We start from the raw sequence: 72,089 nt of genomic DNA on the forward strand, positions 1-72,089 counted from the left end.
ACGAAGACTTTTTGCTGAAAGTTTCTTGAATATTCTCTTAAAGGGGAAGGGTATAGAGGTGTTGATCTCTTGTGCACTAATTAATCCCAACATTATAGCATGTTCCTTTAACATCGGTCAAATCTTGTGTAGTCGCTTTCAAGTTTGTTGGGCTAACACAATTCAAAATATTCTTAACATGATACTATGTTATTATTAGCTTTGAGCTAAGCTTCGTAGTTTTTTTAAAAGGTCTTACATCATTAAAAGTATTACTATACTTTAAATGCAGTTTGCTCTACTTTTCATTTATCAATGTGAAATTTTATTCGCACATCTAACAATATTTGTTTCTGATTACACCTCTAATATTTGATTTACCATTACTAGCATTGAAGCTTCCATCAGTTTAATTTTGATCATCCCCGTAGGGGGCCTTATCCAAAAAACTAGCCTCCATTTAACAATTGGTTTGAGATTTTCCATGGTTCCACACATTTCAGCTTAAATTTCTGTGAGTTTAGCATTAGGGTAGGCAGTATTCACAGTAGCAGTGATAAGCCAGATTATAGTGCATGATGCACCATTTTGAATTTGTCGAACTTGGTGTTGTCCCCATATTAATTACAAGCAGCCCAACTCTTTCATATTTTCCAGAAGATAATGATTGGAGTGGCCTGAAGAATCAGTTTGTGGATATCATTTTTTGCCTTTGTGTCACTCCATAATCTAAATGTCCTCCTGACATTCTATTCTTGATGTATGATACCCAGAGGAGCAACAAAATATTTCCATATCTGCTTTTAATTTCTCCTTCATTGGAGGAGTGTTTAATGCTATCAGTTTGAGGAGTCCTGCAACAAAAATAATTAGAGATTGTTAAGTTACCAAACCTAGAAACCTCATTAAGAGGAAGTTTGCTTAAAGGAAGTTATCATAGAGATCAAATTTCTTTATGTGGCTTTGTGACAGCAAAGCAATACTAGGATCATTTTTTATTATAAAAATACATAACTAGAGAAGGAAGTGAGATAGTAAAATTAATTAAAATTTAAGTACGGCTATTATAGATGGGTATTATTTTACAAAGAGTATAATATTATATTTGTTGAGAATATAACTAAGTAAATAAAGTGTGCTTTCTCTAATAGCTTAAGCTTTTAGATGAGATGGTCACACTTCAACATGATATCATAGCAAGTAGAGGTCCTGAATTCGAATCTCACCGCCACCCATTATTAAAATCAATTTTCAAGTGTTTGGTTCATGAAATAATATAAATGCATTGACTAAAATTCTGGTTAGGTTTCTATGATTGTTCCTTGCACATTTATATAGTTGGTGAGAGTCGATACATCATCCTATCTTTTACATTGCCCTTTTATATCCCCCCCCCCCCCCCTCCCCCCTCTCTCTCTCTATCTCCCCTTTTTGGGTTTTTCCCTTTCTATTTTGGGGAAAGCTTGCAATATCATTTGCAATGATTTGATGATATCTAGTTATAGTAATTATTCATCGAGTTTTAGGCTGAGACTAGAAAGTCAAATAATAAAATTGTGAAATGTCAAAAGGTCAACTGTCGGCGGCATTATAATACTACGTATTTTAGGAGAAGATTTATTTTTCCAACTGGATACAGTTTATTCAGAAAGAGATACTAGTTCTTTTTAATTTGGCTTTATTATAATATGGATTTAAATTATACCTACATTGTGATGGAAGGTTAGTTACTATTTTTGTCAGATTATTAATACTTAAATATCAAAAGATCTTTTTATAATTATCTACAGTAATAATTAAATGGTCTGATTGTGTAATTAATCATCATTTTTAGAAGCTATTCTGAAAGTGAGACTCATTTTATTTCTTTTTCTTTTTGAAATAAATGAAATACTGTAGAATTGGATATGCTTTCATTATTTCAGAAGTTAGTAGAAAGGATTTTTTTTCTACAGATATGACCCCAAGCTAACTCAATTGGCTATATATCCCATTATTTGTCTACCTTTCGCAAAATAATATAAACTTACTCTTATTATGGGCAAATATGTATATTCATGAATTTGAGTTATGAGAATACTATGCTTTCTTTCATTTTTTTTTTTTTTTTTTTTGCAGTACAATGCAAGCGCATTCTGAGTATGCATAGAAGTCGACGTTAAACTTAAAGACATGCATTATAGTTATTTCACTATTTTCAATTTCTTCAAAATCAAGCAGACGACATTATCGATCATTTTTTATTAGTTTTGGTCTAAGAAGGTATTCATATAAATATATTATCTACTATGTAACTAGTACTATTTTTGCTTCCTATTTGCCCTGTGTAGTTATATAGAAACATTGAATAGAAGAAAATTACCAAACTACTGAAACTAGAAAGGAGGTATTTAACGCTCGGATGCCATGCAACTTAATTATTCCTCAATCATTAATTAATTAACCGTGTAACATTATGACAAATAATGTAGACTGTGTTTTCAATATTGAGGCTATTCAAATTTAATCATAGAGTTAAATTACACTATGAACCATTGATTATAACTTAAAACTTTTAACTTCCTTAGAGCATAATAAAGATTTTATTTCATTATTAATTCTTGAAACATTACATAGATAAAGAATCAAATGATACAAATTAAATTAAATAAACTTGGCAATATTTGAAAGATTAATTTAGGGAGCCACAGACAGTTCTTATGATCCCATTTTGACCAGTTAATGGGCTGATATCTCCCATTCTAATCATGGCAGCAGCAAAATCAGAGGCAAATGCTCGAGGGCTATTGCTATATTCAGAAACAATATCATCGGTGGATCCACCACTCAAAAGTACTTGATCTGATTGAAGAAGACCTTTTCTTTGTCTCAAGTTCTTGAAGTAGTTGTTATCCAATTGATTAGGTGTAACCAAATCAAGTGGAGCTAGGTTTCCATTTTGGTCTTCTTGAGGGCACTGACGTCTTCTAGTGCTAGCAAATCCAGCATCAATATCTGTTCCATTGCTATAAATCCTATCACGGAAAAGGAAGCATTGTGCTTGCCCAATTGAATGTGCTCCTAAAATCAAGGAATTTAAATCTTTAGAACTTCTGATCCATACAAGTATATGATCGATCTATGTTGAATAATTTGATAAATTTTTACCTGATAAAGCAACCATGTCCCTTGTGCTAAGGCCCTTGTTGGCGAAGCCAGAAATAAGCCTATCAAGAGGATCAAAAGGCCCGGGGAGATCAGTTTCTGCAAGAGTATGACTTGCAGTGGTTGAATCTCTTCTTCCGAGTTTCACTGTCCATGACGGACCTCCAACCTGATATTATTATGAACATAACGTTTGTTATAGGATGATACCTCTTTATAGCATAAAAAGTTTTTCCTTTATAGTGTGAAAGAAAATCCTAACAATGAGGACTTACGAGAGTAGATGCATCTCTAGCAGCAACTGCAAGTATGTCTGCACATGATACAATTCCTGGACATGCTTTCTCAAGCTCTCTTTTTGCATCTTCTACAATACCATAGCCTCTAGCTGACCCAAGATTTGGCAAGGCTGTCTTCTCACTAACAATCGTAGGGGTCTCATCAAGTAAGATAGAAGCATCACAACCCTAAAGTTAAAGTCACAAATTCATTAATTCATAGTCGAATTTAACGAATGATTTCTAACTTGAAGTACATAGAGCTAGAAACATAAAATGTGTATATCAAGCCAACCTGAACAAAGCAATCATGAAAATGAAGACGAATGAGGGATGCAGCCATGCGACGTTCACGTGACACTGCTTGTCTAACACTTGTACGAATCGTGGTGAGAGCATTAGGGCAAGTGCGGTCATAGAATGTGGAAGAAAGTTGTGCATCACACTGCATGCTGGAGAGTAGAAGAAGAGAAAACATAGCAGCAATGGCTGCAAATGAGTTGCTTGAAGTACTCATTTTGGAACCGTGTAATGTATGGTTATATGACGCAAAGAGACAAAGAATATAGAGAAGCTTATTAGCTTTGGTGAATGAAAGAAGTGAAGGTGATGGAAGAGGAATGTGCCACGGAAATATTTATAGGCACAGAAACACGTTATATTTTAAAGCTTGTTTTGGTCAATATTGGCTGTCAATTGCTATTAGCGTATTGCTGTAGCTTTTGTCTTGCTACTTGTTCTAATAGTTGCCTATTTATTAGGTGAAACAAATCCGTACAGTGTGTAGGGGCGGAGTCATAGTCATAACTATACTAATAATTACGGGTTCAATAGAATTCTATAGTTTTTGGTCTAATTTTATATTTTTGTTAAAAGTTTATTTATTATATACAAAATAATCCATATCCAAAACCTAATTAACTAAAAGAATTATGGTCTAGAACTCATAAACTAAAAATTTTTGATTCTGCATCGGATAGTGTGTGACTCGCCACGCTAGGAAGCTTCATGAATCAGTTTTTCTTTATTTTGTAGATTTATAAAAATGGCATGAATGTCATTTTCCAATAACATAGATTTGGGCATTACGTTGAAAGTCAAAGGTCAACATGCTGTATCATTACAATAATATAATTAGAATCCAACTTTTTATAAAAAGAACAAATGGAGGTCAAGAAGATAACGCTAATGTGGATGAAGGTGGTGGCCCAATTACAAAGCGTGTTTTGAATTACTAATCGTCAAACAACGAATATAACTTTTTACAAAAAATTCTAAACAATCTTGGAATAATTTCGACTAAAATAGACTATATGCACTTCAAATTGATATATATATATATATATATATATATATATATATATATATATATATATATATATATATTATTATAATCAAATTATTTGATTCGATGTAATATCGGATATGTTTTTATTTTGTTACTTTAGTCATTATTGATAAAAAAAGAAAAAAGTCACTATTGGCTGCTACACCGCGTTATTGCCAAAGTTTACGGGTAAGGGCTACGATTTACTTTTTTTTTTTTTTTCACCCAATGTAAATCTTAGCTGGCTGTCCTTTGAAAGATTTCGCAAAATGATAATGGGTTCGATTTATTATTATTATTGTTATTGTTATTTGTTACTACTGTTCCAAGAACAAGTACATTATTTAAGAATAAAGAATCAGTCAACATCTTATTGCAATGATTTTAACATTTTTGAAGACTCTTAACTATAAAGTTTATTATTTATAATATTATTTTTAAATTTTTAAATGTATAAATTTTATCTTGAAAGAATTGAGTAATATATTTAATCGCTCTGAAAACCAATAAAAACTTAACTCTCTAGTACTATAAAGTATGAACCTCGTTTTTTTTCTTTGGGGTGGGAACAAGGCTTTTTTTTCCGATTTCCACCTGGTATTCGGTATCCGCATTGGAGCCAGTAACATCTGGATTCGCGCTGCATAGAGCCCCATTCGGGAGGGGAAGGGGAGGGGGGGGGGGGAACGCTCCCTACCGAGGATTTTTTTATACCCAAGGTTCGAACAGAAACTTCTGATTAATGGAGGAACATTTCCATCCGCTGCACCACATCCTTTGGTGATGGGAGAACAAGTTATTACTTGGTTTTTTTGCTTGAACTTTCAACTCCATTGATTAAATTTCATAATAGGCTGGTTGGTAGTTTTTTTTTTTTTTTGGGGGGGGTGGAGGGGGGGTGGGAGGGCACCTTGTAACTTGTATGGAACGCCACGCTGTTGGTTAGACTTTGGAATGATTAAACAGAAAGCAGTATCTAACATTTTATTTCAAAAGAATTCACATTGTGTTCAAACAGTCAATAGCTTTCCTTGCCACTGTATACTCTAGTTTACTATGATTATCTGATAAATTAAGGTGAGAATGTTTATTAGTTAACTATAATATTGCGATAATCATGTTTGTGAAGTTATTTGTTATGTATTTATTAGTTTGGTGCATATATCTGTGGGATAAATACTTATCGCATTCGCTACTAATATATACTCCATAAGAGAATTAAATGAGGTACTTTTTGGATTTTTCTAATAAGCTGTCTTTACAAAGATTTCTTTCCCTATTTTATTATTAGCATTGACAAAGATTCTGGTTAGGTTTTTCATCTATATAGGTGTAATAGGCATACAACATCTTGTCTTTGACATTATTTCACTTTTACTTTCTCCGTTTCAAAATAAGTGATTTTTTTATTTTTTTTATTTTGATTCAAAATAAGTGGTGTTTCACAAAATCAAGAAGGCATTATCAATCTTTTTCTTCATATTTTACCCTTATTTAAATAAATACATTTCACATGATCAAGAAACCGTTTATAAAGATCTATTTCTTTTTAAGACATTTGATTAAGGATAAATTAGTAAACCACTTCTTATTTCTAGAACTGAATAGTTTTCTTTAGAGATATGCCATAGCTAAAAATACAGATTATGAAAGAGAGAGAGTATATAATATCCCTCTCTTTGCTATTTTGGGAAAGCAGCAGAGGTCGAACTTTCTTTCCAATGATTAATTTGATATCTGGTTAATAGTTATAATTATTAATCGACCTTTAAGCTGAAATGAGAAAGTCAAAGGATAATACAACCAAATGTCAAAGGTCAACTATCAAAGGCAGTAGCATTATCCATTACAGTCTATTCCGAAAGCGATAGTCATTATGATATGTTTTTCTTATAATATATATTCACGTTATATATGCCCATAGTGTGAAAGTTCATATAACCTGTCACACCGTAAATTACTAATTCACCTTTTTGTCAAATAACTAGTGAGTAATTAATAGTACATATTTAAGAGATTTATCAGTAACTATTTAGTACTCCCTCTGTCTCATAATAAGTGTCACTTTAGCCAAAAAACGCATATTAAGAAATTAATGATGAAGTGTAAAGTTTACCAAATTATCCTTATGTAAAAAAAAAATTACTTTTTCCTTTTGATGATTAGAGCATGCACAAGTAGTCTATCTTTTGACATTGAGAATTCAACCATCATCCTTTAGAATACTACTACTTCTTTTGTCTAAGGGTAAAGTTGAAAAAAACTAGTCAATATATGTATTGATTTTCTAAAGTGATATTTATTATGGGACAAATTTTTTGACTAAAATGACACTTATTATGATTCAGAAAGAGTAATAAATAAATGACTTAATACATATGTGACCCCTTAAACTTATCTATATTTTTCATTTAGACATTTAAATTAAGTCAATAACATATTGAACACTTAAACTATACCAAAGTGTACCCATTAAACACATCTTGATGACATGGCAACCTGCGTGTCTCCCACACGAATTTAGGCGCGTAAACGAACAAAAAAAATAAAGTTTCACCGGAATTATTCATTTCTGGCCTCTTTGTTTTTCAACTCCATTCTTCTCCAGATGTCCAGCCAATTTCTTCTTCTTCAAATCCTCAACCTCCTGCCAAAAAACCCATAACAAAGAAACATAGACATATCTTTTTGTTTTTTCGTACCCACTTGTTATTTTTCTTTTGTGTGCAACAAATGGGTAAGGAAGCTAAAGGTGAGGCGACAAAAACGGCTAAACTTACGAGGCTCATTAAATTTTAATGTTGGTAGAAGAATTAGGTGAGGCGACAAAAACGGCTAAATGGAGTTCGTCGGAAAAAAATTGATACTATGTGATTTTCTTTGCCCGTCAAATTCTCCTCCACCTTGCCGGAATTCTTTTCCGGCATACTCTGTCCACTTTCTTTTGTTTTTTCCTTCAAATTTTGGCATTTCTCTTTGATGACGTGTCTTTTTCTTACTGGTTGTATTTGCCAGATCAAGAGGAAGTGAGACTCACGGACCTTAGCCTATTTAAAATGGGGAGATTTATGTTCAATAGGCACATCCAGGACAAGTTTGAGAGGGCAGGACATGTATTTGGATTGATTGTTTAATATTTTCATCTCGTGCATGTGCGTGCTACCGTGCATGTTGCTCCTTAAAGCTCTCTTTTTTGCCACATAGACCCAAATTCATTTTTTAGAAGTTATTACAAAACATTTTTCTACAGAAATGATGATAGATCAATTGAAATTCAAATGACTATCCCGTTATTTATTTCTAACTTTCGTAAAATAATATGCTTAATTTTTTTTTTCATCTTGTTATCGCAAATATGTAAATTGATTAATTTGATTTAATTAGGAGAGTATGCTTTGTATTCTTTAGTAGTACAAGGCAAGCGTGCTGTGAGAGTATAGTTATATTTTGCATTTTCTGTTTCTTTTAAATCTTAAATCATATATGGAGATTCGTTCTTTTGCTTCCCGTCTGGGTAGCTTTACAACAACATTGACTAAAATAAACTTGCTGTTGTAAATATCCCAACTTGGTGGATATCCATTAAATTGGAAATATCCCAAATATCTCAAATATCCCAAAATATCCCAAAATATCTCTTTTGTATGTTGCTCCTATAAATAGGATGCACAGATGCAATGTTGAAAGAGCAGAAGTAAGATAATCTGATATCTCTCTACATATTCTCTTTTGATTTCTTTTCTCTCTCCCCCTAATTGTGGAAAATTTGTTTCATCAAATCGACAATCTGCAAATCGGGCAGTGAATAAATCTCCCGTCAATGGCTCAAGATAGCGAATAATGGAGGGTGATTCAAACCCAATATATATTCCTAACCTTCTTTGGGGGCCCATCTTAGTGCGCTGTGGTGGTGCTACAAGCACATATACAGCACAGCCAAAGATTCGGAGATGAGCAATATTTGGTTCATGACCAAATACTAATTGTGACGGGGAGTATTTATTATAATGAGTCGGTCTAAGACGAACAAGAGATGCTGCATGTAAAATAGCATGACCCCAGACGGTTGTAGGCAACCGTGTTTTCATAAGTAATGGTCTTGCTATCAATTGCACACGCTTAATAAATGATTCAGCAAGGCCATTTTGGGTATGAACATGTGCTACAGGATGTTCAACCTTTATCCCAACTGATAAACAATAATCATCAAAAGCTTGGGATGTAAATTCTCCAGCATTATCAAGACGTATAGCCTTTATAGGATAATCTGGGAAGTGTGCCCTTAAGCGTATTATTTGTGCCAATAATTTCGCAAACGCCAGGTTGCGAGACGATATGAGGCACACATGAGACCATCTTGAAGACGCATCTATTAGAACCATAAAATATCTAAATGACCCACAAGATGGGTGAATAGGTCCACATATATCCCCATGTATACGATCTAGAAAAGCAGGGGATTCAATGTCAACTTTCATTGGTGATGGCCTGGTTATCAATTTGCCCTGATGACAAGCGACACATGAAAATTCACTACTTTCAAGAATCTTCAGGTTCTTAAGTGGATGCCCTTTTGAATTTTCAATAATTCGTCTCATCATTATTGATCCAGGATGACCCATTCGGTCATGCCAAAGCACAAAAGTTCCTGAATCGTTAAACTTCTGGTTTACGATTGAGTGTGCTTCCATTGTACTAATTTCTGCATAGTACAAGCCAGAAGACAAAGTTGGTAATTTCTCCAAAACATATTTCTGGCCGGAGACATTCTTTGTAATGATAAGATATTCATCATTTGTTTCAGTTAATGTCTCAACGTGATACCCATTACGGCGGATATCTTTGAAACTCAACAAGTTTCTTGGGGATCTAGAAGAGAATAGTGCATCTTCTATAACAAGTTTCGTCCCCTTAGGTAAAAATATAGTAGCTCTTCCGGAGCCTTCAATTAATTTCGAATTGCCAGAAATTGTATTAATATTTCCCCTTTTTCTACGCAATTGAGAAAAGTATTTCTCATCTTTGAATATAGCATGCGTTGTTCCACTATCAATCACACAAATATCTTCATGATTCGTCATTGATCCAAATAATATTTGAGTATTTTCCATATATTCTTCAAAACGAAAGAATAGGCAAAGTAAACATCGAAGTAGATATTTTGATTAGGCAAAGTATTTCACACTTTATTATATATATATATGGAAACATAACCACATTAGATAATACAAATGACATGTATGAAATATCTAAGTTAATACAGATCCATCACCGATCAGATGATCTATTTTCCCTTCAGGGAGTTCAAAGAAATCTGCCACATCTAGATGCATGGGCTCAACATTATCTTCAGACATAAAATTTGCTTCGGCATCCTTTTCTGCCCTTTTGAGGGAGGCTTGATATAGCTCAACAAGGTGCTTTGGCGTACGACAGGTACGTGACCAGTGCCCTTTTCCTCCACATCGGAAGCAATTATTTTCTGAATTTTTCTTTTGCACAACTTCATGCTTTTCATCCTTCCTTTTACACTGCTGGTGGTGAAGGGTATTATATGGTGCAAAACGAGAATCATGATTAAAATTCCTTCCTCGACCACGACCATGACCACGACTGGGGCCACGACCTCTTCCACGCCTAGAATGGAGAAAATTTGCCTCATTCACTTCAGGGAATGGGGCAGTACCAGTGGGTCGGCTTTCATGATTTTTCATCAGTAATTCGTTATGTTGTTCAGCCACTAGAAGATGTGAGATTAGTTCGGAATATTTTTTGAACTTCATCTCTCGGTATTGCTGCTGCAGGAGCATACTCGAGGCAGGAAAAGTGGAGAATGTTTTCTCCAGCATATCAAGATCAGTAATATTTTCACCACATAATTTCAATTGAGAAATAATTTTAAACATAGTAGAATTGTATGCCTTAACAGATTTAAAATCTTGGAACCTTAAATGGAGCCAATCAAAACGTGCTTGTGGAAGTATGACCATCTTCAGGTGATCATATCTATCTTTCAGATCATTCCACAGCGTAAGAGGATCTTTAACCGTGAGATATTCCATTTTTAAATTCTCATCAAGATGATGGCGGAGGAATATCATTGCCTTAGCACGGTTTTGGTTTGATGCCTCATTTTTATCTTTGATGGTGTCTTCCAGACCCATCGCATTAAGGTGAATCTCGGCATCAAGAATCCAAGACATATAACTATTGCCGGATATATCTAAGGCTACAAATTCACGTCTAGAAAGATTTGCCATTAGTAATGGAAAACAAAGAAATCAATACCTTCGAGGCTTGTAAAGTATTTGCTCGAGATGACAGAGTCTCGTGCTGATAACGTGTTATAAAATAAAACTATGAAGTAAATACACAGAAGAAATATGTAGAGAGAATATGTAGAGAGATATCAGATTATCTTATAAACTGCTTGTACATATTGTCCGCTTTGGCGCACCTCACGGCTTTAAAACGCGTATACGAAGGAGGAGGGCCACCAGGCACCATAGCTCACTTGTATAAACTGTCCGCTTTGGAGACTTCAGGCTCCTCACGGTTTTATAACGCGTATACAAGTAAAGGCTTCAGGCCCAGCTTATAAGCACGCACACAATCCCGTGTGCGAGCGATGTGGGAACTTCAAGTTCACAACACACCCCCTCATCGCGAGCATCGTGCTGATAACGTGTTATAAACTGCTTGTACATATTGTCCGCTTTGGCGCACCTCACGGCTTTAAAACGCGTATACGAAGGAGGAGGGCCACCAGGCACCATAGCTCACTTGTATAAACTGTCCGCTTTGGAGACTTCAGGCTCCTCACGGTTTTATAACGCGTATACAAGTAAAGGCTTCAGGCCCAGCTTATAAGCACGCACACAATCCCGTGTGCGAGCGAGAGATCCAGAAGATCATCCACTTACAGAAAATAGCAAATCAAATGCCAGACGGATTTACTGATTTGAAAAGAATAACTAAGTCGCATATCCCTGCAGAGAATGTGCCTATTCGAATTGATGTTCCAAAGGGACAATCTACTAGTGTCATAGCCTCTGAATCTCATCCACGCCTGAAGCGTGGTAGGCCATTGGGCTCCAAGGATAAAAATCCAAGAAAAAGAAATACAAACAAAGATCAGAATGACACTATGCAAGGATCTCATGAAGAGATTCAAGATCTGATTAATTCTGATATTCCTGAAGAAATCAGCAAACCCGAGACTTCAGTGAGTGAAGAACTATATCGTTCGAAAATTGTGGTGAATAGTGTTTTTGCATATAATGTTGCACTAAATATTATAAAAGGCAGTGAGGATCAGGAACCTCAATCTGTCGGAGAATGTCGATGAAGATATGATTGGCCAAAATGGCAAGAAGCAATTCAATCAGAATTGAATTCACTTGCTAAACGTGAGGTTTTTGGACCTGTAGTCCAAACGCCTAATGGTGTAAAACCAGTTGGTCACAAATGGGTCTTTGTACGGAAGAGAAATGAGAGAAATGAAATTGTGCGATACAAAGCACGCCTTGTTGCACAAGGATTCTCTCAAAGACCCGGCGTCGACTATGAAGAAACATATTCACCAGTTATGGATGCTATAACATTTCGATACCTCATGGGTTTAGCTGTCTATGAAACCCTTGAAATACATCTTATGGATGTGGTTACAGCTTATCTTTATGGTTCACTTGATAATGAAATTTATATGAAAATTCCTGAAGGATATAAAATGCCTGAAGCATTTGGTTTAAAGTCTCGGGAAATGTATTCAATCAGATTACAAAGATCATTATATGGTTTAAAACAATCAGGGCGTATGTGGTATAATCGCCTAAGTGAGTACTTGATAAATGAAGGATATATAAATGATGCCATTTGTCCATGTGTTTTTATTAAGAAAACAAAATTAGGGTTCATAATACTTGCTGTTTATGTTGATGACATAAACCTCATTGGAACTCCAGAAGAGCTCCAAAAGGCGATTGAATATTTGAAGAAAGAATTTGAGATGAAAGATCTCGGAAAGACAAAACTCTGTCTTGGTCTGCAAATTGAACATTTCGCAAAAAGGATCTTTATCCATCAATCTGCCTATACTGAGAAATTTTTAAATCGGTTTTACATGGACAATTCGCATCCTTGAAGTGAGCAAAGATCCGTTCCGACCTCAGGAAGAAAACGAAGAGCTACTTGGTCCTGAAGTACCATATCTTAGTGCAATAGGTGCACTTATGTATCTTGCTAATGCTACAAGACCTGACATAGCATTTTCTGGTAATTTGCTAGCAAGATATAGCTCTTCTCCTACACGGAGGCATTGGAACGGGATTAAGCATATATTCCGATATCTGAAGGGAACTAGCGATATGGGTCTGTTTTATACTAACAAAGGTAGTACAGATCTTGTTGGTTATGCAGATGCAGGTTATTTATCTGATCCACATAAAGCTCGATCTCAAACGGGCTATCTGTTTACATGCGGAGGTACTGCTATATCATGGCGATCGACCAAGCAGTCCATTGTTGCTACTTCTTCAAATCATGCTGAGATAATCGCTATTCATGAAGCAAGTAGAGAATGTGTGTGATTGAGATCAGTGATATATTTCATCAGAGAAAGATGTGGCTTGAAGTGTGATACAAAAATACCCACAGTATTATATGAAGATAATGCTGCATGCATAGCTCAATTAAAAGGAGGTTTCATAAAAGGAGATAGAACAAAGCACATTTCACCAAAGTTATTTTCACACATGATCTCCAGAAGAATGGTGATATTGATGTGCAACAAATCCGTTCAAGTGACAATCCTGCAGATTTGTTCACTAAATCTTTGCCAACTTCAACTCTTGAGAAGATGATATTCAAGATTGGAATGCGAAGACTCCGACATCTGAATCTTGGTCTTCGTCAGGGGGAGTGAAATACGCGTTGTACTCTTTTTTCCTTAACCAAGTTTTGTCCCATTGGGTTTTCTTGGTAAGGTTTTTAATGAGACAGCTCTCAAAGCGTATTTCTAGATATGAACACTCTTTTTCCTTCATTAGGACTTTTTCCCACAGGGTTTTTTTTTTAATAAGGTTTTAACGAGGTACATCATCTATTAATGGACATCCAAGGGGGAGTGTTGTAAATATCCCAACTTGGTGGATATCCATTAAATTGGAAATATCCCAAATATCCCAAATATCCCAAAATATCCCAAAATATCCCAAAATATCTCCTTTGTATGTTGCTCCTATAAATAGGATGCACAGATGCAATGTTGAAAGAGCAGAAGTAAGATAATCTGATATCTCTCTACATATTCTCTCTACATATTTCTTCTGTGTATTTACTTCATAGTTTTATTTTATAACACTTGCGAAATAAATAAGAAGATTTTTTAACGCTCAGTAGCATGAAGATCTCTTTCATTATTCCACGATCTCTTGTTTTTTCATATTGAGGCTACTCTAACTTAATCAATGGAGCTGAATAATTACATTACGAAACATTGATTATAACTTTTAACATCCTTAGAGCATAACAAAGATTTTATTTCATTCTTGAAACACAATACATAAAGAAAGAATCAAATGAATGCAAATATACTATGCAACCATACAAGTGATAGTGACTTTTGAAAGATACAATTTATAAGCCACATACAGTTTTTATGATCCCATTTTGACCAGTTAGAGGACTAATATCTCTCATTTTAATCATGGCAGTAGCGAAATCAGAGGCAAATGTGCGAGGGCTGTTGCTATATTCAGAGACAATATTATCGGTGGATCCGCCACTCAAAAGGACTTGATCCGAATGAAGAAGACCTTTTCTTTGTCTCAAGTTCTTGACGTGGTTGTTATCCAATTGATTGGGTGTAACCAATCCCGATTTGTTGATTGACAATCTATTTTCCAATAACATAGATTTAGGCATTACGTTGAAAGTCAAAGGTCAAACATGCGTATATCATTACAATAATAGAGTTAGAATGGAACTTTTTATAAAAAGAACTAGTGAAGCTTCGGTTAGCAATCATCGTAGAATGTTATGCATGAAACCTTCATTGCTAGTAGTATATATTTTCACTTTAACTTTTATTCGATTATTTTATACACTTTTAGAACAATTTCAAATAAAATCATATACTTCAAATTAATGTATATTTTACTTATTATGATTAAATAGTCAGATTCGATGTAAAAATGAGGTAAAAGCTTACCCACGCGAGTGTACAATATGCACTCGAACTCGCATAAATAGTTGATACTCTCTCTATCCCAATTTATTTGTTACTTTTTGCTTTTCGAGAGTCAAACTTCTTAATTTGGACCGTGTGTTTGAACTTAGAATCTTTAAATTTTTCGAAATAAAATTTACAAATTTGAAAACTATAAAAGTACTACACCATAATTAATAATTTAAAATATATAAAAAATTATGGTCAAAAGCACAATTCATTTGACTCTAGAAAAGCGAAAAATATAAAACAAATTAGGATGGAGGGAGTATGATTTAATTTTTACTTGCTACTTTAGTCACTATTGGCTGCTACACCGCGTTACTCCCAAAATTAATTAACGTGTAAGAGCCTGACTTATAAGTAGTAAAAAAGAATTTCCAATATGGGCTTTTAGCTGGTTGTCACTCAAAAGATTCGCAAAATGTTTGTGAGTATATTTTATTATGGGAAAAGAGGATTAAAAATATTCTTCGAACTTATTTTGGTCAAAAATACCCCTCTCATTATTAAGCTTTTCAAACATACCCCTCTTTTAATAGAAATATCAAAACCCCTCCAAATACCCATTTTTTTTACCCGATCCAATAAATATTAACCACTAATCAACCAAAAAATACCCAAACGTTAAACACCCCTTCATCAACATTAGAGACGGTTTGTGCTATCTGCTGAATTGCTGGAACTATTGGTAGTGGTGCCACCTGAAGGAACTGGTGGTGAAGGAGGTGAATTATTAGGAGGTCCCGATAATGGGGGTAGGAGGTGAATCTCGTGGTGGCGGAAATGACGGCAATGGAGGTGAATTCATAGGTGGAAGTAGTGAAAGGGGTGAATTATTAGGAGGGTCAGAGGGTGGGGTAGGAGGTGAACCTTGTGGTGGTATAGACGCCGACTGTGGAGGTGAATTCACAGGAGAAGGTGGTGGAGAGGATGAACCTGCTTGTGGTGGTGGATAAGGATCCGGATTCTGTGCTGGGGGTGAAGGTGATACAGGTGGAAGATGAACTATTGGAGGTGGTGAAGGTGAACTTGGTGGATTGTTTGGTTGTGGTGGAGGTGCGTCAGGTAGAGGATCAACTTTTGGAGGCGGTGGCGATGAACTTGTTGGTCTGGGGGAGGTGAGACAGGTGGAAGATCAACTTTTGAAGGTGGGGTGTTTAACGTTTGGGTATTGTTTAGTTGATTAGGGGTAACTATTTTATTGGGGCGGGTTAAATTGGGTCAGGTAAAAACAAATAGGTATTTGGGGTGTTTGGATATTTCTATTAAACGAGGGGTATGCTTGAAAAGTTTAATAACCAGCCGGGGGGGGGGGGGGGGGGGGTGTGTTTTTATGTTTGACCCTTTTCCCTTTTATTATTGTTGTTTGTTCACTACTGTTCCAAGAACATTTTACATTATTTAAAAAGAATCACATAACTTTTTATTACAATGGTTTGACATTGTAAGAAATTTTCATCTATAGCATTTAATATTTCTATCATTTAAATTGATTTTGGAAAAAATAATATATATGATCACTCTAAAAATTAAATACATGTTGATTAAGTCGTTTGTACATGATTTGATTGAAATTTGAAAAAGAAAAAGTATTTAAAGCTGAAGTAGAAATAAGATAAATTGTATTTGGTCAATTTCACTAGGAAAAAAAAGGTCGAAGCTTTGAGATCAATAACTTGAAATACTCTTCAAATATACTTTTCAAAATTTGAAGTTAAAATAATGGATCAGTAAAGCAAATGTTTATTGAAAATATCTTTAACTATTATTTCAAATATTTAAAACCAAACCTATGACTAGTCACAAGTGCTTGGTACTTTCAACTCCTTTCAGAAGCGAAACTAGAGTCAGTGGCGGAGCCAGAATTTCATCCAGGGGGTTCAAAAATTCTAAAAGGTAAATGCACGAAGAAGTCAGGGGGTTCAACATCTATATATACATAACAAAATAATTTTAACTTTGAAAATACACTGTAATGTTTTGCCGAGAGGGTTCGGATGAACCCTATGGAGCCAATGTGGCTCCGCCCCTGACTAGAGTATAATGTAGGGATTCGCGAAAATTTAATAACTTTTGCGTAGTGAATATGCAAATATAGTTTAAATAACTTATTAACTTGATTATGAATTTAATAAATATTTATAAATAATTGAATGTGAACCTAGCTATTAACTTGAGATGTTGTAAAAAAATTATAAATTGGTAAGTATAAATTCGCCTCTGATTCTTTTGAGTGAATATCAAATAGGCTGGTCAGTAGAAGTTGTATGCAGGTAACTTGTATAAAAAGCGGCGCTATAAAGGTTGTACATTGGAATGGTTAAACAGAAAGCAGCATCCAATTAATATTTATAATTCAAAAGAATTCAGACTATATTAAAATAGTCTATAGCGACTCTTGCCATACAGGAGTGTTAAATTAAAAGTACTTTCTTGTATTTTCTAATAAGATTTCTTCTCCTCTTTTAATGATTATTTATATAGTCATATATCATCTTGTCTTTGACATTGCCTTCCATATTCTTATCCGTCTCTCTAGTGGCGAATCCAAAATTTTGAGTTCGTGGGTACTTGATAATAATAGAGAAGTAAAATTATCACTTCATTGGTGCTCTATTAACTATTTATATTTGTTTCCTTTATATTTTCTATACAGTTATACACTCCGTGACTGAGTTCAATGGGTGCTGGAGCACTCAAAATTTACTAGTGGATCCGCCCCCGTGTCTCTCTCCTTTTTGTTTTTCTCCTATTCTATTTTGGGAAAGAGGCTAGTAGTTCCTTTCATTCCATGTTCCAATGATTTGATGATCATCTAGTTATAATAAAGATTTCATGTCCAGCAGATGTATCCTGAAAGAGATAGTTATCTTAATTTGTCTCTATTGTAAAATGGATTTAAGTTATATTTTTTTACATGTCAATGACTTCTATTTTGGAATACATAATAATAGCTAGGTTACTTACTACTTTTACTAATTCATTAATTAATGCATATCAATTAGTGAATTGATATGCACTAATTGATAAGGACATGTTTGGAAAGCCACCCAAGTAATTGGAATTGGATGTAATTACACAGTTTGGCCTGTTCGTTTGACCAGGTAATTACACAGTTAGGTGGGAATTGAGTGTAACTGACAGAGTGTAATTACACTCTCCAATTCTCCAGGGGGGGGGGGGGGGGGGCGCTCTGAGAATTGGGTGTAATTACACCCAGTAATTACAGAGTTACTTTTTAGTTTATTTCTTTTTTATTTTATTTATTTTTTAATTTATATTATTTAATTTCTTTTTTATTTTATTTTAATTTCCTTGCTTTTCTAATTTATTTTTCTTTGCTTTTCTAATTTATTTTTTTATTTCTATTAATTAATTTATTTTTTATTTTTACTTTTTAATTATTTTGATTTTTTAAAATATATTTTGATTTTTATATTATTTATATTTCATTTCCTTTCTTCTCATTCTCAACCTTTGCTTATTGTAGTTCTATCTAATTGCTCGTATTTTTTATTTTATTGATTTAGCATAACCGTATTATTATTCTAATTTTTTAAACTACATATCTTAATATTAGAAAGAATGAGTCATTAACAAACTTGACATATAATGAGTGACGTTATTAAAGTAGAATTTCATTGTGAATGTGATTATAGACTTATATTTTCCTTTTCTTTTGAATTATAGGAGTATTTACTTATGTTACATTGGAACTTACTTATGTAATGTTGGAATTTGACATAAGAGTATTATGTTAAAAAAAAATCTTTTGGATTTTGAATTTAGGTTATATTTTCGACTTTAATTTGTTTGCTGTAGGATTATTGACTTGTTATTTCACATTGCTTGTTGTTTATTTTTCACTTATAATTGATAGAATTTTTGTTAAACATTTGAATAATATTGTGGCATTATATTTATAAATATTTTTTTTTTCAAACATCAATCCCATGATGTTCTCACAAAAAAAAAGTATGCTTTTAAGTTTTATAATCAATTAAAATAAAAATATTATTAATTTGAAATTATATATCAACTATTTTTTACAATATTAGTTACAAATATATGATTATTAATTAACATATTTTCAAGAAACAATATGTTATTAAATAGCTAATTTAATATCATTTATAAAGGCACATATTTTTTAAATATCAATTTTAAAAATTTTATAGTTAAGTTTTATTTTTAAATTAAACTAACTGTTTAATTACACTTGTATAACCAAACAGCACGCTTGTAATTACATTAATGACAAACAAACAGATCATTCTAATTATAACACTGTATAATTACTAGGCTGTGTAATTACTGGGTAGTAATTACACCAATTCCAATTAACAAGTGGCTCTCCAAACAGACCCTAAATTGTGAAACATTAGCTAGAACTTTAACTTCCTTAAAAGCAACGAAGAATTTATTTCATTCTTGAAACAATACATAGGGAAAGAACCAAATGAATATAAATACACTAAACAATCATACAAGAAATAGGCTTTTGACATATCAATTTATAGAGCCACATACGGTTCTTATGATTCCATTTTGACCAGTTAGGGGACTAATATCTCCCATTCTAATCATGGCAGCAGCAAAATCAGAAGCAAATGCTCGACGGTTGTTGCTATATTCAGTAACAATGTTATCGGTGGATCCTCCACTCAAAAGAACTTGATCTGATTGAAGAAGACCTTTTCTTTGTCTCAAGTTCTTGAAATAATTGTTATCCAATTGATTGGGCGTAACCAAATCAAGGGGAGCTAGATTTCCATTTTGGTCTTCTTGAGGACAGCGGCGTCTTCTAGTGCTAGCAAACCCAGCATCAATGTCTGTTCCATTGCTGTAAATCCTATCACGGAAAAGGAAGCACTGTGCTTGACCAATTGAATGTGCTCCTAGAATATAAAATACTTGGATTGTCAGAACATCTTATCTATACAAGTATATATATTATCATAAATATCTATATGTTCACTAATTTGATTCGTTTTTACCTGATAAAGCAACCATGTCCCTTGTGCTAAGGCCTTTGTTCGCAAAGCCAGAAATAATCCTATCAAGAGGATCAAAAGGACCAGGGAGATCAGTTTCTGCAAGAGTATGATTTGCAGTGGTTGAATCTCTTCTTCCGAGTTTCACTGCCCATGATGGACCGCCAACCTGATTGTTTTTAACTAATGTTGGTTAGTATTCGGCAACAACTTCGTTATAGCATAAAGAGTTTATTTCTTTTATAGCGTGAAGAAAAAGAAATTCAAACTACGAACACTTACAAAAGTCGATGCATCCCTAGCGGCAACTGCAAGTATGTCTGCACATGATACAGTTCCTGGACATGTTTTCTCAAGCTCCCTTTTTGCATCTTCTATAATACCGAAGCCTCTAACTGATCCAAGATTTGGCAAGGCAGTCTTCTCACTAACAATCGTAGGGGTCTCATCAAGTAAGATAGAAGCGTCACAACCCTAGAATTAAATTAAGTCACAAATTAATTAGTATAGTCAAACCAATAAACTTAACTGGATTCATGTTAGAAATTTAAAAATTTATATTGTCTAGCTAACCTGGACAAAACAATCATGGAAATGAAGGCGGATGAGGGATGCAGCCATGCGACGTTCACGTGACATAGCTTGTCTAACACTTTTACGGATCGTGTTAAGAGCATTAGGGCAAGTGCGGTCATAGAATGTGGAGGAAAGTTGTGCATGACATTGCATGCTGGAGAGGAGGAGAAGAGAAAAAATGGCAGCAATGGCTGCAAAAGAGTTGGTTGAAATACTCATTTTGACAATGCAAAGTATGGTGATATGACGGCAAGAAACCAAGAATGTATAGAAACTTATTAGCTTTGTGAATGGAAGATGTGAAGGTGAGAGATAAGGAAATGTGGCACTGAAATATTTATAGGCACTTTAAAACACGTTATTTTTTTAAAGTATTTTTTGGTCACTATTGGTTGCCTATTGCTATCCGCGTTATGCTAGCTTTTGTTTTGCTTTAGTTTGACTTGTTCTAATGGCTACCTATAGTTGAAGGGCTCTCTATCTTCATGAATTACAGTGTTACCCACACATTAAGAGAATAAATTAACTTTCTATATTTCGAAAGCATTCACAAATCATAATTAGAATATTATTCACGACTTACCCACCCCAAGGATTGGGTTAGGTGAAATGAATCCAATCCGTACAGCTTGCATAGATTTGGGCATTACGTTGAAAGTCAAAGGTAACGGCCTATATCATTATAGCAATAGGAATGGCAATCAAACTTTTATACAAAGAATTAGTGAAGCCACCGTAGAATATTATGCATGAAACCGGTTACTATATATTTTCATTTTAATTTTTAATCATATTAAACACCCTCGAAAAGGTTTCAAATAAAAGTTAATGCACTTCAAATTAATATATCTTCTCACTTTAATGTTTAATTATTATAGCTATATTTTTTTATATCGATATTTTTTTTTTACCGGCGCAACTCTACGACATGGACTCACTAATTGTTACTAAAATACTTTAACCATCTACAAGCTGAAGAGAAGAATTGATATGATTCTGGAAAAGATGAACCAGATGAATTTCTAAGGATGCTAAAGGGCCCTATTAGCTGGATAAATCTCAAGTACCTAGTACCAGGATTCGTTATGATAAGGCTAATAGTATTTTGCCATAGTTTATTGGTGTCCGTTATTTCTTTTTCGTACTGTTTTGAATTGTTTGTCCTTGTGTTGAGGGTATATCATAAACAACCTCTCTACCTCACAACGTAGGGGGAAGATCTGCGTATATTCTACTATCCTTAGACCCACTTTGTGAGATTTCGCTAAGTATATCATTGTTGTTGTTGAATAAGTGCCTTTAGAGTAGGATCCTCTGTATATTAGTTCTACTTAACTTTTGAAGTTGGCTGGATTAGTTATCCAGTCAATAAACTTTTTATAGGAATATAGCATATCACTATTCTCTGGTAGTTTACCAACCAAAAAAAAAGTCACTAAGGCTGCTATATGTCGTTAGTGCCAAAGTTAAGGCTCGTGAGTATATTTTATTATTGTTGTTTGTTTACTACTGTTCCAAGAACAATTACATTATTTATTAGAAGAAAAACAATCAGATAACCTTTTATTACAATGATTTAACATTTTAATCAGTTCTTTTAATTTCTAAGATATTTGATCACTCTAAAAATTAAATACAAGTTGATTAAGTCGTTTGGACATGACTTAGATGAAATTTGGAAGGAATAAAGAAAAAGAAGAATTAAGTACTTGAAGTTGATGTTGAAAAGAGATTAGTTGTATTTTTTCTTTTTAATTTAACTCATGCACCTCCAAGAGTGGATGCCTTTCCATTAATCAAAAGAGATTTACACAACAGTGGAGTAGTAACTCTCTGCACCTACTCCATTGGAACAAGCTTCAATTATAGAATGAGTAGGATTTCTAATAGACTTTCAAAAACTTGAGGATGATTTCTATGTAAATTCACCCTCAAGGTACATCAAAAGAGTAAGTTCTATACATGTTTCAATTCAAAGAAAATGCATTTCTAACAGTTTTAGTCCTAAAGGAAAGGAAGTTCAATGTATCCATGTTGGGTGCACCCCTTATCTCCTTAGGAAGTAGGTGAAACTAAGAAATCCAAGTGGTGTCATTGCATCTCAAGCCCCAATTAGCTAATCCATCAACAACTTTATTCCGTTCTCTGAAGCAGTGTTTAATACTCCATTCCTCCATTTGTTCCAGAATTTCCTTAGAGTGTTTAATGGAATTCCAAACTCTCCAAGGTTCTTTTGCAGTATCTTGTATTCATTCCACAAGCAGTTGTGAGTCCACTTCAATCTCTAATTTCTTGTATCCATTGTCCTTGCACCAAGCAATTCCAATTTCCATAGCTAAGACTTCTGCCATATTATTAGTAGTATGACCAAGTAATTTCCCATAAACAACTACTAATTTTCCTTGCCCATCTCTTATAATGGCCCCACCTCCATTAGGTCCTGGATTCCCTTTCGCACAACAGTCAGAATTAAGTTTAACAAAACCATTCTTAGGTCTCTCCCATTTCACTAGAATGTGACACATCTTTTGCGTAGCTTGGTCCATCATCTGATACTTGAATTGTTGAATTGTTTGTGGACTATCATAGCAACTTGAGTATTGGTGTTATACTTGATGTTGATTAGATTCATCTTCTTCATTTCATATCTTTGCTTGCATCTTCCTTTTGTATTGGGTTCCCAGCTTTTGCCATCCACCATGAGATTATTTGTTGTCTCAGACATCCATTACCTTGCAAGATACCAAAGATTTTGTTATAAAATTTTCATAGGTTTTGAGCTATCATACCTTTGTAGAGCAGATGCTCCTCTTCTTCTTGATCTGGATTGATACAACAGGAACATCTTGAAGGTAAATGGATTTTGAATCTGATAAGATTAGTATCAACTGCAATACTGTGTCTTAGCAATTTTCATAGAAAAAAAGAAGTCTTAAAAGGAAGCTTTTTGTGCCATGTCATTCTATTGACCATGGTAACCATCTGTTTCTGTCTGACTATATCCCATGTAGATCTATAGCTAAAATTCCCATCATTGCTTGGTGTCCATATTGGTTGATCATTATCAGCAGTAGAGTGGATATAAACTTCTTGAATAGTATTTACATTGTTTAGTGGTAGATTTTGCCTAAGCTTTCTCATGTTCCATTGATCCTCTTCAATATATTCTGAGACCCTGGTTTTGATAGAAGTAGAACATTCTGCATATTGGCTCAACTTACCAAGTCCTAACCAATTATCCCACCAGAAATTGCTGCTACCATTATTAATTCTCCATAAGATATAATGATCAATCTTATCTTTAATCTTCCATACTCTTCTCCAAGTATGAGAATGTTTATAGCTCCATTTCCTTGCCATAGAGTGTATTCTCTTGGAATACTTAGCCTTCATGAGCTGAGTCCATATATTATCCTTGGTTCTAAATTGCCACCATAATTTTGCTCCAAAACTTTCAGAAATATCCTGCAAGGATCTAACACCTATTTCTCCTTCCTCTTTTGGATAACATATTTTGTGCCATGTTACCCAATGAAATTTGGGTTTCCCATTATAATTTCCCCACAGAAAGTTAGCAAACATACCTTTCATCAGCTTTTAAATAGTTTTAGGGGGTGGACAAGTTGATAGAAAATGTATAGGTATAACACTTAAAATATGTTTCACCAGAATGATCCTCCCTCCTGTAGTTAATTGTTTACTTTGCCAAGAGTTCAATCTCTTCAAGATCTTAGTGGCCATATCTGCAAAGTATTGAATCTTTTTCCATCCTGCAAACAAAGGACATCCCAAATAAGTTATAGGAAAAGTTTCTCTTCTCACATGCAGAATATCAGATACTATATTAATTCTTTTTTGAGAAATTTCATCATTCATAACAAAACAACTCTTATTACTATTAATGAGTTGACCAGAGTTATCTTCATATCTTTTTAGGCAGTCTACAACTAGATTCAAAGTTTGAGACTTTCCTGAACAAAAAATTACCAAATCATTTGCATGTGCAAGATGATTAATCGTAGGACCATTAGACTCCATACTAAAACCATTGAAATTATTATTGTCATACAAGTTATTTAAAAGAGAAGATAAACATTTAGAAGCAATAATAAATAAGGAAGGGCATATAGGGTCTCCCTGCTTGATTCCTATCTCTAATTTGAAAAATCCATGTCTTTTACCATTTATGACCACATAATACCACATATTGGATAGCAGATTCCAGATGATATGGATCCCCTTTTCATCAAAGTCATCTTCCTCATAGCAAAGCATATGAAGTGCCAAGAATTCTGTCATAAGCTTTATTCATATCAATTTTGAAAACCACATCCCCCCCCCCCCCCCCCCCCCCCCTCTCTCTTCCTCCCTTGTTATAGTGTTTCATATCATGGATCAATTCTTGAGCTAATAAAACATTTTCTCCAATAGCCCTTCCTTTTATAAAGCTACTCTGGTTGATGGACACAATTTTAGGTAAAAGACTTGTAAGTCTACAGTTAAGCACTTTAGAGATAATCTTCTGAGTAACATTGCTTAAACTGATGGGCCTGAATTCTGAGAAATTCTGAGGGTCCTCAACCTTGGGAATAAGAATAAGACAAGTGTTTGTGTAGTATCTATAAGTTGATCCCTATAGGACTATTTATTGCTATTCAAGATCTTTTACCTGCTGTTGAACACAGAAAGTGTGTTAGGCACACCTTGGCTAACTTCAACAAAGAATGGAGAGGCCTACAAAGAAAACAACAGTTTATGGAGAATTGCCAAAAGCACCTTTGAGTCTCAACTAAGGAGAAGTATTGAGCTGATGAAGTTGCTTGGTCCAATGAAAATGATGGACAAACTGATGTATTACAACATAGATTATTGGTGTAAGGTCTACTTCAACACTAATGTAAAAGTAGATTCTGTAGATAATAATATGGCTGGGTGTTTTAATGCTTGGATCTTGGCTGCCAAGTATGAGTAATGCATATTTACCTTGCTATGTGTTTGTTTTTACAAACTGTCTGTAGATAACAATATGACTGTTTGTTTATTGGCTAACTGGTAGGCACAAAACTATAATAACAATGCTTGAGGAGATTAGGGTAAAAATGATGGCAAGGATTGGAACATTGAGGGAGTTTGTAAACACTTGGAGATGTAACTACTCTCCAATGTGTACGAAGGTGTTAGAGGAAAATGCTAAACTTTCAATGCAATGTAACATCACAGGGGAAGGGCCAACACATCACAACCACCATCTTCAAGCAAGGTCATGGGGAGACCAAAGAAACCTGTTGAAAAGAGGCCAAGAGGAAGACCTAGGAAAACTGCCCAAGCAGTAGGAAATAGTCCTGCACCAGCTGAAGTTCATGTTTCATGTTCTGCCCCTGCAGCAACTAGTACACAGCCCACTACTAAAAGAGGAAGAGAAAGTGGCACTAGTGCACCATATAAAAGGCCTAGAGTAATGGGAATGGGTGTTTTCCAGGCAGAAAATGGGTTCAAAGCTGTTAATGTGAGTGCCTTAATAAGCACAAGTGTTCTTTTATGTGTTGTTTCCATTACTAAGTGTTATTTTATGTGTTGTTTCCATTACTAACTCCTTGTTATTATTTGTGTGAACAGCCTGGCATGTCAAGCAGCAGGATTGTGTCAACTAGTAAAGCAAAGGTCACCAGAGGTAACTGGTGACATTGGCTACAAGCCAAGTGCAAATAGTAAGCTGAAATGGAGAGGCAATGAAGCAATCACAACCAGGAAACTACAAGAGATACAGGAGAAAATGACAAAAGGTAGAGGTAAATCAGCAAACCCAAGCCAAGAAAGCACTTGTTCACAGTCCAAGCAGCCATGGAAAATCTAATTATGATGAAAACTGTCCCTCCAGTTCTTAAATGTACACATTTATGGATTGAAATTTTAGTACACATTTTTTATATTTGTTATTATTATTTGATTTACGTGAAAACCGATGATGTATTGAAGATTTGTAACCTATCTTTTTGTTTATTGAAGATACTTCCACATTAACATCATGACATTTTTCCAACGAGAACAACGCATGCCGTGTTAAAGTATCAAGATGACACCGTTCACAAGATGACGTTCAAAATTGGAAAAAAAGCTCGTTTATGCCAAGGGTGGAAGGCATTTATAGATTCAAAAGGTTTGAAAGAGGGAGACACACTAGAGATTTGGGTGTGTAAATGTGAGTGTGGAGATGGCATAGGGTTTCATGTATTTAAAAAAGAGATAGAGATCATAAATATTGATTAGTAGATCTCTATTATTCAATTGTCTATGTTTAACATCTCCATGTATGCTACTATTTTGATTAAGACAATGATTAATGTTATGTGGATGTGATTTTGATTTTAATTTCGGATAAACACTTCAAAACACCTTAACATCAAACTTCTTCTTTCATACATGATAAAATAGATGTATATGTTACAAAATTTGCCATAACAAAAGGCAAACAAAACATAACATAGCCGAGACACTACCACCACTACCACTATCTATGGCAATTTGATTTTTCCATTGTTTGAATTGCCACTACGGAATACAAAACTTATGAACACAACAATAATACAAACAACAAAACAAAAAACGAAATTCCTATGGAACCTACCCCCTTTAGTCTTCCTTGTGTCTTCTTTTTTTGGTCCATCAACCTCGACCAAACCCATGTGAACACTAACCGAATTATTATCGTTAGTATTGATCTCATCCAATTCCATCTTCAAACTCCGATATTGCACCAATTCCTTCTCTAAATCTCTAATTTTGTTAACCAATTTTGGGAGGATAAATTTTGATCTTAGATCAACTTCATCTCTGTCCCTCCAATGAAAAAACTTGCATTTTTGAGCCTAAAACATAGCAAAACAGAGCGTAATTTTACAAATTTAATTTTTCAATAAATCAAAAAATAGGGAGAAAATACTCAAAATACCCCCTAAAGTTTGACCAAAATCCCAACTACACACCTAACCTTTGCGGGGGTCCTATTACCCCCCTGGACAAATTTTTTCAATAGAAAAATGGCCCTTTTTTGCTGATGTGGCAGAGAGCGTGAATACATCGCCCAGTGGCGCGTGACGACCTTCAAAAATCTGCATCTGACATGTTTTGGACGCCAACTAAGCTACCACATATGATGCCACGTAGATAAAAATTGATCTCCCTCCATTTTTAGGCTACTTCATCTTCTTCTTCACCCTATTTCATATCCGTCTCCATTTTTTTTATCAAAATAATATCCATTATAAACGAAAATCTGAACTGAAGAAAATCCACATATGATTCCGAACAACTTGTTAAAGAACAACTTTCCACCATAAACGAAAATCTGAAGGAAAAAAAAATCTGAAGAAAAAAAAAAGGAAAAATCTGGAAAAAAAAACAAGGTTGAAAAATCTAATATTGTTAAAGAAAATCTGATTGGAAGTTGCTTGTTTGGAGTTGCTACTTTTTGCTTGGTTGGAGTTGTTTAAGCACTAATTTTTTGAGTTGATTTGGGGAGAAAATTAAACTCCATTGCTAGGAATTTGGAGAAAGCTATGAAGAACACCAAATGGGTTTCTTTAAATTCTTGATTGTTTGATCAAATTAATGGATGAACTTTGTTCTATTTGGTGTTAGGAAGCTTCCTTTCACATTTGGGTTTGTTTGGATTAGATTTGAGGAAGTTGGTGTGATTTTTTGTTTTTCAACTCCTAATGAAGATGATGATGATGATGATGATAATGTTGATGAAGATGAAGGAGAATTGGGTATGGGTTTTGAAGATCCTTACTAAAAATGGAGTATGGAAAATTGAGAGATTTTTTTTTTTTTGAAGAAGAGTAGATGGATGGAGGAAGGGGGGAAATTAATAAAAAATAGGGCAAAATTAAACACGTGGCACGTGGGCCAGGCGCGTGTGGACAACCGCCATTTAATATTTGGGGGTTGGCAGATTGGACTGCCACATCAGCAAAAAAGGGCCATTTTGCTACTGAAAAAATTTGTCCAGTGGGGTAATAGGACCCCCGCAAAGGTTAGCTGTGTAGTTGGGATTTTGGTCAAACGTTGGGGGGTATTTTGAGTATTTTCTCAAAAATAGGAGCAAGACCATATACCATAATAGGGACAAGACCAGTATCTTCTTCCAGGGTTGTTTTTAGACCAAGAATTTTGCATTTGCAACAAATTCTCGTGTTGACATTGGACCAAGGTTCTAAGCATAGGATCACTCTCATCCATACACAATCGACCAAGGTCAATTTTTTCCATAACAATCCCTAAGAAATGAAAAATGACTAAATATGAGCAAGAATTACTCGAGAAATTTAAAACAATAAATTTCACATGAATGAATTTAAAGAGAAATAAATGAGAAATAAACCCTAACTAACGAACCTCTTTCCAACGATTGGAGCGATTAAGGTGTTGATTTTTGGAGTATAACGATTGGAGTGGTTGAAGTTATGGAGTTGTTTGCTTTTTTGACAAAAAAATGGAGATAGGTATTAAATGGGGTGAAGAAGAAGAAGATGAAGTAGTCGTTTGGGTGTAAAAATGGAGGGAGTTCAAAATTAATCTATGTGGCAGCTTAGTTGGCGCTCCAAAACACGTCAGATGCTATTTTTTAAAGGCTATAACGCGCCACTGAGCGGTGCATTCACGCTCTTGTCCACATCAGCAAAAAAGGGGCATTTTGATACTGCAAAAATTTGTCCGGGGGGGGGGGGGGGGGGGGGGTAATAGGACCAACGCAAAGGTTAGGTGTGTAGTTGGGATTTTGGTCAAACGTTGGGGGGTATTTTGAGTATTTCCTCGTAGAACTTCCAGTGATAAGTTTATTAAGGTTTTGCAGTGATAACATTTACTAAATGATTCACTTTTAACTTAATAAAGGCCATCTATCACATAATCAACAACCTCATTAAAACCAACAACAACAACCAACCAAACAACAACATCCAAACAAATGTTTGTAATAAAAACTATAATAGTCACTGTGATAAAAAGGTTCTGGTCATTTCTCTACTACTCATCATCCTCTAAGCATCATTCTTCTTCCACTGTCAAGAAAACTGAGAAAAACATCAGCTAGCTGTAAGGTATAGCAGCAATTTTCCCCATGTCTATTGCAATGTCATCTTCCTCTCCAGAGTCATCAGAAGCTAAACAAAGAAGATTAAAGAAATTATGAAGCTACAACAAAGATTGTATAAAACAAATGTCAAGATAACAGTTTTGATCATATTTTACCTTGATGACCATAAAGACAATCTCGCGAACACAACTTAGCTTCTGCATTCTCGGGTAAAATAGGGGTTTGAAATTTTCCAATAACATGACCTCCAACATTGAAAGCGGACTCGGATGAAACACTATTGATAGGAATACTTAACAAATCACGTGCCATCAATGAGAGTTCTGGATATTTAATCCTATTATCCTTCCAAAATTTAAGCACATCTAAATTTTCATTTCCTTTGCGAACCAACAAAGGTCTTCCAAGTACAAACTTACAACAACAACAACAACAACCCAGTGAAATCCCACAACGTGGGGGGAGGGTAGAGTGTACGCAGACCTTACTCCTACCAAGGTAGGACGGCTGTTTCGGAAAGACCCTCGGCTCAATAAAAAAAAGCATAAAAATTAGTTGTGTCTTTTTTGAACCAGGTTGAGATGGACTTACAAAATTATCTTACTCCTCCATTTCATCAGCCATTTCAGCATCACATCCACCACTACGACTTCTTACCGTATCAACATCAGAAATTGAAGGTTTCAAGTATTCCTTAAATAATTTTTGCATACTATCTTCAACAGCCTTTACCTTTTCATTAGAAGTAGATAGATCAAGTTTAGAGAAGCAAAAATCCACGAGACTTAACCTATATCGAGGATCAACGACTATTGCCATTGTAGCAATCGAACTGTACTTACATTTCTATCGCCATTTCCTTGATATTAAGATCCTCATTATATATCGCTTCTCTTATCATCGTATGAATTTTCCAAACTTTATGAAAATACACATTGGCAGTAGGATATTGACTCCCTAATAACAAAGTAGTGACATCATAGAAAGGCCTCAAAAACTTAGCAATCCTTTCAACTTTAACCCAATCCTCTTCAGAAGGACAACATTTAAACTGACTATCAAGTACCTTAAAATCAGAAAATGCTCGACGGTAAGGTATAGCACTATCAAGCTTATGTAGAATGCCACCTAGTCTGTATGTCTTGACGCAATTTCCCTTTCAACTTTATGCCAAGGTTCTTGATACACTTTACAAACTTTATAATTCTTGACTCGGAACCTTTAACATACTTTACACTTTCTCTAACGTTAAATATGGCGAGCTCAATTGTTTTCAAACCTGCGTTGACTACCAAATTTAAAATGTGGTTTGCACATTAAATATGCACAAATTTTCCATTGTAAAGTAAATAATCCAGCGCCTTAACATGTTCAATCAATCTATCTATAACACCTTCATTATATCGTGCATTATCTAACGTTATAGAAAATATCTTCTTCTCAATTCCCTATTCTTTAAGCGTATTGATCAATTTTGGACCTATAACGGCACCAGTATGGGGAGGAGGAACATGACGAAATATCAAAACTTTCTTTTGCAAAACCCAATCTATATCAACATAATGAGCAGTAACACACATATAACCATTTTGGATGAGTGAACTCCATAAATCAGTTGTCAAGCATATCCTACTTGGAATAAGTGCAAGTTCATTCTTGAGTAATTCTTTTTTATTTTGATACAACTTACTAACGTCGGCTCTTGCAGTATTTCTTGAAAAGGTCTTAACGGTAGGATTCAAAAATTCGTGCAACTCCCTAAACCCTTCATGCTCCACAAAACAAAATGGATAGTTGTGTCTAACTATAGCCTTTCTTACCTTATCAAGATATTTTTCGTGATTTATTGGCACAACTTGAGAGGCTACTTCTTTTAGGTGTTTAGCTCGATGGCGATTTAAATTTGTAGTTCCCGAAGTTGAGTCAGCCATAAAAACATCTCCACAAGTTTTGCATTTTGCCCTTAATCTATTATCTATATTACTATCCTTTGGTAACTTCTCATAACCCTCCCACAATGTAGATTTATTTTTTCGTGGTTTTGATGAACTTGAAAAGCTCTCTTGAGTCACTTCATTACACGCTTCAGTATGATCCATAAGACTGCCTACAAAAATGAAAGAAACTCTTAGCATATATAAAACAAAAAATTGCAGACTTTACAGCAAAGGAACGAAAGCAAGAAGGAGAAACATATTCCAGAGATACATAAATCAAGAACTAATTCAATTCACTTACCCAAGAACCAACTTTGACAATGATTTTCCAGCACCCACAAAAAAATAGCAGCAACCCCAAATGATTCCACAAAAAAAAAAAAAAAAAGAGGCACAAAAATAACACTTGAAAAAAGAAAAAGAAAAATATGAAAATCATATGCCTTTTGTCATCTTTATGTCTCAAATACACTCATGATTTATCATATAAATATGCAAACATATGTATGTTGACACTTCTTTGTTTCTCTAAAAAAAAAATAAAAAAATTGAACCATGGGTATGTTGAATAAAGTGTGGAAGGGGAGAGAGAAAGAGGAAGATAAGAAGTCTGAAATGACTAAATAATTTAGGGGTTTTCAAAAGTTGGACTTGGGCCATATTTCGGCCCAATATTGGGCTGAAATGACAGTCAATTAAAAAATGGGTTCTGATGAATGGGCTAAAAATCAGCCCAGTGCTAATTATCTTGTGCCCAACCCATAAAATTTTGGACTAGTTGGGCGGGCCATCACGTTTTGGGCCAGAATTGACACCCATAGATGAAACCGTTGCCGCCGCAACCAAAATCTAATTGAACGACCAGGAAGCATCAATATCGACATCGAGATCCATCATCACGACTCTCTCTCCGCTGGTGTTGCGGCGGCATAGACTTTGGAGTTGGTTCCGCCATTTTTGATCAACTTTTCTAAAAACATTTGCTTTTTCTTCTTCTTCAACCATAAAGTAGTTATTTTTTCTTTGAGATTGTATATGGAGAGAGAAAGAAATTATGTTTAATGTCAATTAGCAGAGTATGATTCTCACTTATGGCTTTGTGGAAGACAAAGGATTTGAAAAAAAAATGTAAAAAGAAACACGAGCAAGACAAAGGAAAGAAAAAGAAAAAGAAATTTAAAAATTATAATAATAAATCAGAAAAAGGGAAAGAATAAGAAAAAAATTGAAAAAGAAAAGTTTTAATTGAAATTTACACGTGTCAAGCGCGTGTGCTTCACAGTGAGTAGTCCATGGGAGGTTATTAGACAGAAAAAACAGCAGCAATGGTTCTATAGAAACATATGGATCAAAGGCCTTCCTTTCAAGATGGCTTTCTTTTTATGGATAGTATGGCATAGAAAGTTACCTGTTGATGATGTTTTGGCTTTTATGGGGATTAATCTGGCTTCAATATGTAGATGTTGCATGGTTCCACAACAAGAGACTATGATTCATATGTTTTTAACTGGGGAATTTGCAGTAGATATTTGGCAGGTATTTGCAACCGCAGTAGGAGTTAATGGTCCTTTTGTACAGATCAATCAAGCTATCACTAAATGGTGGACAGCAAAGTGCAACTCCAAGCTGAGGCCTCTTTATCAAGCAGCTCCATCCATCATTATGTATCATTTGTGGAAAAGGAGAAATACTATTGTGCATGGGGGGAGGATATCTAGAAACCAAGTATTATATGGCATTAATCAGCACCTGGTCCAACTTGCTAAACAACTTTATCCAGGCTTGACACTGCCAGATAATTGGCCACAACTGGTACATGTTTTAGAAGTTCATCAGCCATATATCACTTGTACAACTGTGCAGTGGTTAGTTCGTCCAACAGGTTGGTTCAAGTGTAACACAGATGGGGCTTATAAGAGCAGTACTGGTCAGAGTTCTTCAGCTTTCTGTATAAGAGATAGTGCAGGGGACTTAATGTTTGCATGGGCAAGTACAAAAGCAGAAACATCCTCTCTTGAGGCTGAGGCAAAGGCAATCTTAGAAGGAGTAATCTATTGTGCTAATAATCAATTTTTTCCCCTTATTGTATAGAGACAGACTCACTTGTCATGAGTAAGGTGTTAGATGGGGAATGGAAAGTGTTATGGAAAGTATGCATGGAGATTAACAAGATTCAGGAATGGAGACAGAAAGGGGAAACTCAAATGGATCATGTGTTCAGAGAAGGCAACAAACTAGAAGATTATTTGACTAACATGGTTGTTCATTTTGTAGGTGTTCTTCAATATCATTCTTAACAGGATCTTGCAGCTGAGGCAAAGCTTATTGTTTTAAGTGACAAAATGCAGATGCCAAGCTTTAGATTCAAGACTTGGAAAACTAGGGAACCAGATTGAGCACAACATCAGACTGCATGATACTTCAGCATCATGCAGCAATTTTGGAATGCAGCATAAGAAGAGTAGCATGAGTCTCATGCCTAATACTTAGTTACTAGGGAAGTTCTATTCAATGTGTGGTATTAACCTTTTGGTTCATCCTATTGGAAGAATCTCCTTAGTAGCATTAGTTATTGGTGTGACACTGATGAATATTCAGTCGGCATTGTCACAGTGTAAGTTTAGCAGCAAAAGCAGAAGTAGAATGACAGCTACAACATAGTTTCAACTTGAAGGATTCTTCATTTGGTTTTTTGATTCCATAAGCACCTGGTGAGAGCTTTGAGGTGACTTGAAATGGAATCAATCCAACGTTGGAGCAGAAGCACCAGCATGCATGTTATTTTTGCTTTTGTTTTCGCAGTTTTTACTGCTAATCATATTGTAGGCACTTTTGGCCAATTTTCTCTGTACAGACTATTTTGATTAATAAATTTCAACCAACATCATGCTGGTTGCTAAAAAAAATTCAATAAATATTTATAAATAATTGACTGTGAACCAAGTTATTAACTTGAGATGTTGTAGAAAATTAAAATTTTCAAAGTCTAAATTCGCCTCTGATTCTTTTGAGTAAATATCAAATAGGTTGCTCGGTAGAAATTGTATGCAGCTAACTTGTATAGAACGCCGCGCTATAACGGTTGGACTTTGGAATGGTTAAATAGAAAGCAACATCTAATAAATATTTTAAATTCAAAATAATTCATATTATATTAAAATAGTCGATAGCGACTCTTGCCATATTGGAGTGTTAAATTTATTAAAGGGAAAATGGTCAAAAATGCCTCTCTACTTTGGGTAAAGGGCTAAAAATATTTTTCATTACAAATTTGGGTCAAAAATACCGCTTCCATCATTAAAGTTTTCAAATATACCTCTGTCTTAACGGAAATTCCCAAATCTCCCAAAATAACATGATTTCATTTTAAAACCCGCTCCATTTAAACCCGACCCAACTACATAAACAATCCATATGCGACCAACTTGTTCCCGAGTCCTACATTTGGAGCCACTAGGCACAGGAGAGGGTAACCCATGTGGGTTTTTTTATTTAGTTGGCTCAGGTTTAAATAGAGCGGGTATAAAAATGAAGTAGGGTTATGTCTGAAATTTTCGTTAAGATAGGGGTATATTTGAAAACTTTAACGACGGGAGAGGTATTTTTTACCCAAATTTATAAGGAGGATATTTTTGAACTTTTCCCAAAGTAGAGGGGCATTTTTTATCCTCTTCCCTAAATTAAAAGTACTTTCTTGTATTTTCTAATAAGCTCCCTTTACAGAGATTTCTTCTTCTCTTTTAATGATAATTTATCGGGAAAAGACATAAATTGACCCTTAAACTTGTCCCAAAAGTCATTTTCGCACTTAAAATATCCTGGTGACCCATTACACACCTAATATATTTAAAAGTGATATTTTTTAACCCCTAGAAGCTGATGTGGCAAAAGCAAAAATTATAATTTAAAAATAGGCAAGTAAAGTCAAAATTAAAATAAAAGATAATTTTTAAATAATTAAAGAAACTAATTCCTCCACCACCACTGCCCCACCCACCCCTTCTCTTCCTGCTTTACGCCACCGCCACCCCACCCTCCTGTCTTCTCCACCTTCACGCTACCCTAGCCCACCCCTAAACCTTTCTTCTTCATTTCACCACCACCACCTTTGCTCCCCCCCCCCCCCACCTCCATTCTCCTCCGCCTTCACGGCTGGCGGAGCTCTTGGCAGTGACGGGGGAGGTCGAGCAGTGGTTCCTCCTTGCCATTCTTTTTTTTTTGTTTCTTTGAAAATGGTTTGATGAGTTTAATATCACACATAATAAAAAAATAATAAAATTGATTTTATAAGTAGATTAGATGCAAATTTGTTGACCGGAAAATGAAGAAGATCGGAAAAAATGGAAGCTCACCGAAAAATATTGAAGCTCATTGGAAACACAGGTGGTTATACAACAAGAAAGGGAGTAGGGATGAAGGAGAAAGGGAGGGTGGGGGAGGAAGGGAAAGGAAAAAAATATAAAATTAAAAAGTAGAGGATTTTTCGACGTGGCATTGATGTGGGGAGAGAGTGTAAACCTTTTGTTACAAGGACTGTACAGAACTAGAGAAAGCACAAGAACTGCAACAATGTCCACAAGTTGATACTTCAAATTGCCCCAATTTTTATTTGTTGGGAGCTATGGAAACAGTAGACCTCTTGTAAATATGGTGATCAAATGAAGGTGGATAAAAGGAAGATGGAATACCAAATAATCTGGAACATTAAAGCTGCAGTGAATCAGAGGTTTCCCAACTGCATTTTAACAAGACACTGGCCGAAGATCTGTGAGAACATTGAAAAACTCCAACCTGCTATGATAATTACCCAAGTTAATTGGCACTTCCCTGCTCAAGGAATGTTGAAGGTGAATGTTGATGCTAGTTATATCAAAAGCAAAAGCAAAGCTGGTATAGGAGGTATTATAAGGGATAGCAATGGTGATTTTTTGTATAGCCTTCTCCAAACCAGTGGACTGCTACAGCAGCATCTACTCTGAAATAAAAGCTATTGAATTTGCAGCTAACTGGTGTAAAGCTAATGACTTCAACAACATTATCATAGAAATGGACTCTAAAATCATCAGTGAGATGCTCATGAAAAAGACCACTCCTAACAAGAGATTGAAAAGCATCGTTCAAAGAGTAACAAGAGGAAACGAAACAGTGGAATTCATCCACTGTTACAGAGAAGCTAATACCATTGCAGATTACTTGGCAAAACTTGGATCAACTAGTGGAAATGAAACCTTGTATACCTCCTTTCAACTACTACCAAAGGAAGTTAAAGGTTTAATTCAACTAGACAAATGGAGGTTCCCCTCAATGAGAAGGAAATATGACAAATGTAATTTCTTTGTTAGCTGAGAGTATATATTTTTGCTAGAGAAGGATAATGTATAGGCTTAATCCTTCCTCTCTTGTTGTAACATAACATGTATATGATTTTGGTTAGAGGTATTGGTCCATATCCCCCTCTAACATGTAATTTTTTTGTGATCAATTGACATGGTAGGGGTCTAGCCTAACCCTCCACACCATTGAGATCATAACCACGGTGATGGCTTAAATTGAAAAAAAAAATATGTACACTCTCCCCTAGTGCAACTATCATATTGTATCAGAGGGTAAAAAAATATCACTTTTAAATATATTAGGAGTGTAATGGGTCGCCACGATAGCTTAAATGTGAAAATAACTTTTTGGGACAAGTTTAATCATCTTGTCTTTGACATTGTCTTCCCATATTCTTATCTGTCCCTCTCCTTGTTTTTTTCCTATTCTATTTTGGGAAAGAAGCAAGTAGTTCCTTAAATTCCAACTTCCAATGATTTGATGATCATCTAGATATAATAAAGATTTCATGTCCAGCAGATGTATTCTGAAAGAGATAGCTATCTTAATTTGTCTCTATTATAAAATGGATTAAAGTTATATTTTTTTTTTGTCAATGACTTTTATTTTGGAATAAGTAATAATAGCTAGGTTACTTACTAGTTTTACTAATTTACTAATTAATGCATATCAAGAATTTTATTTGTAATCACCCGCTGTAATAAATAATTGTGTAATATTATTATCGAGTGCACGTACATAATATTTTTCGATATTAAGGTTAATCTAACTTAATAAATGGACCTAAGTGATTAAATTGTGAAACATTAGCTAGATCCTTAAAAGCAACGAAGAATTTATTTCATTCTTGAAACAATACATAGGGAAAGAATCAAATGAATATAAATACACTTAACATAACAATCATAAAAGAAATAGGCTTTTGACAAATCAATTTATAGAGCCACATACGGTTCTTATGATTCCATTTTGACCAGTTAGGGGACTAATATCTCCCATTCTAATCATGGCAGCAGCAAAATCAGAAGCAAATGCTCGACGGTTGTTGCTATATTCAGTAACAATATTATCGGTGGATCCTCCACTCAAAAGAACTTGATCTGATTGAAGAAGACCCTTTCTTTGTCTCAAGTTCTTGAAATAATTGTTATCCAATTGATTGGGCGTAACCAAATCAAGGGGAGCTAGATTTCCATTTTGGTCTTCTTGAGGACACCGGCGTCTTCTAGTGCTAGCAAACCCAGCATCAATGTCTGTTCCATTGCTGTAAATCCTATCACGGAAAAGGAAGCATTGTGCTTGACCAATTGAATGTGCTCCTAGAATATAAAATACTTGGATTGTCAGAACTTCTTATCTATACAAGTATATGCATGATCAGTAAATTTCTATATGTTCACTAATTTGATCCGTTTTTACCTGATAAAGCAACCATGTCCCTAGTGCTAAGGCCTTTGTTTGCAAAGCCAGAAATAATCCTATCAAGAGGATCAAAAGGACCAGGGAGATCAGTTTCTGCAAGAGTATGATTTGCAGTGGTTGAATCTCTTCTTCCGAGCTTCACTGCCCATGATGGACCTCCAACCTGATTGTTTTTAACTAATGTTGGTTAGTATTCGGCAACACCTTCATTATAGCATAAAGAGTTTATTTCTTTTATAGCGTGAAGAAAAAGTATTTCAAACTACGAACACTTACAAAAGCCGATGCATCCCTAGCGGCAACTGCAAGTATGTCTGCACATGATACAGTTCCTGGACATGTTTTCTCGAGCTCCCTTTTTGCATCTTCTATAATACTGTAGCCTCTAACTGATCCAAGATTTGGCAAAGCAGTCTTCTCACTGACAATCGTAGGGGTCTCATCAAGTAAGATAGAAGCGTCACAACCCTAGAATTAAATTAAGTCAAAATTAATTAGTATAGTGAAACCAATAAACTTAACTGGATTCACGTTAGAAATTTAAAATTTTGCATTGTCTAGCTAACCTGGACAAAACAATCATGGAAATGAAGGCGGATGAGGGATGCAGCCATGCGACGTTCACGTGACATAGCTTGTCTAACACTTTTACGGATCGTGTTAAGAGCATTAGGGCAAGTGCGGTCATAGAATGTGGAGGAAAGTTGTGCATGACATTGCATGCTGGAGAGGAGGAGAAGAGAAAAAATGGCAGCAATGGCTGCAAAAGAGTTGTTTGAAATACTCATTTTGACAATGCAAAGTATGGTGATATGACGGCAAGAAACCAAGAATGTATAGAAACTTATTAGCTTTGTGAATGGAAGATGTGAAGGTGAGAGATAAGGAAATGTGGCATTGAAATATTTATAGGCACTTTAAAACACGTTATTTTTTTAAAGTATTTTTTGGTCACTATTGGTTGCCTATTGCTATCCGCGTTATGCTAGCTTTTGTTTTGCTTTAGTTTGACTTGTTCTAATGGCTACCTATAGTTGAAGGGCTCTCTATCTTCATGAATTACAGTGTTACCCACACATTAAGAGAATAAATTAACTTTCTATATTTCGAAAGCATTCACAAATCATAATAATAATAATATTATTCTCGACTTACCTACCCCAAGGATTGGATTAGGTGAAATGAATCCAATTCCTACAGCTTGCATAGATTTGGGTATTACGTTGAAAGTCAAAGATAAACATGCTATATCATTATTATAGTACTAGAAATTACAATCAAACTTTTATACAAAGAATTAGTGAAGCTAGCTTCGTAGAATATTATGCATGACACCGGTCACTTTATATTTTCATTAAAATTTTTAATCATATCAAACACCCTCAAAGCAATTTCAAATAAAACCCAACGAAATTCAAATTAATATATCTATTCACTTTAATGTTAATTATTATAATTATATTTTTTTTAATATGATTTAAATATCGAGTGTAACTTTTTTTTTTAAACGGCGCAACTCTTCGACATTGATAAAATTAGCAGAAAAGGATCGAGATTGGGAAATTTTCTTGTATATTTCTCTGAATTTAACAGTGAACAGTGTAGTCTTATTTATACATTTGACCTGTGGACTGAAGTGTAATGTTGTAAACTACTCTATGAATGGAAATGTAAAATAAGAAACTATCTAACTAACTAAAAACTTTATAGCTCATAAAAAAATATCTGTCCAAGGGGTCATTTATCCCATGAGAAGGTGTGTATTATAGTTATGGTGTGGCTTACTGTGCTTGGACTAAGAATTGTAAGTGGGAGTCCAATAATGACTTTGGGCCCAATCTGTTATGAATGTGATGACTTTGAGCCCAATCTGTTATCAAATGTGGTCCAGCAGAAGAATGACCCGATAGTCCAACAGAAGATTAATCTCTTCCTTTCTCTTTCTCTTTCAGACCAAGTCCTCTTCTTTTCTCTTTCTCTGTAAAAGCTTTATCTCTTCTTTCCCCTTTCTCTGTGAAAGCTTTGTCGTGTTGGACCGTCATAGTACCATCGGAAACATCCCCCCTCAAGTAGGTATCCGGTGATCGGACACCTAACTTGCCAGTAAAGTGACGGTGAAGAGGTCCGGCCAAAGCCTTGGTGAATAAATCGGCGATCTGAGAAGAGGTGGGGAGTTCAAGGAAATGAGGCCTTGAATCAGTTTTTCATGAACAAAGTGGCAATCAAGTTCGATGTGCTTCGTTCGTTCGTGAAAGACCAGATTTTTAGCTATATGTATGGCGGCCTGGTTGTCACAGTGTAGAGAAACCGGCAACGATGGAGAAACACCCAGATCTTAGAGTAAACGAACGATCCATGAAATCTCTGCCACGAGTCGACGCATGGATCTATACTCGGCTTCGGCAGAAGATAAAGAGACAACCGGTTGTTTCTTGGATTTCCAAGAAACAGGAGATCCGTCTAAACTGAGATAAAAACCATTGACTGAATGCCATGTATAGGCACAAGCTGCCCAATCCGCATCGCAAAAACCCAGTAATTGAAGAGAAGGATCTGAATTCAAAAATATACCAAGTGCGGGGTCACTACGAAGATAACGGAGGGTGTGATATGCTGCTTGTAGATGACTAGATCTTGGAGTTTGCATGTATTGACTCAAGTTCTGGACTGTATAAGATAAATACGGGCGCGAGTAGGTTAAAAATTCAGCTTTCCCAAGAGACGCCTGTACATGGTAGGATCAGGAAGAGAGTCACCGGAATCGGCAGTAAGTTTGACTGTGAGATCAAGAGGAGTAGTAGCATTGTGAGGACCAATTTCTGGATGTTCAGAGATTAGATCACAAGCGAATTTGCGCTGAGTGATAAGGATGCCTTCTGGTAAGTGAAGAAATTCCATTCCTAAAAAATAATTCGCAATCCATAAATCCTTAATCTTGAATTCATTGTCAAGAAAGAATTTTAATTCAGCTATCTCCTTTTGATTGTTCCCTGTTAACAGGATGTCGTCAACATACACTGCAATGATGGAAATGAGGGTGCCAGAAGACTTGAAAAACAAACTATAGTCATTCAATGAGGGAGAATAACCTCTTGTACCCAAAGCAACTGAAAGACGTGCATACCACTGACGGGAGGCCTGCTTAAGTCCATAAAGAGACTTTCGCAAGCGGCAAACATGAGAGGGACTTGGAGGTGTCAAGCCAGGTGGAAATTTCATGAAGACTTCCTCACTGAGATCTCCGTGAAGAAACGCGTTGTTCACATCAAGTTGGAACAATGGATAATTTCGCTTGACTGCAATGCCGACAATACAACGAATCGTAGTCATTTTCACTACTGGTGAGTACGTTTCGGTATAATCTATTCCTTCGCGTTGTATATCCCCCCCTGACTACCAAACGTGCTTTCAACCTCTCTAAAGTCCCATCTGACTTGAGTTTGACTTTGTAAACCCACTTGCAGGGTAATGCTTTCTTGCCTGGGGGAAGAGGGACGACTTCCCAAGTAAGATTAGACTCCAGGGCATCTATTTCATTCTGCATAGCAGAACTCCATCCTGCATGAGTGGCTGCTTGGTGATAAGAAGTAGGTTCACTGATTTGTGTAATAGAATCATTTATGTGCTGATTATGTTTGCTTAGCAGAGAATAAGAAAAAGAATGTAGAGGAAAAACAGGAGGGTTAGTGTTACACCTCAGAAATTTCTCCGTACTTGTATGATGAGTGGAATGATGAAAAGTTGAGTGAATGATGTTTTATTAAGTCGGGAATGGCTAATTAAGAATTTTTGGAAAATAAGAAAGTCGCCGAAAATTTTCTGTCCAGTGGTCGTACATGGCACTATACAGCCCGTAAAGTGATTTACGGACCGTATTGTGCAATCGTCCTCCAGCTTGTCAAAAATCCCAACTTTCTGTAAATGTTGAATATGGTTAAAAACGACCCAGTTTACGGCCCGTAAACTGGTTTACGGACCGTAAACCAGGTCGTAAACTACTATGTCCATCAGCCAAAACTTTCTGCCATTGAATGGTTAAATACAACCACAGTGGACGGACCGTAAATCAAAATACGTTCCGTATATGGTGGTTTACGACCACTGTTCATCCCGACAAGAATTCATTAAAGATCATATTTGTGATTTTTAAAGGGGACTTAAGCCTCATTTCAACTCATTATTCATTCAACCAACTCAAGAAACTTCTAGACCTCTCCACATACTTCATCTATAGAAATCCCAAAGAATCAAAAGAACATCAAGACCAACAACACCAAATTCATAAAAATAAGTGTAAGAACACATCAAAGGATCTTCGAAGTCAAGAAATTCCAAGAAGGTGGGACTAGGGTTTTGGCTAATTGAAGTGTTTCAACTTAAGGATTGTTCAACCATCATCCAAGGTAAGTTTCATGATTATTCCATGTTGTTTGAAGTATTGGAAAGCTTAGACACTTGAAATGTAGAAGAACATAGAAATGGGTCATTATTGAGTGAATAGTGACATAAATGAACGATAGTGGAATTGAACTATTAATGTTGAAGTGTTGAGAGTACAATTACATTATAAACGATGTTTATATCATGAATCAAGAATTAAATGCATGAAAACGCAAAGACGAGTCATAAGGCTAAATATAGGGGAAATTGGAGGAAAATGGTGGATTTTGCTAAATGTACGTAAATGACGATTGTCGATTGTGATACTATGAGTAATATTATGAATGTTGGGAGTTGATATAAAGCATGAGAAAATTAGTATGAACAAAGGAGACGCTGCCCAACTTCTCCTAGAATTTGCGACGCGTTCTTATAGTTAGTTTACTAATGTTGATACGAATTCTCTTATGAAGGTAACGACATGATATCGACGGAGAACAAGTGAGCGATATCTTAGCTAAACGACCAAGGTATGTGAGGATAGTCCTCCTTTCTAATGGAATGAATCTTTTAACTTGAATCCTTATTCCTTTTATGAGTCCTTACATTCTAAGAAGTTAAAAGCTCATACTTATGGATGTCTATATGAGATAGGTTATATGATATGATGACACTAGAATGATGATGATGTTATTCCTTTCCTAATGTAATCGGGGGATCACGGCCTTACGTCACCCCGATAGAGTAAAGTTGATCATGAGTCATATAGACACACATCATGATAAGATGAGTATTTTATGATGAGCATATTATTATGAGTATTTACATTAAGCATGTCATGATTGCATTCACACCGGGCCTAGTTGGCCGGGCAGACACCGCTTCGGCGGGCGGCGATACGGATACACCACGACCTATGGGCGTGGGCAGACACCACTAGTGGGCGGCATGAGATGGTACCCCGGACGCGGGAGGCCTGGACGCGGGCTAATATTATTGATTATCACACCGTTCCGACATGGACGGGTAGCTTGCATATGATGCATACATGTTATGATGATGATTATGAGTAAGATAGCATGCATTACTTCATTTATGATTATCAGTCAGATCCAGATGTCTCATGTTGATGTTATCCCCATATGATTGATGTCTCCTTTCATTATGTATGCCTCTCATACTCGGTACAATATTCTTACTGACGTCCTTTCTTCGGACGTTGTGTTCATACCCACAGGTAGACAGGGAGGAGAGCTTGGCCCAAGTCCTCAGTAGCTGTCAGCTGATAGATAGCACTCCATTGTTCGGAGGTGCTTATGGCTATTCTTTTGATGTACATTCATACATGTATATTTTGGGCATGACGGAGTCTTGTTCCGTCTATGTATTCATTATGTTAGTAGAGGCTCGTAGATACGCAGTGTGGGTTAGATGGTCTCACAAGATGTTTTCACATGTATGTATATTATTTTGATGGCCAAGAGGCAAATGTATATAAAGTATTTATGTTTTTAATTCAATATGATTTTCCTACAATTGGTATGTAAAATTGATAAAAGAGTAATAAATGAGCAAGACAGGCAGTAGAGTAAGCGGTGCTCGGAATTTGCTCCGGGTACCCGTCGCGGCCCCTAGCTGGGTCGTGACAGAAGTGGTATCAGAGCAGTTCGCCCTAGGAAGTGTCTACGAGCCGTGTCTAGTAGAGTCTTGTTTATGGTGTGTTGCGCGCCACGCTAATGAACAAGAGGCTACAGGGCATTTAGGAAAATTACCATCTTTCTTCTCATGAGATCGTGCGATAGAGTCATGCCTAGGATTATATCATTCCTAAAGGTGCGTTATGGTTTCAGAAATATGCCGCCGAAAGGGAAAGCTACAGCTGCCCAGAAAGGCAAAGCTACGACAAAGAGGCAGGCGGAAAGAGAGCCTCCGGCAAATGTAGAGGAAAGTGAATCGCAAAGTGAGGTCGCGCCCAATATAGAAGAGCAGGGAGGAGCCTCAGCTCCGATTCCTCCACCGGGTGCTTCGGGTATACAAGTGTCCGAGGCCATACATTTATTGACACAGTTGGTTGCCGCTCAGGCACAACGACAGAATGTGGGCCCAATTGATTGTTCGGCTAGTACAAGAGCCCGTGATTTCCTTACTCTAAATCCTCCAGAATTTTTCGGGTCGAGGCCGGACGAGGACCCTCAAGGTTTTATTGATGAGATGTTGAGGACGCTAACACTTATGCATGCTTCTGAGACTGAATCTGTAGAGTTGGCCACATATAAACTTCGCGACGTGGCGGTACTATGGTATAAGAATTGGGTGATAACAAGAGGATAGAATGCACCACCTCCCGTGTGGCAAGAGTTTGTAGATGCCTTTATTCGTCACTACTTGCCACCTGAAGTCCGCCGAGCTAGAGCGGACAGGTTCTTGAATTTGAAACAAGGAAGCATGAGTGCTCGAGAGTACAGTATGCAATTCTCATTGGCCAGATATGCTCCGACTATGGTGGCTGACATGGGAGACCGAGTTTATAGATTTGTGAGTGGTTTGGGGCCACATCTGTATAGAGATTGTTTGACGGCCTTTTTGCAAGACGGGATGGATATTTCCCGGATACAGGCTCACGCCCAGAATCTTGAGGAACGCCAACAGTAGCAGAGAAGTGAGCGTGATAGTAACAGGAGACAAAGTAAGAGGGCTAGATCTATGGGAGAGAGCAGTGAGTACTGAGGGGGACAAAGACAGATGCATTCTAGGCACTCAGGTCAGTCAGCGACTAGTGCACCCCCCAGATTCTCAGACAGAAGGTTCGACCGTTATTTTCAGTCAGGGCAGGGCCAGAGTTCGAGGGCCCCAGTTTTCAGTATCGGGGAGATTTTAGCCAGAGGAGACCTTCAGTACCGCGGTGTAGCTAGTGTGGCAAATTACATTCCGGACAGTGTCGTCAGGGTTTGGATGCTTGTTATTCTTGCGGGCAAGTCGGTCACATGATGAGAGATTGCCCCTCAGCGAGAGATAGAGCTGGGACTCAGCCTACAGGTTCAGCAGCGGGTTCTTCTTCAGCGCGCCCGACAGCACAGACTCCTCAGACTACAGCAGGCAGAGGCAGAGGTAGAGGGGGAGCATCCACTTCAGGTGCTGTTCAGCCCCGTGTGTATGCTTTTATAACACCCCGTACCTTTAACCTAAGCTTTGACCATGATCCTAGACTTAGAAAACCAGATAAAGAATGTGGGAATTGAAAATTTCCTCTTCAGCTGTAAGATGGTGGTTTACGCCCATGAACAGTGACCGTATTTCAGTTTACGGGCCGTAAATCAAATCGTAAACTGGTAGTTGAATTTCATATGGTTAAATACGGACCGTATTTCACAATGAAATACGGCCCGTATTTCAAATCGTAAACTGAAACCAAGGATTTCTGAGCATTCTGGAATTTGGCAATTTGATGTCAAATGGTTAAATACGGACCGTATTTCAAAATACGGCCCGTATTTAAAAATGTATTTGGAATTTGGGAAAACGTCCTTCATGAAAGTTGTACAGATTTGAAATACCTTTCCAACGGTATATTATGGGTGTCAAACGGACATCTGTGCAAAGAGTTATGGCCATTTTACTAAAGAGACGCAGTGCAGTCCATATGTCAAAATACGGACCGTATTTCAAAATACGGCCCGTATTTCAAAATACGGCCAGTATTTAACTGAGCCGAAAATCTAATTTTTCCAGAACAGTATATATTCATCCATATCAGTTCAAATCATTATTTTTCATTCCTTCAAGCCCTAGAACGACTTCCTACCCTCTTCCATCATCAAGAACACCAAGGTAAGCTACCTATCCTTGTAATCTAAACAAGAAATCATCATTCCAAGACTAGGGGTTTCAAGAAAACCTATCTCAAGGTTCAAGAATTCAAGATTTTGGAAATCTTCTTCAAAGCTCAAGTCTTTAATTCAAGTTTTGGAGCAATTAAGGTATGTAGAACTTCCATCCACATGTGGGAATCTCTACGTTCTTCCCCATGCTCCGTTTCTTGATATCCATGAAGTTCAAACCCTAGGGCATTAAACCCAACATATTGGTAGCCCGTATTTATGTATTTATGTACATGAATTTTGTATCTATATTCGTTATTGTATTTCTAATTTTCCATTACGGTTATTAGGAGCCCTAGCTTAATCCATGAATCATGAATTCTTCCTCATGTGTTCTCATTATGTTTATATGAAACTTTATGATTTTATGTAGCAAGTTACAAGCATGTTTTCAAGTCAATTATATATATATATATATATATATATATATATATATATATATATGAACTATTGTTATCACTCATGAATCAAGAATATGTTTGCAAGATTATGACAAGTTATCTCATGAAACCATTTTTACAAGATATTTTATGAAACCATGTTACAAGTTATTTCGTGAAATCATGATTACAAGTTATTTCATGAAAATCATGGGCTTCTTAGCCAACTATATCATGTTTCTGTTTTTGGGAATTGCTTAGTTAACCGAGAAGGCTCAGATAGCCTGAAACTACGTTGCCACCGTAGGATAAGGGTTGTCAGCAAGGAGGCAACACCTTCATTATGCAGTTTGGATCCTTACATGCTTATTATTACTTAAATCTCATACCCCTGGCAAGGTGTGAGTGTTCTGCTGGTAGGACGCAAGTACCAGAATCATGTTGTCGGTTATACTATAGCATTCCCCACGTTACAAGTAGTTTTACATACAAGTATTTCTATTGATTTACTATTTTAAGATTTTACTCACGTTTCATGCTCATGTTCAAGTTACATTCAGTTTCAGTTCATGTCCTATATCTATGTTGTGCCATGTTCTTCGTTTCAGCAGGTTTTACATACTAGTACTATTCACCATGTACTAACGTCCCTTTGCCCGGGGCCTGCACTTCACGGTGCAGATACCAGTTTTCAAGAGCATACACCTGCGCAGTAGGATCACTTCAGTTATCAGCTTATTGGTGAGCCCCACTCCTCTCGGGGTTCAACATGGAGTCTGCATTAGTATTCAGTTTATGGTAGTCCAGGGCCATGTCCTGATATTTAGTATTCAGACATGTTTTAGAGGTTTCATAGACAGATGTTAGTTCACAGAGTCAGTTGTGCTTTCATGTTTGCGGACTATTATGTTTTCATGATATTTCATGCTATGAGAAAATTTCATGACTTTATTCCGCAAATTACAATTTCTTGATTCATTTAAATTGCATCATATAGATTATGTTATTTTGATGCCCATGTTGACAAGCAAGCCATGAGGTTCGCTCGGACACATGCAAGCAAGGCCCGAGTGCCGTGCCCAGGCCATGGTTCGGGGCGTGACAGCTTTAGCTGGGCGACAGGATCTTGAGTCTTCCCCAGATGTTGTCACAGGTACCTTGACTATATTTTCCCGTGACGTATATGCTCTGATTGATCCAGGTTCTACCTTCTCATATATTACTCCATATATCGCCGATTGTGTTGGGGTGAGACCTGAGCCAATTAAACCGTTCGAGGTATTCACTCCGGTTGGTGATCCCGTAATAGCGAGGCAAGTATATAAGGACTGTGTAGTCATTATATGTGATCGTCAGACAAGAGCTGATTTTATTGAACTTGAGATGCTAGATTTCGATATAATTATGGGCATGGATTGGTTGGCATCGTGCTATGCTAATGTTTGTTGCCGGACAAAGGTAGTTCGATTCCAATTTCCGGGAGAGCCCATACTCGAGTGGAAGGGTAATACAGCTTCCCCAAAGGGTAGGTTTATTTCCTACCTTAAGGCGAGAAAGATGATAGCCAAAGGTTATATTTGTCATCTAGTTCGGGTTCATGACACGGAAGCGGAAGTGCCAACTTTCCAGTCTGTACCGGTAGTTAATGAATTCCCAGATGTGTTTCCCGACGAGTTACCAGGCCTTCCTCCACAAAGGGAAATAGACTTTGCTATTGATGTATTACCAAACACCGAGCCTATTTCTATTCCTCTGTATCGAATGGCTCCAGCAGAGTTGAAAGAGCTAAAAGCACAACTAAAAGATTTACTTGAGAAGGGGTTTATAAGGCCTAGTTCTTCGCCATGGGGAGCACCAGTCCTATTCGTAAAAAAGAAAGACGGATCTCTACGAATGTGCATCGACTACAGGCAGTTGAACAAGGTGACAATAAAGAATAAATACCCTCTTCCTAGAATTGACGACTTGTTCGATCAATTGCAAGGTGCTAAATGGTTCTCCAAGACAGATCTGAGATCGGGTTATCATCAGGTGAGAATTAGGGAAGCAGATATTCCCAAGACTGCCTTCAGGACAAGATATGGTCACTACGAGTTTCGAGTAATGTCGTTCGGGTTGACGAATGCCCCGGCAGTGTTCATGAATTTAATGAATAATGTGTTCAGGCCGTTCTTAGACCTCTTCGTGATAGTATTTATCGACGATATCCTAGTATATTCTCGCACAGAGTCAGAACATGCAGATCATCTAAGAATTGTTCTTGGCGTTCTTTGAGATCGGGAATTGTATGCAAAGTTTTCAAAGTTCGAGTTTTGGCTTAATTCTGTAGCATTCCTGGGTCATATTATTTCAGATGATGGTGTTCGAGTTGACACTCAGAAAATAGAAGCTGTGAAGACTTGGCCAAGACCTACAACGCCTACAGAAGTTCGTAGTTTCCTTGGGTTAGCAGGATACTATAGAAGATTTGTAGAAGGCTTCTCATCTATTTCAGCCCCATTGACAAAGTTAACCCAGAAGTCGGCTAAATTCCAGTGGAGTGATGCCTGTGAGCGTAGCTTCCAAGAGTTGAAAAACAGGTTGACCTCAGCGCCAGTGCTAACACTTCCAGAAGGATCAGATGGCTATGTAGTATATTGTGACGTCTCCAGTGTGGGATTAGGATGTGTATTGATGCAGAATGGGAAAGTCATTGCATACGCCTCGAGACAGTTGCGAAAACATGAACAGAATTATCCCACTCATGATCTTGAGCTAGCTGCGGTCATTCATGCATTGAAAATGTGGAGACACTACTTATATGGTGTGCACGTGGACATCTATACGGATCACAAAAGCCTTCAATATATTTTCAAACAGAAGGAATTGAACCTGCAGCAAAGGAGATGGCTAGAATTACTGAAGGATTATGATGTGAACATTCTATATCATCCAGCGAAGGCGAATGTAGTAGCAGATGCACTTAGCCGCCGATCGATGGGTAGTTTATGCGGAGTTCCTTCGGAAAAGCGAGAAATGGTTCGTGAGGTCCATCGGTTAGCGAATCTCGGCATACGGCCAATTGATTCAGGGGATGCAGGTATTAGCGTCAATGACCCCACAGTTTCATCATTGAATCTAGAAGTGAAGGAACGGCAATATGAAGATCCTCAGTTAAGCCACTATCGAGATCTATCTCAGGAAAAGGAAAAGTCTCCATTCCAAGTTTCCATAGAAGGGGTTCTTAGATATCGGGACAGGTTATGTGTACCGGATGCGGCAAACTTACGCCAACGGATTTTAGAGGAAGCACATTATTCTCGGTATTCTATTCATCCAGGTACAACCAAGATGTACCACGATCTCAAATTGATATATTGGTGGGATGGCATGAAGCGAGACATAGCAGAATTTGTAGTACAGTGCCCAAATTGCCAGCAAGTGAAGGCTGAGCATAAAAAACCAGGAGGCTTGTTGCAAGCAATGGAAATTCCTATGTGGAAATGGGAAGAAATTAACATGTACTTTGTGGTAGGATTACCCCGTACGCGAGGGAAGTATGATTTTATATGGGTGATCGTGGATAGACTCACGAAAGCGGCTCATTTTCTCCCCGTTAGAACCACATATTCAGCGGAAGATTATGCTAAATTGTATCTCAAGGAGATTGTACGACTTCACGGTATTCCTTTGGCCATTATCACATACAGAGGGGCACATTTCACAGCAAAGTTCTGGAAGTCCTTTCAAGAAGGTCTAGGTACTCAAGTTAAGCTCAGCACGGCGTTCCATCCGCAGACCGACGGACAAGCCGAGCGTACTATTCAGACCTTGGAAGATATGCTACGAGCGTGTGTGCTGGACTTTGGTGGTAGTTGGGATAACCATTTGCCTCTTATTGAATTTGCCTATAATAACAGCTATCATTCCAGTATTTAAATGGCTCCATACGAGGCCTTATATGGAAGAAAATGCAGATCTCCAATTGGATGGTTTGAAACCGGAGAAGTATAATTGATAGGCCCCGATTTGATCTAACAAGCAGTTGAGAAGGTTAAAGTGATTCGAGACCGACTGTTAACAGCTCAAAGTCACCAAAAGTCTTATGCAGATAATCGCCGACGAGATTTGGAATTTCAGGTGGGTGATTGGGTGTTCCTGAAGGTATCGCCGATGAAGGGAGTGATGAGATTTGGCAAGAAGGGAAAGCTAAGTCCCAGATATATCGGACCCTACCAAATCATTCGCAAGGTGGGTCGAGTAGCCTACGAATTGGACTTGCCTTCAGAGCTCGAATCCGTGCATCCAGTACTCCATGTTTCGATGCTCCGCAAGTGTATTGGAGACCCAACAAGAATAGTTCCGATTGATGATGTGCAAGTAACAGAGGAGCTAACATACGAGGAAATGCCCATTGCCATTTTGGATAGACAAGTACGAAGGCTTCGGAATAAAGAGGTTGCTTCAGTCAAAGTTCTATGGCGGAACAATAATCGGGAAGAAATGACTTGGGAAGCGGAGGAGAAGATGAAATCTATGTACCCCCATTTGTTCCAATCCCCAGAAGAGATTCAAGATGAGACGTCGATGGTGTAAGGTATGTATGTTTTAGTTTTATGTTTTTGGTCGTGGGTGGCCATAAATGTGTTGATATTGTGATATAGCCTTGTGAGGCGAAGATATTGTGGGTTGTTGTAATGGAAAGGTAGTATCCAAATTACAAAGGAAACTCTGGCAAAATTTTTCCAGAATCCCCGAGTGTCGAACATTCGAGGACGAATGTTCCAAAAGGGGGGAAGAATGTTACACCTCGGAAATTTCTCCGTACTTGTATGATGAGTGGAATGATGAAAAGTTGAGTGAATGATGTTTTATTAAGTTGGGAATGGCTAATTAAGAATTTTTGGAAAATAAGAAAGTCGCGAAAAATTTTCTGTCCAGTGGTCGTATATGGCACTATACGGCCCGTAAAGTGATTTACGGACCGTATAGTGCAATCGTCCTCCAGCTTGTCAAAAATCCCAACTTTCTGTAAATGTTGAATATGGTTAAAAACGACCCAGTTTTCGGCCCGTAAACTGGTTTACGGACCGTAAACCAGGTCGTAAACTACCATGTCCATCAGCCAAAACTTTCTGCCAATGAAATGGTTAAATACGACCACAGTGGACGAACCGTAAATCAAAATACGGTCCGTATGTGGTGGTTTACGACCACTGTTCATCCCGACAAGAATTCATTAAAGATCAGATTTGTGATTTTTAAAGGGGACTTAAGCCTCATTTCAACTCATTATTCATTCAACCAACTCAAGAAACTTCTAGACCTCTCCACATACTTCATCTATAGAAATCCCAAAGAATCAAAAGAACATCAAGACCAACAACACCAAATTCATAAAAATAAGTGTAAGAACACATCAAAGGATCTTCGAAGTCAAGAAATTCCCAAGAAGGTGGGACTAGGGTTTTGGCTAATTGAAGTGTTTCAACTTAAGGATTGTTCAACCATCATCCAAGGTAAGTTTCATGATTATTCCATGTTGTTTGAAGTATTGGAAAGCTTAGACACTTGAAATGTAGAAGAACATAGAAATGGGTCATTATTGAGTGAATAGTGACATAATGAATGATAGTGGAATTGAACTATGAATGTTGAAGTGTTGAGAGTACAATTACATTATAAACGATTTTTATATCATGAATCAAGCATTAAATGCATGAAAACGCAAAGACGAGTCATAAGGCTAAATATGGGGGAAATTGGAGGAAAATGGTGGATTTTGCTAAATGTACGTAAATGACGATTGTCGATTGTGATACTATGAGTAATATTATGAATGTTGGGAGTTGATATAAAGCATGAGAAAAGTAGTATGAACAAAGGAGACGCTGCCCAAATTCTCCTAGAATTTGCGACGCGTTCTTATAGTTAGTTTACTAATGTTGATACGAATTCTCTTATGAAGGTAAAGACGTGATATCGACGGAGAACAAGTGAGCGATATCTTAGCTAAACGACCAAGGTATGTGAGGCTAGTCCTTCTTTCTAATGGCATGAATCTTTTAACTTGAATCCCTATTCCTTTTATGAGTCCTTACATTCTAAGAAGTTAAAAGCTCATACTTATGGATGTCTATATAAGATAGGTTATACGATATGATGACACTAGAATGATGATGATGTTATTCCTTGCCTACACTCACCTTATGTACTAGTCCTTTCAAGGTGAGGCAAAATGTCCATGATGGTTCCATAATGTAATCTGGGGATCACGACCTTACGTCACCCCGATAGAGTAAAGTTGATCATGAGTCATATATACACACATCATGATAAGATGAGTATTTTATGATGAGCATATTATTATGAGTATTTACATTAAGCATGTCATGATTGCATTCACACCGGGCCTAGTTGGCCGGGCAGACACCGCTTCGGCGGGCGGCGATACGGATACACCACGACCTACGGGCGTGGGCAGACACCACTAGTGGGCGGCATGAGATGGTACCCCAGACGCAGGAGGCCTGGATGCGGGCTAATATTATTGATTATCACACCGTTCCGACATGGACGGGCAGCTTGCATATGATGCATACATGTTATGATGATGATTATGAGTAAGATAGCATGCATTACTTCATTTATGATTATCAGTCAGATCCAGATGTCTCATGTTGATGTTATCCCCATATTATTGATGTCTTCTTTCATTATGTATGCCTCTCATACTCGGTACAATATTCGTACTGACGTCCTTTCTTCGGACGCTGTGTTCATGCCCACAGGTAGACAGGGAGGAGAGCTTGGCCTAGGTCCTTAGTAGCTGTCAGCTGATAGATAGCACTCCATTGTTCGGAGGTGCTTATGGCTATTCTTTTGATGTACATTCATATATGCATATTTTGGGCATGACGGAGTCTTGTTCCGTCTATGTATTCATTATATTAGTAGAGGCTCGTAGATAATAGTGTGGGTTAGATGATCTCACATTTTCACATGTATGTATATTATTTTGATGGCCAAGAGGCAAATGTATATAAAGTATTTATGTTTTTAATTAAATATGATTTTCCTACAATTGGTATGTAAAATTAATAAAAGAGTAATAAATGAGCAAGACAGGCAGTAGAGTAAGCGGTGCTCGGAATTTGCTCCGGGTACCCGTCGCGGCCCCTAGCTGGGTCGTGACAGTTAGGAGATAGAACTGAAAATACATGACCACAATAATAATCAGATAAATGAGCAGGAAAAACAGAATTTCTGGCTGATCTACGCAAGCTTGGTTCTTGAGATAACACATCCATAGAAGAACTGAGTGGAGCAATAGGAATTACAGATGAAGGTATTGTAGGAGTTGGACTAGACTCAGTAGAAATAGGGGAGGATTGTGGAGGTGAGATAACAGGAGAAGAGCTTGTAGGAATAGAAGAGTGTGTAGGTGAAGTAGGAGAGGGAGATGATGGTGAGGGTTGAGGGAATTGTAGAGGAGGATCAGGGAAGATAGGACCTGGAGATTGAAAAGAACCCGGAAAAAGCTTTGACATGGGTTCTGATTTTGTGTATGGAAAAATGGACTCAAAAAATTTCACATTTCTGCTGATGATGACTTCATTGGACTTTAAACTCAAGATTTTGTATCCTTTCTTTCCGAATGGGTAGCCTAAAAAGACCCCTGGAATAGCTCTGGGTGCTAACTTATCCCTATTAGATGAAAGGGTAGAAACAAAACATAGACAACCAAAAGGTTTGAGTATGGAATAAGAAGGTACTTTCTTAAACAATTTCTCATAGGGACTAATATTACCAAGGACCTTAGAAGGAAAGATATTAATTAGGTGAGTGGCTGTAAGCAAAGCCTCCCCCCAATATTTAGCGGGAAGGTGTGACTAATAAAGAAGTGCTCTACAAATTTCAAGAAGGTGTTTATGTTTTCTTTTGGCTACCCCATTCTGTTGTGGGGTAGATACACAAGTAGTTTGGTGGATAATACCTTGGGAAGAAAATAAATTAGAGGGAATAGATCCATATCCTAACTCATAGGCATTGTCCGACTTAATGATTTTTACCTTCTTGGTGAATTGTCTTTCGACATAGGCTAGAAAGGACTTTAGTAGGGGGAAAGCATTGGATTTAGTGGAAATCATGTAAGTCCAAGTTGTTCTAGTGTAATCATCAACTATTGTTAGAAATTATTTTTCTCCCCTGTAAGTTTGTGTTTTGTAAGGTCCCCAAGTGTCTATGTGAATCATTTGAAAAGGTTCCTTAGTAGAGGTTTCACTATTTGGAAAGGGTAGTTTGCACTGTGTAGCCATAGGGCAGATGTCACATGGAAAATCATCTTTATGTAATTGTTGAACTGAAATCCCTTTAATATGTTTCATAGAAGTAAAAGGTAAGTGACCAAGTCTATAATCCATAAAAAATTTGTGAAATTGCATTCTTTGTATTGATGGAAGATTCCGTACAAACAGGAGGACTCAATACATTCTCATTAGCAGAAACACAAGACTCTACATTAGACACTATATGCTTGGACAGAGCATGTTTCTTAAGGAAATTTAAAACATACTCATCAACTGAAGACTCTCTAGGCTTGAAGTAAGGACTGGATGGACTGGATGTGTCATTCTTCAAAACATATAAACTAGCAATAGTTTCACCAAAAATCTGATTCTCTTTCATAGAAAGGCCCTGCAGAAAACAAGCATACTCAGTAAACAAAATACCAAGATGAGTTTGCTTGCAGAATTGATGAACAGAAAGCAAATTATGCTTAAAAGTAGGCACATATAAAACATCTGCAGGTCTAAAGTAGGAGTTAAAGTAACAGTTCCTATGCAGTAAACAATCACTTTGTAGGAATTTGGTAAAGTGACAGAAATAGGTTTAGAAAGGAACTTGAGGTCATGTAGTAATGTTTTCTCAAAAGTCATGTGTTGGGAAGCTCCTGAATCTATGATCCAGGGCTGTGAAAGAGAAGAAGAAAAACAACACATAAATGAAATACCAGCCATGTTAGCAGAGTGGTTCTCATCTGAACCACCAGTATCCTTGAAATTTCCTGCCTGAACAGACTGGAACATTTGAATTAGATGATCACACTGGTCCTTAGTGAAACCCTGGGAATTCAGCATAGCTGAGACTCTGCCTGTATCAATATTAGTGTTTGAAAACCCATCAGTGCCAGCATTTAAAAAACCATCAGTGCCTGCATTTGTGCTAACAATATTTGCCTTAGGATTATTGTATGGTTTCTTAGACTTATTTGTGAACTTGTAATCATCAGAATAGCCTATTAACTTATAACACTTCTGCACTACATGGTTAGTTCTCTTGCAGTTGGTGCAAAATAAATTGTTCCTTTGAGCTGAATTTCCATAGTTCTGTCCACTTGGCTTCATTGCTGAATTTCCATAATTCTGTCCACTCGGCTTCATTGTAGTATTGTTTCTCTACTGATTCCATTTTCCAGCAAAAAATGTTGCAGAATCTGGTAAAATCATTTTTCCTGCATGCACTTCTCTTTGTGACTCTTGATTTAGAATAATGGAATATGCCTGATTTGTAGAGGGAAGTGGCTTCATCATTAGTAAATTCTCTCTACAGGCAGAATAGCCCTCGTTCAATCTCATGAGGAATTGAATCAGCTTCATATCCTCATTCATCTTGTGGTTGTGTGCCTTAGATCCACACTTACAATCACAAGTGCAAGTCATAAAAGTGTTGAGAACCTTCATTTGATCCCACAATTTTTTGAGTTTATTAAAATAACTTGCAACATCAGAAGTTCCTTGTGATATGTTATTCAGATCTCTCTGTAATTGAAACAACTTTGCTCCATCAGGCTGCCCATACCTCTCCTGCAGTTCACTCCACAGATCTGCTGCAGTTAGGCAATAAATGAGACTCTCAGAGATATCTTTACTGATGGAGTTTAGAAGCCAAGCAAGGATCATGTCATTGCACCTTTGCCATTGGTCATACAAAGGTGAGTTCTCATCTGGTACAGTAGCTTTCTTATTGAGAAAAACTAGTTTGTTTTTGGCTGAAAGTGAGATTAAAACTCCTCTTTTCCAGTTTCCATAACTAGATCCATCAAAAGTGACATTGATGAGGTTGTTACCAGGTGAGTCAGAAGGTGTGAGATAGTATGGGTGAGATGCATCAACTACAACCTTAGTGGATTTCTCACCAGAAACAGGAGATTTATCAGATCCAGACATCCTTTCAAAGAGTGTTTATAAAGAAATGGAAGCAATGTATGTTGAAGGAGATATTGGGAAAAAGATGAGAGAAAAATGAAAATCTCCACTAATTCTGCTCTGATATCATGATAAAATTAGTAGAAAAGGATCGAGATTGGAAAATTTTCTTGTATATTTCTCTGAATGTAACAGTGAATAGTGTAGTCTTATTTATACATTTGACCTGTGGACTGAAGTGTAATGTTTTAAACTACTCTATGGATGGAAATGTAAAATATGAAACTCTCTAACTAACTAAAAACTTTACAGCTCAGTAAAAAATATCTGTCCAAGGAGTCATTTATCCCATGAGAAGGTGTGTATTATTGTTATGGTGTGGCTCACTGTGCTTGGACTAAGAATTGTAAGTGGGAGTCCAATAATGACTTTGGGCCCAATCTGTTATGAATGTGATGACTTTGAGCCCAATCTGTTATCAAATGTGGTCCAGCAGAAGAATGACCCAATAGTCCAACAGAAGATTAATCTCTTCCTTTCTCTTTCTCTTTCAGACCAAGTCCTCTTCTTTTCTCTTTCTCTGTAAAAGCTTTATCTCTTCTTTCCTCTTTCTCTGTAAAAGCTTTGTCGTGTTGGACCGTCATAGTACCATCGGAAACAGACATGGACTCATTCCTACTACAGTCACTAATGGCTCACATTGACAAGGCTGGTAGAGGGCATCATTAGAAATGAAAATAGTGATATCATTCCTGCATTTGTTGTCTTAGTTAAATGGAAAAGTAACACTACGTCCGAGATCCTTGCTGCCAACTGCGGGATGGACCTAATAGCTCTATGCTAGTTGATGTGGATTTGGAGTTAGGGCTTACTAATTGTCACTAAAATGCTTGAAGACAAGTCACCACCAACTACAAGATGATGAAGAATTGATATAATATTTTTGTTGTTTGTTACTATTGTTCCAAGAACGAAGGCATTATTTATGCAAGAAAATCAATTAACTTTTTATTACAATGATTTAACATTTTAAGACTTACTACAAAGTTTATTATTTGTATTATTTTTATGCTATTTCTAAAAATATGATTTTATTTTGAAAAGAACGGAGTAATATATTTAATCACCCTAAAGATCATATAATAATTGTCTAGTAAATTAAACTTCGCTTTTTGTTTTTAGGGATTTTTTTTTTCTTTAATAAACCATCACCATAGTTGTGATTCCATTGGTGTGGGGGTTAGGCTTGACCCCTACTATGTCTATTAATCTAAAAATTATACATACTAGAGGGGGACATGCATGGACCAAACCTCCAGCCATCTATGCATCCACAAAAGAGTAGCTCAACTAAGAAGGATAAGCCTATACAACAACCTTCTCTAAACCACGTACATAAAGAATATACAAATTAATTAGCTTAGAAAGAAACTACATTTTTCATATCTCCTTCTCATACTAGAAAATTGCCATTTATCTAGTTAGTTGAATTAAACCTTTCACCTTTTGCGACAATTGATGCATAAAGGAGAATAAATTTTCATTTCCACTGTGGTAAGATATTATAAACACACTAATAAAACATTTTAGAAAGAGAAGCTCCCCGTTCTCTCTAAAATTTTCTAACCGTTAACATCACCGTTAAGTACCGTTGCATTCGATTTCTCTCACTCTCTCCTCCCGATGGGGTCGCCGTCCGGTGATCCACCGGGAATAACAACTACTCAACCTTATATTCCAATACTTAGTTCATCAAAAGTGATCATATAAGGTAATTCTTATGCTACCACTCTATCAACGACCTCGAATACTCGAACCGATCAAATCCAAACTGCGAGACGAACAATTCACAATGGATTACATGCTCTGATTTTCAAGACTCACGCATATTTTGGAGTTATGGCTAATACCTATAGACGCACAATTGTAGGTCGATTTTTGAAATCAAGGCCCCAAACTGATATAATCAGGTCTAAATTTGATGAAAATTTTGCTTTGAAAGGGTTGGTCAAAATTGGGTATTTGATAATTTCAACATCTTCTTAACTTTTAATAACTATGAAGATTATACTGTTATTTTATACAAGCGGGTCATTGAGATTGAAGGATTTCAAATTTGGAAACAAAAATGGACTCCAAGCTTCAAGCCAGAGAAGGACATCCCAATTGTTCCAGTGTGGGTGTTATTACCAGGTTTGCTTTGTCATATGCACACATGGAATTATGCCAAATAGATCGTTTCTGTAATAGGAACCCCTATTGAACTTGATGCTGCTACAAAAATGATGAATAGACTAAGTATGGCTAAGATTCGTATAGAAATTGATTTGATGAAACCTCTTATTCATAGTGCATGTATGGATTGGCACTAAAGATGAAAATGATTCTATAAAAGGATATGTGTAAAAAATTAAGTATGAAAACATTCCCAAATATTGCAAACGCTGTAAGAAATTAGGGCATGCTATGATTGAGTGTCGTGTGTTGGAGAAGAAAAGAGAAGGTGAGAAAAAGGAAGTTGAACGACTGAAGCAGCATAATGATCTGAAAAAAAAAATGTACCAGAGAAACTTGAGAAGGAAAAAGAGCCTATTGATACTCAAAAAAAGCAAGAAACTCAGGTCAGAGGTAGAAAACAAAATGGACAGCAGGATCAGGTAAGAACAAGAGCTAGAGGTAGGAGTGAGCCTCCAAAAATGTTTAAACCTACTAGAGCTGTATTTGGGATTGACAAACCAATGCCCATCTCAGATAGGCAAACCAGGAAGGTTGTACAAGAAGAGAAGAATTTTGAGTTGTGACTTGAAGAGGTTGAAGTAGAGGAATACAATGATATAAATGCTCAGAGAACGGAGGATAAAGTGGATTTTTAGGTAAACAAAGAAAATCAACAACAAGGAAATGAGAATAATAACCAGATATGTGTTTCTAAGGACAAAGAAAATCAGCATCAAGAAAAGGATAATGATGTACAGAGATCAGAAGATCAGATGTTACAAGAGAAAGAGGCAGAAAAACGATCTCTTGTAAATGTTGAGAACAGTTCTTTAGGTACCCAAACTTTCATGATCAATGATGATAAGGAACTTGAAGTAGTTCTTTTTGAAGAAGGATGGAAACCTGCTGAGACTAAGAAAAAACAAAGAAGTAAGATCAGGAAATCAAAAGAGAAAGTTCAACAGAGCAACCAAGAGAAGGAAAGGCATGAGATGATCATTACTCAAAACAGTTTTGATGAACTGCTTCAAGAAGAGTCCAGTCAGAATGAGAATTCTTATACTATTGCAGAAGCTACAAAAAGGAACCAACAGGGAAAAGATTATCAAAAAGAGCAAGAAAAAGAGGATGAATAGGCAGAGATGTCATCAACTGAAGAGGAAAATTCATCCGAGGAAAAGGAAAGTAATACCTCTGAAGAATCTGAGAAAGAATATGAAGAAAATGAGGAAGATAGTGAAAGAAAGGAAGCAAAAGTGTTGCTTAGCAAGGTAAATAAGAAGGAAAAAGTGGAAAGACAAATCAGGATCACACCAATTACGAGGAATCAAAAGAAGAATACGAAAAAAAACCTACAATTCCCTCTATTAATGATTAAGTGTATTAATTGGAATATTAGGGGGATGAAATCTCAAGCTGTAACTGAAAGGCTGAGATATATGATTAAAGAGCACAAAATTCCTTTTGTGGCTCTTCAAGAACCTTTTATTAAGGAAACAAAAATTGATTCTTACAAACATATTCTTGGTATGCAAGGTGCTTATGCTAACATAAGCAATAAAATCTGGATTTTTTGGGGAAAAGAGTTGGATTGCTCAATCTACTGCTCAGAAGACTAGATGATGACTTGCAGAATCATTTTACAATCTTCTCAACAAACTTTTATATCAGTAGTATATGCAAAATAAAGATCTGCTGGAAGGAAGGATTTGTGGAGATATTTGAGAGTATTTTCTTCCACAATTAATGATCCCTGGGCAGTGTGTTGTGATTTTAATTGCATATTGTCCTTGGAGGGGAAAAAAAAAAGGGGGGGGGGGGGGGGGGGGGGGAGTGAGGATGGGATTCTCACAATCTTAAAAAAAGTATTCCATTCATAGAATGTCTACAAGATTGTGGTTGAAAGACATTGGATACTCTGGGAGCCCATATACTTGGTCTAATGAAAGAAAATAGAAGGAAGTTTGTAACGACCCGTTTAGTCGTTATAGTGTTTTGACCCATTTAACCTTTTTGACCCTTTCCCCAAGTCCCGTTAGTATGATCTATGACTTAATGAAGTCATTGGGTTGGTTGCCGCAAGGTTCTAGTGTAATTGAGTCATTGATCGAGAAACTAGTTAAGTTGACGAGTTAGAGTTGACCACGGCCAACGCCGGGTTAGGATAACCTTGTGTCAATGTTTGAGAAGTTCCAACATGTTAATATGATGATTTTTTAACTTGTCCACAAGTTTTGGTGAGGTTCCAAAGAGTTTCAGATGCGTTTGGGTTTTGTCGCGCTCGTATTCGGTGTTTTCACCGGAGGTCTGTGGATAGAAACGCCTACAGATTGAGCATCAGACCTTTGTTTGAGTGAGGTTTGAACCATTAGATCCGTATCAAAATTATGAATCTATAAGAAAAAGAATCGATGTGTTTGGCCACCATATGAGGGAGTTATGCCCATTTTAGTACGGACTGTTCCAACTGGCCGCTGGAAGCTGCCAGAGGGCCGCTATAGCGGTACCGCTGCAGCAGTCTGGAGACTGACGCAGCGGTCAACGGGGCCAAAATCTTTTATTTTAATATCCCAACTTCTAACCCTTATTCCTAAGACCCCAAAGTCAGTTTTCAAGAGAGAAAGAGGCAAAATTCATTCCATTCATTGGTGAAAACAACTTGGAGGGTAAGTTCCCATCTTTATTTGTTCCTTTTTTTCCTTTCTTCTTCAAGTTCCATGATTATTTTAAGAGGTCCATCAATGGTGAGTGAAAATCCTAGAATTAGTAAACCCTTAAATAATTAGTGGGTTGTTGATTAATCATCTAGGAGTATATATTATCACTTTCTAGGAAAGGAATTTGATTTCTTATGGTTGAAATTGCATGTTGAGACTTAGGGTTCTAATAAAAATAGAATCTTTGTTCTGAAATCTGTTGGAAAAGGTAAAATTGATCAGAAACCCTTGAATTGAAGGTTAATGATTGTAGAGATAGAAGTTATGACAAATTCACCATTAAAGGATGATTTCATCCATTGAAGAGGGTAGAAATAAGTGGGCCTTCTTCCCCAAATTGTCGTTTTTGTTTGAATACATGGATTGTTGCTTACTTAGCATTATGTTGTTAGACTTTGACTGTTATGAGGCGCTTCAGAAATAGAAGGCTCGTGTGGAGTAGTTCGTGGCTCCTGTTCTGCATTCCAGGTAGGTTATGACTTACTTTACTTAGACTTTGATTAGCGAAACGTATGTATTGTGTAGAATTTATGGGAGAAAGCATGATTAGGTCTTCGGACATAGTGTTTGGTTGGATATTAGCTAGGTTGGTATGACTTCTGATTTTTTAGGCTCATCGCCATTACTTATGTACTGAAATTTGAGGTGTAGTTGTATTCATACTGTGGCGACTCAGGATGGATTTCTATTAGGTTGATTGTTGTTGGTGGTGGCTCATTGCCCCGTTATTGTGAGTAGACTTATTACTTGAACTGTTGTGTTGTACTCAATTCTCTCATATTGTGACACATATAATCGGAGAAATCAAGGAATACTGAGTTTAGACCTGAATTGTGATTTATATATTTACGATAATACGTAGATGAACACTTGATGTATGGTTTACTGTTGATGATAATATATAGAAAAGTGGAACTTTGTGGTGATACATGACTTAGTTATGTGGCGTACTTGCTACATGAGGAAGTAAAGAGGGACATAGACTATTATGTTAGGTGTGACGATTGTATGATTCATTTCATGGCTAAGTTGATTCAAGTCTTGATATGACTTGTGGCTTTGTGACTTGTACCTTCGCTGTTGCTTTATTGGCTTGTATTGATTTACCGCGTTTACACTCATTTATGCATTCATACACTCATGCATGATGAAAATGGTTTGGAAGACTTGTGCCATGATGCTTTGTGTTTGACATTGATATTGCTGATTGTTCATAGTCCATACATACTAATGAACTGAAATACATTGAGACATACATTGTGATGTGAAATTGTGCAGAAGTTAATATAATCTTCTTGATGAACTTGTGATACAAATTGATGACAATTGTAGTGAGAAGCTAATATGATCTTCTCGATGAAAATAATATACTACTTGATAATTGCTCCTTAAGATGGATGTGACAGTGTTTCTTGTATAATCGAGTGGCTCCGGGTTCGAGGTTCTTTCCAGAACGGAGGGTGTATAAGCTCGAGTCCGAGGTAAATTTCGAGCGGAGGGCAATAAGTGACTCTGGTCCGAGGAGTGTTCTGGAACGAGTAATACATGATGTGGATCTGTGACCGAGGTTCTTTCTGGGGCGGAGGATTTATGGATCGGTCCGATGAGTGTTCCGGAACGAGTGGTACATGGACACCATGGGTCCTCTGCAGGTCATGACTACTGAGCTATGACATCAGGAGTATGTGTGTATAGTGTGTGTTTGACCAGGGCATTGCATTACATTGCATTGCACATCATCATAATTTGCGGTGCACATCATTACATTTTATTCTGCATTATTATATGGCTCGTTTAGTTCTGATTTTGGTGTGTTTGCTGAAACGGCTATTGTGGTATTGATATGATCATTAACTGAGTTAAATTATGGATTAGTGACTCTACCTAGGGAAGGAACTTGGGCTTGTGCTTATCAGGTGAGATTATTGAGACTGGACAGACTTGTGGTTTAGAAGCTTCATCTTAGGTTATGACTCTATTATGGGATATTTTGTGACTTGGATTTGAGTATTAAGTGTCTATCTGTTTATCTTGTTGATTTTATACTTATATGCGTGAACTAATCTTAGTCGGCCTATGATGCTTACCAGTACATAGTGTTTGTACTGATACTACCTTGCTGCGCCCTTTTTGAGTGCAAATTGTGTTCTAGGGATTTCATTCAGACTACATCTCTAGCTTGAAGCTAGTTTGCTCGATCAAATCCGAGGGTGAGCTTCTACCCATGCCATGCCACCTGAAGATCTCTCTTTCCAGATGTCTACTTTCATTCTAGACATTAATTGTTATTATAATTGAGATATACTTCATTCTTTAGACGTTGTTGGTTAGAGTCCTTGTACGATGACTTTCAGATCTTGGGGGTGTAATAGTTAGACTTCCACACTTATATTATCTATTAATTATGAATTGTTTAGTTTTTTATTTATTCACGTGATCATTAACTGTTTAAGTATAAATGATTAAAGAAGTTAAAATTGGCTAATGACTAATGGGTTAACGGATAAGGTTCGCCTACTAGTGATAATAAGATAGGTGCCAGCACGATCGGTAATTAGGGTCATGACAAAGTTATATGGAAAATATTGGATAGAGTGCTAAGTAATGAGACATGGTCTGATTATTTTGAAATTTCTAATAATATCCACCTCTCAAGAATTAGGTCGGATCACTGTCCAATCTTGTTCACTTGCAAAAACAATCAACAATCTTTTGTTAAGTATTTCATATTTCTAAACTTCTAGACAAAAATTGAAGGATATCAAGAGGTGGTGAAAGCTAACTGGACCTCTCACTCAAATGGAATATTTTTTGGGAAGTTCAGCAGAAGCTCAAAAATACTAGTAAGGCATTAGGAGACTGGTCCAAATTTAAAGTTGCGAACATCTTTGACAAAGTCCATCAATTAGAAGAGGAAGTCAAGAACAAAGAAGAGAAGTACATGATGTCTTTAGAAGAGAATGACGGCATGTTCATGAATAAGGACAAGGAAGGAAACGTCTACAAATAAATAGAATTTATGAGAGTGGAATATGGATAGAGGGTGAAGAGGAGATTGGTAATGCAACAACTTAGTTCTACCAGAATCTCTTCTCACAACAAGACAACAACATTGATCTTAGTATCCTTGAACATGTTCCTAGATGCATTAATTCTCTTGATAATGAAAATCTTTCAAAAACCCTTCTGAAGAGGAGTCGAAAAAAGCTGTTTTTGACATTAATCCAAACAGTTCTGCTGGACCTGATGGGTTTAGTGGACTGTTTTTTCAAAAATCCTGGGATATTTTTGGACCAGACATAGTGAACCTTGTTAAAACTGTTTTTAATGGCAAACAAATCCCAAAATACTTTACTAACACTTGCTTAATTTTATTGCCTAAAGTTGATTCTCTTCAAACCTTTTTTGAGTTTAGGCCAATAAGTCTTAGTAATGTGACTCAAAAAATCATTTCAAAAGTTATGTCTAAGAGGTTGTCTAACATTATTCTTAATATTATTTTTGTTAAGTAAAGTGGTTTTGTTAAAGAAAGATCTATAGGAGAAAATGTTTTACTAGCCCAGGAAATCATTCATGAGTTAAAACAAGAGAACAAAGGTGGTAATGTTGTTTTTAAAATAGACTTGAACAAAGCATATGATAGATTATCCTGGTATTTTTAATGTGCAGTGATGAGAAAAATGGGCTTTGATGAAAAATCGATATTTATCATATGGAATGTTCTGTCTAATAATTGGTACTCAGTTGTCATAAATGGGAAGAGATATGACTTTTTTAAATCTCAATAGGTGTAAAGCAAGGAGATCGTATCTCACCTGCTCTTTTCATAATTGCTGCTGAGGCTTTATCATGCATGTTAAATAATCTTTATAAGAATCCTAGATTCATTAGCTTCACTATGCAAGCAGAAAGACCTAGGATTAATCATCTTGCTTATGCTGATGATTTAATAATTTTCTGTGCAGGCAAAACCAAGTCTTTGGAGCTGATCATGAAAGTTCTACAAGAGTATTCAATCAATTCTGGATAGATGATAAATAAGAATAATAGTTGTTTCTTGATGGACAAGAAAATATTTGGAAAAAGAAGCAGCATTGTATCAAGTATATTGCAAGTTCAAAGGCAGGAGATTTCTATAACATATTGTTCCAAGGCAGAAAGCTTATCTGTTATTTTGCTAATATGGCTACAAAGATCCTAAAGAAGATTAACTCTTGGAATTATGTTAGGCTATCAACTGGGTAAGGTAATTTTGATTAAACATGTGCTCTCAGCAATACCAGTTCACTTGCTTGCCATTTGTCAGCCTCCAAAAACTATTTTCAAATAAATGAAGCAAATTTTTGCTAATTTCTTATGGGACAACAATGAGGGCAAACATAAATATTGCCACTGGGCAAATTGGTCTAGTCTATGTTTTCCTACTGAGAAGGATGGAATTGGTATTAGAACTTTGCATGAGATTTCTGTCTCTTTTGCTGCAAAGTGATGGTGGCAATTTAGAACTAAAGAGTCTTTATGGGAAAATTTTCTAAAAGCCAAGTACTCTAGAAAAATTCATCCTGTCGCTCGGAAATGGAATTATTCTCAGTACCACAATTGGAGAAGGATGATGAAGATCAAAGGAAAAGTAGATCACCTTATTTTATGGAAATTGAATATTGGTAATGCTAGTTTTTGGTGAGATAATTGGTCTGGCCTTGGGGAGTTAGATATGTTTGATTTGCTAATACTTCTATCAGGGGAACTGTTTCTGAATACATATTCAAAGAATTACTCTTAAATCTTAGAATCTTAGCGACAAACCAATATGGACTGTCACTACAAATGGGAGATTTAGCTGTAAATCTGCTTGGAATATCATGAGAGAATCTCGGTGTCCTTCTTTAGTTAACAAAATGATGTGGCATAAGAAAGCTCCTTTAAAGTTTCCTTCCTCCTTTGGAAGGTTTTCAGAAATAAAGTAGTTGTTGACCTCAACCTTAGAAGATTCAGTGTTAATTTGCTCTCCGGATGCTCTTGTTGTGATATTCATGATGAAGAGGACTTGGAGCATTTGCTTTTTAAGAGTAGGATCAATTAGAAGGTTTGGTTGTGCTTTAATCAATGTTTTGGGATTTTTCAAAACACCAACAGTATAAGACACCAAGTGATAACATGGTGGCTTACAAAAGGGAAAAATCCCATCCCGAAGATAGCACTTCAAATTCTTCCTGGAATCATTATTTGGCAGGTGTGGTAGGACAGACGCAGAGCCAGATTTGAGGCCAGGAATATGTTTGTGCAATGAAGCATTGTGAGAATTTGGCAACAACTAGTTATGACCATTCATAAACAGTTCTCACATGTTAACCCTTTTATGCATTGGTCTAATTTTATACAAGTCATGGAGCAGGCAAGATACTTCTTTAAATCTGTTGCTGTTAAATGGTCTTTTCCATCTCAAAACTTTGTGAAAGTGAACACAGATGGGTGTTCTAAAGAGAATCCTGCTATAAATGGAGGAGGTGGTCTCATTAGAGACAGCAGAGGTTACTTGGTTGCTGCTTTTGGAATTAATTTTAGCATCAGTACTAACAATGTGGCTGAGGCTCAAGCTATGGAGACAGGAGTTGAATAGTGTGTGAAGAAAGGCTACAAGAAGGTAGAGTTAGAGAGTGACTCCAAACTTCTTGTGGATTGGATAATGGAAAAAAGCAATCCACCCTGGAACATCATGGATATTTTGTTGAAGATCAGACGCTTGCTAGAAAAGGTGGAAAGCTGGAAGATTAATCATTGTTTTAGGGTAGGTAATAGAGCAGAAGATTACTTGACCAACTGGGGACTAGAATGCAGAGTTACTACTTGGATTATAGAATTTTAGCTTCTTCCTAACGTGGTTAAGGGAGAGATGAATATGGATAGAATGCAAATGCCTACATTCCGGAACAACATCATCAAGAACAACTATGATAATCATAGAAAATTGTATAGGATTTATGCTTTTGATGTACCTTAATTTCACATCTTGTATAGAAGAAGAGTAGTCACCCTTCTAATGAACTATTTTTTTGTAAGTTTATTGGAAATCATATCATGCTTTATTATGGAACCTGTCCATACAAGATAGGTGCAGGGCGATAGGACTTCTCTTTAGTGTATTTTGTGAAATATGAATAAAAGAGCTGCTCGATAAAAAGGTTGATTGAGGAAAAAACAAGTTTCATTTCCACTAATAGAGACAAGTTTGGCTAAGAAATGTGCTACCAATTTGCTTCTCTATAGCAATGTATGAACTTGATTGTAGTATTTATGATCATACTAGACTTAGTATCATAGATAATCCTTTTAAAGTTAAGATTATTCACCCCATTGTTGTTGAGCATATTGTTTATCACCATGGAGTCCATCTTAATAGTGACTCTTTCAATATTGTTAAGGTAATTTCACCCTTAATTTCCCCTTTTGCCCTCGTGACTCATTAGGGGTATTTTGAGTAATCTTTTTCGGATTGATATCACGTTCGATTAGCTGGTTGTTGTGGTCATTTACTTACTTGCCATGTTATTTACTAGACTACCATCATTCTGAACCGCTTCGAAAACAGAAGGATCGTATGGAGCATTTCGTGGCTCCTACTCTGCATTCGAGGTAGGTTACGGCTTACCTTAGTTAGACTTTGATTAGCAAAATGTATATATTGTGTAGAATTGACGGGAGAAAGAATGACTAGGTCTTCGGACATGATGTCTTGTTGGATATTACCTAGGTTGGTATGACTTCTCACTATGTGGGCTTGTCGCCGTTATTACGATTTGAACGACCACCACACGAGCAAATGACGTCGATGTAGGAGTAGCTTCAGTTTTTGCAGTATTAGTTGCAATATGAGTAGTTGCTGTTGAAGAAGTTGGGACACCATGAAGGTGTTCGAGCATAGTTTCCTGTGTCAAAAGTCGACTCCAAAGGTCTGTGAATGTTGGTGGAGGAGTTTGATTAGAAGCCACGGTAATAAAAGATTTATAGGAAGGAGCTAAACCATTCAATGCATAAAGAAGTTGTTCTTTTGGTGGAAGCACACGATCAATAGCCTGGAGAGAATCAACCAATGCTTTTATTTTTCCCATATAAGAATCAATTAATAGGTAACCCTTTTTGAGAGATTGAAGCTGGCATCTTATTTGCATCTCTGGGGCAGTTGTAATGTTAATAAAATGGCCTTTAAGGATAGTCCATGCCTTATGAACAAAATCTGCAGTATAGAGCAGGGGAAGAAGATCTGGTGATATAGTTGCATTCATCCAAGTCATTATAAGATGATCTAAGCGACACCATTTTGAAAACTCTAGGTTTGTGAATTTCTCACCAGTTGAATTAGTGATCTCACGTGATGGAACAGTGCCAGTTCCATCGATGTGATGTTGAAACTCATAAATATCAAGAACAGGAAGAAAAAGATGACTCCATTTCATGTAATTAGAATTATCAAGGCAAACGGGACCCAAATCTTTGATATGAACAGAGTAGGGGTTGTTTGGAGGTTGAGCAGCCATGGAGATGAATGAAAAGAGAAAATTCCGGAGAGGAGATTTTAAGAAAATAATGTAGTAGTAGAAGGGTGAAATTAATTGAATGGGAATCTGCAATAAACTACTGTAACAGAAGCAGAATAAAACTCCTAGGATGATCGAAGGAGACAAAAGTCTGTTAGCTCTTCTGATACCATGAAAGATAACTGATGCCCATGCCCTTTATGGGCTAGTGTTTATTAATTTATATATCATACGAGGATTACAAAAATAGTTGCAGATACAATTCAAAGTCCTACAGATAACTATAATTGAAAGATACATATCTTATCTACTCAATCTCAAACTAGTGTCAAAAGAGTCCTACTCAAATACTACCACAGTAACTATGTTATGTATGACATTAAAAGTTTGAACTATAACTTTGATCCGTGGAAAAATATATTACTCAGGGGTTTTAGATTTATTTAAGTGAAGTATCAAGGAAAGGGCCCATTTGGTCCTTGAACAGTTGTCACCTCAATTTATAAATGGGCTAAATTGAGCGGATTAAAATAGACGGAGTCAATAAGTAAATAAATCAACAATCACCCAAATTTAAATTGGTCAAGCAGGTCATATTCTTATCGGCTAATTTTGTTTAGATTTTGTCTTCTGTTTTTCTTTTAAAAAATTGTTTTATTAATAGGGGCAGGGAATTTCAATGACTGGATTCAAATCCTCACCCATAAAGTGAAAATTTAGATAGTCAATCAACTCCATGAACTACTCGATCTCTACTAGGTTATCTCACGGGAAACTTCATGAATTAATTACATGAGCGTCATGAGTATATTTTATATAGCGGCTGAATGTCATTTTCCAATAACATAGATTTAGGCGTTACGTTGAAAGTCAAAGGTCAACAGACTATATCATTACAATATAGAAGTAGAATTGAACTTTTATTTATTAAAAAGAAAATCAAGTGAACTGTCCAGATACAATTTATTTTCCCAATATGGGCTCTTAGCTGGCTGGTCTTTCAAAAGATTCCAGAAACGTGAATATATTTTATATTTGTTGTTTGTTACTACTGTTCCAATAACAAAGGCATTATTTGAAAAAAAAAAGAATCGAATAAATTTTTATTACAACGATTTAACATTTTAAGACTTACTAAAAAGTTTATTATTGCTAGCACTTTTATGTAATTTCTAAAAGTATATTTTTTTTAAAAAAAAAGAGTAATATATTTAATCACCTAAAAATCATATATTAACACTCCAGTACATTAGATTTCGCTTTTCTAAGGGTTCTAAATCTGAAAATTCAGTCATTTTTGATAGAGAGCAATCTATTCTGTGCGAATTCAAATTATTAGTAGGACCCAAACAATTACAAGACATCGTAGAAAAAAAATCATTTGGTTAATTTTTAAAATACGGTGATTGGTAGAAAATGACTGCAGACACATTCACCCTGTTTAGAACGCCACGCTATAAAAGTTGAACTTTGGAATAAATGGATTGCAAAAGAATTAATATAGCACATATGATTCTTTTATCCAAAAACATCAACTTGAAAATTTCATCAAAGAAATCTGAACCATTTGGTATAATCTGTCAAGTAATTAATTTAGTTGTTAACTTAGCAAATTGTGTAAATCCCATTGAAGCTATATATATATACTGTCAACTTAACATTTACTAGGATAAAAAGATAAAAATAAAAATTGGCAGAGGAAATTGTGAGAATGACAAAGAGTGGAGCTAATAGCATCACTAGAGATGATAGCCCTTGCTTCTACAGGATTATTTATCATCCTGATCAATTTGAAGAACTGGTAATGTTTGATCCTTAATTTTAGAATTACGGTTAATCTTCTTATGTTTTTGTATTTATTATTCATAAATTTAAATTATTAGAAAGAACGCTTTCATTTTCTTATTTTAGATCCAGATCGGTAACGTGTTTTCTCGTGCTTGCTTGATCATCTTACTCATGAATTACACATGTACAAGTAAACTTCATCATTAAGAGTTAACTCTACTTATACATTCCTTTTAGATCTACAAATCTTATCGAGAGTGTGAACTTTTTTTTATTTTTTATATGCAAGTCTTATTAATAAATCTAAATTATTAGAGACTACACAGTTTCATTTCTTTATTTTAGATCCAAACAATATGCACCACATGTGCTTGTTTTGATCTTACTCATCGGTTACACATATGAAATTATCTATGGTCGATAGGTGGAGGTGAAACTTGAATTAATTGCACTTAAATAATTAAAATTCAACTCTTTTTACTATTAATTTAGATCTATAAATCTTATCAAATACTATCTAGAGAGAACGCACTTATACATAAATTTAACTTTTATTTAATTCTTTGAGATCTACAATCTTATTCGTAAATTTAAATTGTTAGAGAGTAGCATTTTCATTTGTTTATTTTAGATTCAGACAACATGTTCAACACGTGCTTGTTTTGATCATACTCAGGGGTCACAAGCA

The 72,089-nt window shown here is 36.3% G+C and overlaps 6 protein-coding genes across 6 annotated transcripts in view; 2 read left to right on the top strand and 4 right to left on the bottom strand.

Moving 5' to 3' along the window:
• Positions 1–2,550: 2,550 nt before the first annotated feature.
• LOC132614121 (lignin-forming anionic peroxidase-like) lies at positions 2,551–4,014 on the bottom strand. Its single transcript, XM_060328487.1, has 4 exons — positions 3,697–4,014; positions 3,399–3,590; positions 3,127–3,292; positions 2,551–3,039 (listed from the first exon to the last, which is right to left on the bottom strand). The coding sequence occupies exons 1-4, from the start codon at positions 3,916–3,918 to the stop codon at positions 2,651–2,653; spliced, it is 969 nt and encodes a 322-aa protein (XP_060184470.1). The 5' UTR covers positions 3,919–4,014; the 3' UTR covers positions 2,551–2,650.
• A 15,343-nt stretch (positions 4,015–19,357) lies between these two features.
• Positions 19,358–20,824, bottom strand: LOC132614378 (lignin-forming anionic peroxidase-like). Its single transcript, XM_060328824.1, has 4 exons — positions 20,527–20,824; positions 20,236–20,427; positions 19,957–20,122; positions 19,358–19,857 (listed from the first exon to the last, which is right to left on the bottom strand). The coding sequence occupies exons 1-4, from the start codon at positions 20,746–20,748 to the stop codon at positions 19,469–19,471; spliced, it is 969 nt and encodes a 322-aa protein (XP_060184807.1). The 5' UTR covers positions 20,749–20,824; the 3' UTR covers positions 19,358–19,468.
• Positions 20,825–32,931: 12,107 nt separating this feature from the next.
• LOC132613382 (uncharacterized) lies at positions 32,932–33,959 on the top strand. The gene is made up of 2 exons (XM_060327391.1): positions 32,932–33,609; positions 33,864–33,959. Exons 1-2 carry the CDS (start codon positions 32,932–32,934, stop codon positions 33,957–33,959), a joined length of 774 nt encoding a protein of 257 aa, XP_060183374.1.
• Positions 33,960–37,727: 3,768 nt separating this feature from the next.
• Positions 37,728–39,181, bottom strand: LOC132614591 (lignin-forming anionic peroxidase-like). Its single transcript, XM_060329075.1, has 4 exons — positions 38,886–39,181; positions 38,596–38,787; positions 38,317–38,482; positions 37,728–38,216 (listed from the first exon to the last, which is right to left on the bottom strand). The coding sequence occupies exons 1-4, from the start codon at positions 39,105–39,107 to the stop codon at positions 37,828–37,830; spliced, it is 969 nt and encodes a 322-aa protein (XP_060185058.1). The 5' UTR covers positions 39,108–39,181; the 3' UTR covers positions 37,728–37,827.
• A 1,060-nt stretch (positions 39,182–40,241) lies between these two features.
• On the bottom strand, positions 40,242–40,966 carry LOC132613383 (secreted RxLR effector protein 161-like). The gene is made up of 2 exons (XM_060327392.1): positions 40,713–40,966; positions 40,242–40,509 (listed from the first exon to the last, which is right to left on the bottom strand). The coding sequence occupies exons 1-2, from the start codon at positions 40,964–40,966 to the stop codon at positions 40,242–40,244; spliced, it is 522 nt and encodes a 173-aa protein (XP_060183375.1).
• Positions 40,967–71,277: 30,311 nt separating this feature from the next.
• Positions 71,278–72,089, top strand: part of LOC132615772 (putative B3 domain-containing protein Os04g0347400) — a 1,914-nt gene continuing 1,102 nt past the window's right edge. Inside the window, exon 1 of the mRNA XM_060330364.1 lies at positions 71,278–71,414. Within this exon, the coding sequence (XP_060186347.1) occupies positions 71,325–71,414 (90 nt within the window). The 5' untranslated portion in view covers positions 71,278–71,324. The remainder of the gene's footprint in view (positions 71,415–72,089) is intronic.

The sequence above is a fragment of the Lycium barbarum genome, chromosome 10 (genome assembly GCF_019175385.1).
Source record: "Lycium barbarum isolate Lr01 chromosome 10, ASM1917538v2, whole genome shotgun sequence".
NCBI lineage: Eukaryota > Viridiplantae > Streptophyta > Magnoliopsida > Solanales > Solanaceae > Lycium > Lycium barbarum.

Excerpts from the sequence above, each read along its gene's own strand:
- LOC132614121 (XM_060328487.1), bottom strand. The coding sequence starts at position 3,918 with ATGAGTACTTCAAGCAACTCATTTGCAGCCATTGCTGCTATGTTTTCT. Across the intron at positions 3,591-3,696 it reads TTCATGATTGCTTTGTTCAG|GGTTGTGATGCTTCTATCTT; the intron begins GTTGGCTTGATA and ends CTTTAACTTTAG. Across the intron at positions 3,293-3,398 it reads CTAGAGATGCATCTACTCTC|GTTGGAGGTCCGTCATGGAC; the intron begins GTAAGTCCTCAT and ends TAATAATATCAG.
- LOC132614378 (XM_060328824.1), bottom strand. The coding sequence starts at position 20,748 with ATGAGTATTTCAACCAACTCTTTTGCAGCCATTGCTGCCATTTTTTCT. Across the intron at positions 20,123-20,235 it reads CTAGGGATGCATCGACTTTT|GTTGGCGGTCCATCATGGGC; the intron begins GTAAGTGTTCGT and ends AAAAACAATCAG. Across the intron at positions 19,858-19,956 it reads GGACATGGTTGCTTTATCAG|GAGCACATTCAATTGGTCAA; the intron begins GTAAAAACGAAT and ends TTTATATTCTAG.
- LOC132613382 (XM_060327391.1), top strand. The coding sequence starts at position 32,932 with ATGGCTTTCTTTTTATGGATAGTATGGCATAGAAAGTTACCTGTTGAT. Across the intron at positions 33,610-33,863 it reads CAAAGGCAATCTTAGAAGGA|GATCTTGCAGCTGAGGCAAA; the intron begins GTAATCTATTGT and ends CATTCTTAACAG.
- LOC132614591 (XM_060329075.1), bottom strand. The coding sequence starts at position 39,107 with ATGAGTATTTCAAACAACTCTTTTGCAGCCATTGCTGCCATTTTTTCT. Across the intron at positions 38,483-38,595 it reads CTAGGGATGCATCGGCTTTT|GTTGGAGGTCCATCATGGGC; the intron begins GTAAGTGTTCGT and ends AAAAACAATCAG. Across the intron at positions 38,217-38,316 it reads GGACATGGTTGCTTTATCAG|GAGCACATTCAATTGGTCAA; the intron begins GTAAAAACGGAT and ends TTTATATTCTAG.
- LOC132613383 (XM_060327392.1), bottom strand. The coding sequence starts at position 40,966 with ATGCAAACTCCAAGATCTAGTCATCTACAAGCAGCATATCACACCCTC. Across the intron at positions 40,510-40,712 it reads TTATCTTCTGCCGAAGCCGA|GCCTCATTTCCTTGAACTCC; the intron begins GTATAGATCCAT and ends AACTGATTCAAG.